General features: G+C 43.7%; 1 protein-coding gene across 1 annotated transcript; it reads right to left on the bottom strand.

The window, feature by feature from the left end:
• Nucleotides 1-42,763: 42,763 nt before the first annotated feature.
• On the bottom strand, nucleotides 42,764-63,087 carry ERRFI1 (ERBB receptor feedback inhibitor 1). The gene is made up of 4 exons (XM_073585599.1): nucleotides 62,902-63,087; nucleotides 48,242-48,436; nucleotides 47,751-47,821; nucleotides 42,764-47,384 (listed from the first exon to the last, which is right to left on the bottom strand). Exons 2-4 carry the CDS (start codon nucleotides 48,355-48,357, stop codon nucleotides 46,213-46,215), a joined length of 1,359 nt encoding a protein of 452 aa, XP_073441700.1. The 5' UTR covers nucleotides 48,358-48,436; nucleotides 62,902-63,087; the 3' UTR covers nucleotides 42,764-46,212.
• Between the last annotated feature and the right edge of the window lie 9,002 nt (nucleotides 63,088-72,089).

Genomic DNA, 72,089 nt, shown 5'->3' with positions numbered 1-72,089 from the left:
GTAGGTTCATACCTTGTTGTAGGCGTGCATGTAACGTAAATCGGATACTGCAGACAGATGGCACACATTGCACCTGTCACTATTAGAATCACTATGTGTTTAACCAAGGGGGGTAGTATGCCATGTCTCTGGGGCATTAAATAAATCTGGTGAGCTCTTTGCATATAATTTTGGTTTGAATACAGCTGTTTGAAAAATGCAGTTGACTGCGGTATTACAAACAATGTTGACCAGTAAAAAATGTGTACGTTAAAGGTATATGATTTCAAAATGAATTCCTAAGGTGACTGACACAGTGTGTGCCATCCGTTTAAAGCATCCATGTAACATTTACGTACAAGTTTTTGTGTTAAATGAATGTCTGAAATGCAATGTGAACATAGCCTAATGACGCATTTAGATGTGACAAATTTAGGGCATTCAATGCACCATTAACGGGTGCCGTCGACTATACTCACGCCGTTCGGCGCTGGTGTACCAGCCTATTCATAAAGGCCGATGCGTGAAGAAGGGGAGTGAATGATTGCTAATATGTTCAGTCTGTTCCCATACAGTATCATGTTTTCGGCAATACTTGGGAGATGTGCTGCCTATAACAGTAATCTATTGCTGACGTAAATGATTCGATCACCCAACAAACTAACGTTTTACTGATTCGCTGGGTGATCGTCTACATGTTTAATCAGGAATGAGCTTTCCTATGGGTCCTGCAAGGCTTATTGCTTTAGGCCAGCTGCCTAACACCAGATTCTCAAGGTCCAGTGAACCAAAATTTACTTCACATGGTTGACATAACTGAACACCCCTTTTTCATTGGTGATCTTGTGGTGGCACTTGATATAATGGGGTCTTTTATATGGTAAAAATAAGCAGTATTGTGGTCCAGTGATGATGTCAGTTGTCTGTAGCATGGATGAGAGCCCTGTAAACCTCATCCTGCCTACCGGTATCCCTGGTGTATCTTCTGATTAGTAGCCCAACGGAGCGTCATGTGTGTGTCATGCTGCAACGATGATTTTGTGCCAATCTTACTAATCAGAAGAGGCACCAGGGAATGCCAGGAGGTAGGAGAAAGTTTGCAAGGCTGGCGTCTGGCAACCAAGGACATGGCCTTTGTACCAAGTTCCTGTGAGTCTTTTGCCCATCACCAGCATTCTGCCCTCTGAATGTTATTGGGGAAGATGGCCACCACAGATCCGCAAGTGACTATTTATTTTGATTTTTACAACCTAACTTTAGTGGATGAGGAAAGGAAAAGATAAGCAGACAAGACATCATTCCAGACAATGGAAGAATGATGTTCTTGTCTGTTACCGAAAATGCTGGAATTCAAAATGGCCATCTATGATCATGCCCAGTAGCCAAACAGAATATGCCACATGCTTCTGTTTAACCCCCCAGGACAAATGTATGAAAATCGTCAGTTTTGTCCATAAATCTCAGACAATTTTCATCTGATTTTTATCCATATTGCAATCCATGTGTCCGTTTTTTACGTCCGTGAGCGATCTGTTTTCATACATCTACATTAAAAAATGTACATTGTGGTAGATCGGCTCACTCGGCTGCACATGTAGGTGGACATGGGTACACTGTGGCTTTAATAACTTCCTTTGATTTTTTGTAGGCAGCATAAACCCAGGTGTGCTAAAGAAAATACAGCCCTCTGGGCAAAACAGGAAAATAAACAAAATGGCGGCAGAAAAAAACACAGTCCTTCTGTGAGCAGGGTTCCTCCCGCTCATGGCTGACAGAACACACACTGTACAGGTTCAGCACTCTCCTGGACTGCTACTTTTCCAGGCGCACACACTGAACACTTAATCTTAAGACCTAGCAGGTAGTTCCTCAGAGTGTCAGTCGCCCATTTGATGGCCATGCACTCCTTTTTAACAATGGCATAGTTCTTCTCACAGAAGGAGAGTTTCTTACTTAGGTACAGGACTGGGTGTTTGTCCCCATCTATTTCCTGGGACAGTACAGCTCTTAAACCGACTTTGGAGGCATCTGTCTGGAGCACAAACTCCTTCGTGAAGTCTGGTGTGACCAAGACTGGCTGTCGGCACAGGACGAGCTTGAACTCCTGGAATGCGATCTCTGCTTCAGAGGAGCATTTGACCATCGTCAACTTTGTGCCCTTGAGACGATCAGTCAGGGGAGCGGCTATCATGGCGAAATTGGGATAAATCACAGATAATATCTCTATCCCACAATTCCCAGAAACGCCCAAACCTGCTTCTTGGAGAACGGCTGCTGCCACTTTTGGATTGCCTCCACTTTGTCTACTTGCAGCTTTATGTCACCCTGTTGTGAGCTCATCTGTTCATTCACCTTTTGTGTCCGAGGATCTCCCTCTTCTGGAGAAGGAAGGTAGTGAGGCTCATTTGGATGAAAGAAACCAAACACCTGATCAGGTGGATTGTGACTGGGTAACAGGAACTTCAGACTGGATATAAGGCAGCCGACGCCCTTCTGAGTGGCTGATGATTTCTCTGCTGGATTCTTGGAGACCAGTCTGATTCCTGCTTCCCAAAGATAAGTTTTTGCTCTGCTATTGAACTTATTAGTTTTGGTTTTGTTTACCTTGTTTTTTGAGTTCAGCCATCCCCGGCCGGGGGTGTGCTGGATTCTTATTCCTTGATCAGTGTTCTCTTTTGCTCTGCTTTCAGAATATTCTGAGTGCTGATGTAGGGTTTGAAGTCTAGTGACTTCAGGGTCCTTTTTGCTTATCAGTTGTGTTAGTAATATTTTAGCGGGGTTTTCTCGGATTGCAGACAGCAGCTTTTCTGTCCTGTTCTTTTTAGTTAGCTTGGGCCCCATCGTTTGCTCAACCGATCTTTCTATCTGTGTTAGTGTTTTCATCTCGTTTCACCGTCATTATATGTTGGGGGCTGCCTATTGCTTTGGGGTCTGCTCTGGGGCAGTCAGTTTTTCCCTTTTCTCTCTTTAGGCTTATTTAGATCTCCGGCTGTGACGAGGTGTCTAGGATCACCGTAGGAACACTCCACGGCTACTGCTAGTTGTGTGATAGGATTAGGGGTCTGCAATCCGCTAGTTTCCAACCTCTCTGATTTTCTGGGCTGAGCTTCTGTTTTGTTTTTTCCTCCTCGGTGTCTCAATCATAACATCACCCCTTCTGATGCTGTAGCCCAAGTATTTTGCCTCTTCTTTCCTGAGAGCGTGCTTCATTGGGTTGATAGTAAACCCTGCCTTCCTCAGTGCATCCAGTACCGCCAGAACCTTCTGAATGTGCTTTCCCCACTGAAGATCACAATGTCGTCCGAATAAGCGGCAGTATACTTCTTGTGAGGGGCTAGGATCTGGTCCATAGCCCTCTGGAAGGTAGCTGGGGTTCCTTGTAGACCGAACGGCATTCTGCTATACGGGAAGCATCCATCAGGTGTAGAGAAAGCTGCTTTCTCCTTGGCACTTGGGGACAGTAGAATCTGCCAGTATCCTTTCGTGAGGACCAGGGTGTATCTGGCTGACCCTAGCCTCTCAATGAGCTTATCAACCTGGGTCATTGGATATGCGTCAAACTTGGGCATGTAGTTTAGCTTTCTGTAATCGTTACAGAAGCGCCACTCTCCATCGGGCTTCGGCACAATGACAACAGGGCTGGACCAACTGCTCTTTGACTCCTCGATGACGCCCAGATTGAACATTCTCCTCCCCTCCTTGGAAATCACCTTGCGGCAGGCTTCGAGAATTCGATATGGCCTCTGATTCACCCTCACATGTGGTTCAGTCAGGATTTTGTGTTCCACAACCTGGTAGCTCCATAAACAGGTCCTGATTCCGCTGAAGTGGGTCGCCCCTCACACCCAGGGCAGCGGGGTACTTGGTACCGGGCCGGTGTCAGGGGGATGTGTCACAGCAGCGGTGACCCGGTCCGTGGCCCTGGGCGCCCAATATCAATGGCGGTGATGTCAATAGTGTTTAGCTTAGTTGAATAGTTCGTGACGCCACCCGTGGTGTTTGGCAAGTAAGATGTTGAGCCAACGCTGCATGCAGATCCACTGGGACTGATGGTGTGGTGCAGCAAAGATGGTGTAGCTCCCCACAGGTGGAGCTGTAGTCCCAGGGCAGTGTGGGTGCAATGGATGAGCAGAGGCGCAGAATGGTATAGATGCTGGTACCCAAATGTAGCGGTGCTGAAGATGTTAGCGGCAAATGAATGAAGGACACCAGGGCTTGCAGTTTCAAAGCTTTACTCACAGTTCGTGATACCCACTGGTGCCTGCCTCCATGCCACGTCCTCCGGGGTAGAGACTCAATCAACCTCCCGGGCAAGTCAGGGTTCTCCTCTCCAACACTCCGCCAACATGTGCCTTTCCTGAACGACTCCTCTATTGCGCCTTTTAATGTGAAGAACTCCAGTACCGTAGTTCTCTGGAATTCCTCCTGTCAGATGTTCCTAGAATCTTACTTGTATGACAGACAGCTGTAGCCTCTATCGGGGACTCCTCTCAGAGTCCTGGCTCGCAAATCGGTTGCTGTTGTGTCCCAAGTCTTGGATGGGAGTAGTGCATTTACAGCCAACTACTCCACCGGTGTCTGCTGCAGAACCATAAGTGTCAATACAACCTGGGGGACCGGGCCCCGGCCTTGCGCTGAGAACCTATAGGCAGGGTTCCTCTTCCAACCCACAACTCCTCTCTGTTCTCCTTCTCCTTCGTTCCGCGCTGTTCCTTCTCTCTCTTATGGAAGCTTAGGTTGCAGGTCTACGTCTTTCTCCTTCTCTTCTCTTTCCCGTGCCAGCTGGCTCAGATCACAGAGGCAACTGCAGCACTCTCTCTTCTATCTCTCTTCTAGGGGGCTCGTTCCACTAAGACCAGTCCTCAACCTCTCCTGACTGACTGCCTTCCTCCGCCTTGAGCTCCCCTCAGGCTGACCTCCTGTCAGCCTGCTCTCAGACTGAACTCCAGACTCATCTACAATTCTCCACTTTCCCCCTCTTTTATACTAACTCCACCCACCTCCCAGCACATCTCGTGTTACGAAGCAGGGTTCCACGAAGGGTGCTCTGCTACCCCCAGCCTGAAGCTGCTAGGTGGACCTACTGAACTATCCTGTGTGTGGGATGCAGGTGTTGGAGTGTGGAAAGGAGTTCCCAACTTACCTAGTTGGTGGGGCACTACACCTTAGGAGAAGGTGCAGTACCTCTGTGGCGACTGAGCCTCAGGGGCGCCACAGAAGCAGCTCACTGCACTGTTGTTTTTGGTCTGGTGACAGTGTCTCTGCCACTGTGACTTCCTCAACCCTGGCTTCAGGACTGGCTCTAAGGCATGCAGCCTCCCCCCGGTTCCCGGTCTCGCCACGATTTGAACAGGTTGATGTGGTATGTGGCGCCCCTGAGGTTCAGTCGCCACAGAGGTACTGCACCTCCTCCTGAGGTGTGGTACCCCACCATCCAGGTAAGTTGGAGGCTCCTGACCACACTCCAACACCTGCATCCCACACAACACAGTAGTTTAGCAAAGCTACATTGCGGCTCCCTGCTTGGAGTGTAGCAGAGCACCTTTGGTGGCTCCCTGCTTGGAACACTAAACGTGCTGGGAGGTGGGTGGAGTTAGAATACATAAAAGAGTGGGAAGGTTTAGAATTTCAGGCAGTTCGAGGTCAGTCAGAGAGTCACTCAGAGAGGAGTGAAGAAAGAAGATCCCTGGAAGAGGGATGGAGGAAGGAGGTACTGCAGCAGATCTCAGTGACCTGGGTCTGCTGGCATGGGAAAGGAAAGAAGGAGAAAGACATTGAACCGAAACCTGATCTTCCATGAGAAGGAAAGACTAGTATGGAATGTAGGAGTAAAAGGGAACAGAGGACGTGGGTTAGAGGAAGAACCCTGCCTAGAAGTTCTAAGCGCAAGGCCGGGGCCTGGTCACCGAGGTTGTATGGACACTAATGGTTCTACAGCAGACACCGGTGGAGTAGTGGGCTGTAAATGCACTACTCCCATCTAAGACTTGGGGGCACAACAGCAACATTGATAGTGAGCCGGGACTCAGGAGTAATGAGTCCCCGAAGCAGGCTACAGCTGTCTGCCGTACAAGTAGAGTTCTTGGGAACATCTGTCAGGAGGCACTCCAGTGTAACTCAGTACTAGGAGTACTTCACACTTAAAGGCACTGTAAGAGGAGACGTTCAGAAAGGCACATGTTGGCGGAGTGTTGGAAGGGAGCATTCCATCTGGCCTGGAGGTTGACTGAGTCCCTGACCCGGAGGACACAGCACGGAGGCAGGCACCTGTGTGTACTACAGACTATGAGTAAAGCTTTGGAACTACAAGCCCTGGTGTCCTCCATTCATTCTTGCGCCAACGCACCCAGCACCGCTACATCTGGGTACCAGCTTCTACATCGCTTGTGCCTCTCCTCTCTCCCTACATCTACACTGCCCTGGGGCTACAGCTCCACCTGTGGGGAGCTTCACCATGTTGGCTGCAACACACCACCAGCCCCAGAGGATCTGCATGCAGCGTCGGCCTAACATCTCACTTGCCGAACACCACAGGTGGCGTCACGAACTATTCCATTAACTACATTCCACCATTCAATCTCCCCTGTTTACATTGGGCGTCCAGGGCCATGGACCGGGTCCCCGCTGCTGTGACACATCCCGCTGACACCGGCCCGGTACGGAGTACCCCACAGCCCTGGGAGGGCGACCCATGATACACTTGGTACAGCTTTCATCTCCCTGGTTGGGGAACCTTGTAGTTGACATCACTCAACTTCTCAAACATCTCGTTTGGCCCTTGCCATCTGACCAGGAATATATTTTCCACGGTGGGAATCAACAACAACACCTGGTCTATAAAGGCTAAACTATCTCAGTCTCACGGCTCGGTTGTAGACCCTTGCCTGAGCTTCTTGTGCTTGAAGGAGGCTCTCCTTCACAATTGGCATTACCCTTGCGCTCCAGTCCTGCATTTGGGCCACATGCTCAATAATGCTCCGGTAGGGTGTAAATTCTGCCACCCAGGTCTCCTTTGCAACATCTAGAACTCCACGAGGGTGTTGTCCATACAGCAGCTTTAACTGTGAGAATCCAGTGGAGGACTGAGGAACTTCTCTGATAGAAATCAACAGAGACGGCAGTAGGCAATCCTAATCTCAGCCATCTCTCTCCACGACCTTCTTAAGCATGGACTTCAGCGTCTTTGTTGAATCTCTCCACCAGGCCGTCCGTCTGCAGATGTTACACTGACGTGTAACCTGGAGAGCCTTACACAACTCCCTCATCACTTTGGACATAAATAGTTTGCCTTAGTCCATCAAGATCTATTTTGGCAGACCCGTCCAAGAAAAAATATGGACTAACTCTCAGGCTATGCTCCTGGCGGAGGAGTTTCTAAGGGGTACAGCCTCCGGGTATCCTGTTACATAGTCCATCACCACTAGAATGTATTGGTGCCCTCTGGCGGACTTAACCAGGGGCCCCACAAGGTCCATAGCAATCCTGCTTTGGAAATGGGACACTGGAGCTGTAAGCTGACAAGCAGGGCAGGACCGGCAGTAGTTAACAATCTCCCTGTGACACCCAAGATATGGGAATGGAACAGGTCAAATACCCTATGCCTATACGTTCCCAGTACTAACAACTGCTCTACCACTTCTTCTCTTAGCTTAGTGACCCGATACAGCAGCTGTCCATTTATTGCAAAGTGTGGAAACCTGATGTCAGCCCCCGGCTCTTGGGCAACCTCATTTATCACTGTCACATTTTCCGATGCCCGTTTTAGGGGCATCCCGCATTTGCGCAGTCCCAAAGTTTCCACCAGTAACCCCCAGTTCAGGAATCTCAGCCTCACTGGTCACAGTCTCGACCTCGTCCTCATGCAACTCAACCCCACAGTTAGTTTTTATAGTCACTTTGGCAACGGGATTGACCTTGTTGTACCCGTGGATACAGTGGACAGCTAACATTTTTCCCTGGGACCAACTGGTGGGGGAGTGTGGCCCTCATCTTGGTCACCAAGCTCCCAGAGTCTACAGTCCTGACACCAGCACTCCGTTTATGGTCACAGGACATGACTGCGGCCCCTCTCTGGGCTGATAATCCACACTGCAGGAGGGATATGCAAAGTAGAAGCACCTCCTCTCTAGGCTGCAGTCCATCTCTTTGGGGGATAAGAGAAAATGGGCAGCTATATGTCCTGGACCACGAGATCTCTGGCAAAGCAAGTCTCTCCCTGTGGCCTTTGACAACCCCTCAGTGACCCCTTGGGATCTAGGACTCCTCCTAGTTGTGGCTCTACTATCCCTCTTTTGGGGCTCAGGTTCCCGCTGGGTACCCCAGTATGGGAATGCACTACCCCCTGGTTTCCTTAGGGACCTCTCGACCACCTATAACCGTTCTGCTGGGCCCCCAGTTCGTCCACATTTCAGGGATCTCACTGGGCAACCCAGGTCTGCTCTGGTCTAGGAAGGGAGTGCATGAATCTGTCCATGAAAACCTGCTCGACCATCTGAGATGCAGCGGAGGATTCTGGCTGCAGCCATTTATCCACCAGATGTAGGAGGTCAAACTTTTGGGACCGAGGCAGTTTATCCCCACAATATGCCCAGGGGAGAACCCTTTTTACTCTCACTGATATAGTCACTCCCACTCGTGCCAAAACTTAAGTTTTTAACTTGGCATACTCTTGCGCATCCTGTAATGCCTGATCATAATAGGCCTTCTGGGGCTCACCAGTCAAATAGGGGGCCAGCCCAGCACTTCTGCCCACTGCTCTGGTGGTAGCTTCTCACTCTCCACAATCTGCTCAAATATATACAAAAATGCCTCCACATCATCACCCGGGGTCATTTTTTGCATAGCTTGTCTTACCACCTTCCGGTCGTACGTGTCATCACCTGGACTTGGGGACGGAGCTGCCGCTCTTCCATGAACCGCCCTTGTAAGCAAATCAATGTGTTTCTGGTGTCGCTGGTCCTGCTGTTGCATCTGTTGCATAAGCAGCTTACTTGTCTCTTGCTGCGCCATCTGTTGCTGCTGTTGCTGGAGTTGCTGTTGCTGCTGTGCTTGTAGTAGATGTTTGAGCAAGTCCTCCATCATGCCTGATGTCGTACGCTGACTTCACACGTGTTCACTGGAAACGCTGCCCGCACTTCTAACACCATCGTGGTAGAGTGTCTCACTTGGTTGCACACGAAGGTAGACATGGGTACACTGTGGCTTTAAGAACTTCCTTTGGTTTATTGTAGACAGCATAAACCCAGGTGTGGTAAAGAAAATACAGCTCTCTGGGCAAAGCAGCAAAACAAAATAAAATGGTGGCAGAACAAACACAGTCCTTCTGTGAGCGAGGTTCCTCCCGCTCATGGCTACCAGAACACACACTCTTCAGGGTCACAAGTCCAATCAACACTCTCCTATGTTCCTTCTCCAGGCGCACACACTGAACAATGAAAACTCTTTCCTTCAGCCATTTAAGCCCTGACCATGTGACTCCTCAAGCACATGACTGATTACATGACTGTGTGTGGGAGGATCGGCCCCAGTTGAGTGTCCGGGCCGGAACCAATGGAGCCGTCATTGCCGGGGGACAGAGTTCGGGGACGGACCGTTGTGACAGACAGATGGGCAGGGGGAGGGACCAGTATAAAGGGGGCGGGGAATCCCCGGGACGATGAGTCAGCAGACCGGGACAAAGGCAGCAGGAGACAGTGGGAGAGACCGAGAGCTAGAGCGACTTGCCAGTGCCAGGGAAGACACTCACTGAGGACTCCAGAGGGACGGCGCCAAGACGATCATCCGGGACTTGCTGCCCCGCTCCAGCCCACAGCCACTGCGGCCCCAGTCCAGCCCGTGGCCACTGCCGCCTCACCTCAGCCCGCGGATGCGGCCTGTCCCTCGCCACCCACAGCAACCCTGCCATCACCAGTGGACGTGGCAAGTACAGTGCCGTCGGTGGCCACCACTGTACCGCTCCGGTCCGCGGCAGGGGCCGAGTCTCTGCTTGCCGCGGCTGTTAGCTGCGCAGGTGGCCTGCCCTTCACCACCCCACATCGCTGCCGCTTGCCCCAGTCGGGGGGCTGTGGCCCAACTGTCCAAAGACTCCTCTGGGGCCTGTGGTGCTCCCGTGTCATCAGAGCGCCAACTGGGGATATCAGGACTCTTCAGACCTACAGATGACTACCCATTCCTGCTACTACATGTGGGGACAAATGACACCGCAAGAAACGACCTGGAAACCATCTGCAGAGACTTTGAAGACTTAGGCAAGAAAGTGAAAGAACTGGGAGCGCAGGTGGTCTTCTCTTCCATCCTCCCAGTGGATGGCCATGGAACAAGGCGGTGGAATAAGATTCTGCAGGTGAACAACTGGCTACGTTGATGGTGCCATCAGCAACGATTTGGATTTCTGGATCACGGAGTGAACTACTTATACGATGGACTACTTGCTAGAGATGGGGTGCACCTTACGAAGACTGGAAAGCATGTATTTGGAAGTCGCCTTGCTACACTTGTAAGGAGAGCTTTAAACTAGAACAACATGGGAAGGGAAGCAAAAGACCAGAAAAAGCCATACACCTGACAAATGCTATTGAGAACTTTGCTATTAGAAGTGGAAAGGAAGAACAAAGACGAAAGAATCTAATTAATAAAAATATTGGAGAAAGAGAAACCAATCACAAACTAAAATGTTTCTATACTAATGCACAAAGCATGGGCAACAAACAAGGAGAATTGGAACTACTAACACAGGAAAAGAAATATGATGTCATTGGAATCACTGAAACTTGGTGGGACAATACACATGATTGGAATACAAGACTAGAAGGATACAACTTATTTGCAAGAAACAGACTTGATAAACGAGGAGGGGGTGTCGCATTGTATGTTAGAAACGCGTATATCTGCGCAGAGATTGAAGCTTCAGAGACTGGGAGTTATGTCGAAACTGTTTGGGTAAGAATACAAGGACAGAACAATGGAAAGGACACCATTGTAGGCATTTACTACAGGCCACCTGTGCAAGCTGAAGATATGGATGAACTCTTTATGCATCAAATGGCCAAGTTCTCCAAAAAATATGACATAGTTGTCATGGGAGATTTCAACTATCCAGACATTTGTTGGGAATCTCTCTCAGGCAAAACTAACAGGTCAAGGAAATTCTTATCCTCTCTTGCTGACAACTTTATCTTCCAAAAGGTAAGGGAGAAAACAAGGGGAACTGCTACCTTGGATTTAATTCTTATAAACAGGGAGGAAATGGTTGAGGAGGTAAAAGTGGCTGGGACCCTAGGAGGTAGCGACCATGCTATTTTAGAATTTTGGATAACTAGAGGAGGAAGACCTGTGAAGACTCAGACGTCAAGGTTAGATTTCAGAAAGGCAGATTTTAAGGGATTCAGAAAGAGAATTGGAGGGATCCAATGGCTGGATATCCTTAAAGACAAAAATGTCCAGGAAGGATGGGAAATCTTGAAAAATGAAATTCTCAAAGCACAGTTGTTAACAATTCTGAAAAGAGGGAAGAATAGGAAGCATTTAAGGAAACCAGGATGGATGAACACAGAACTTAAGCACATGCTAAAAAGGAAGAAAAAAATGTTTATAAAATGGAAAGAGGGAGGCATATCTAAAGAAGAATATAATGCTGTCTGCAGAACCTGCAGGGCACAAATCAGATTAGCTAAAGCTGAAAATGAATTGAGGCTTGCAAGAGATGTCAAAAGCAATAATAAAGGATTTTGGGGATATGTCAAAAGTAAAAGAAAAGTCAAAGATGCTATAGGATTTTTACAGGATGAAAATAATGAAATGGTAAGACAGGATGTTGAGAAGGCTGAACTTTTAAATTCCTATTTTGCATCTGTTTTCTCTCAGAAAGGAAATGTAACATCAACTGTTATTCACTGTCCTATTAAGGGAATAGAAGAATCCAGGATATCTATAAACAGAAAGATAGTGAGGAAACACTTAGCTAACCTAAATGAATTCAAGTCTCCAGGTCCAGATGAATTACACCCCAGAGTACTGAAGGAGATAGCAGAAGAAATTTTTGAACCCCTCTCCATAATCTTTGAAAATTCTTGGAGAACAGGAGAAGTGCCAGAAGACTGGAGAAGAGCAAATGTTGTTCCTATCTTCAAAAAGGGGAAGAAGGTGGACCCAGGCAACTATAGGCCGGTGAGTCTGACTTCTATACCAGGAAAGATCTTTGAACAAATTATTAAACAACATGTATGTCAATACCTGGATAAGAATGAAGTGATTAAGCAGAGTCAGCATGGGTTTGTAACTAATAAGTCATGTCAGACTAATTTAATTTCCTTCTATGACGGTATTACTGATTGGGTGGATCAAGGAAATGCTGTAGATATAGTATATCTTGACTTCAGCAAAGCATTTGACAAAGTCTCAAATACAATCCTTATTGAAAAAATGACTAAGTATGGAATGGACAAGGCAACTGTTAGGTGGATTCATAACTGGCTTAGTGATCGGACCCAAAGAGTGGTCGTAAATGGCTGCACATCCAGTTGGAAGAATGTCTCAAGTGGGGTACCACAGGGCTCTGTCCTGGGCCCTGTATTGTTCAACATCTTTATCAACGATTTAGATGAAGGAATTGAGGGTAAACTGATTAAATTTGCTGATGACACAAAGCTAGGATGGATAGCTAATACTAGAGAAGAGAGAGAGAGGATTCAAAAAGATTTAAATAAACTGGAAAAGTGGGCAGCAACTAACAGAATGGTTTTTAACAGGGAGAAATGCAAAGTACTACATCTGGGCAATAAAAATGAAAAAAGCATATATAGAATGGGAGGAATAGGGCTAAGTGACAGCACATGTGAAAAAGACTTGGGTATACTAATAGATCACAGACTGAATATGAGTCAACAGTGTGATGCAGCAGCAAAAAAGGCAAATGCAATTCTAGGATGTATTAACAGAAGCATACAGTCTAGATCACGTGAAGTCATTATTTCCCTCTACTCCTCTTTGGTCAGACCTCATCTGGAATATTGTGTCCAGTTTTGGGCACCACATTTTAAAAAAGACATCAACAAACTGGAGCAAGTTCAAAAAAGAGCGACCAGAATGGTGACCGGTCTGCAAACCCTGTCTTATGAGGAAAGGTTGCAGGATTTGGGAATGTTTAGTTTGCAAAAGAGAAGACTGAGAGGAGACTTAATAGCTGTCTACAAATATCTAAAGGGCTGTCACATTGTAGAAGGATCAACTTTATTCTCATTTGCACAAGGAAAGACTAGAAGCAATGGGATGAAACTGAATGGGAGGAGACACAGATTAGATATTAGAAAAAACTTTTTGACAGTTAGAATGATCAATGAGTGGAACAGGCTGCCACGAGAAGTGGTGAGTTCTCCTTCAATGGAAGTCTTCAAACAGAGGCTGGACAGACATCTGACTGGGATGATTTAGCGAATCCTGCTTTGAGCAGGGGGTTGGACCAGATGGCCCAGGAGGTCCCTTCCAACTCTACGACTCTATGATTCTATGATTCTATGATTCCTCTACGCTTCAGAAACTGGGCCCAGCGGCTGCTGGGCCGAAAGACCACCATCCCGAACGGCGAGGGACGTCTGGATGGCTAAGTTGACTATATAATTAAGGACCCGTAGTCAGCCATACCGCGGCCTTATAGTGACCGGCTATTGCCGGACGTAGTCGTGTTCTACCCCGTTTGTGTTTGCTTGTATAGAGCCCCTGCGAGGGCAACCCTTGTTACCCCTTTTGTTGATCAGGCTGGGACTGAGGGAAGTTACCTCTAGTCCTATAAACGTTTTTATAAAAAGCACCAAACCGTCTCGCGACTCGTCACTGCATCCTGCGTACCTGTTAGCACTACATGTGACCTCACCAAGGTCCTATCAGCATACAGTGGTGCTGTGTCTGTAGGTGGAGATATGGGGGGACAGTCTCCCACCTGCTCTATGAATGTCCCCCTAAAAAACAGCCCATAACATAGGTTAACTTAACCCTTGCAACACTTACTGTGCAGGAGGAAATACAATTCTGAATTTTATTTCACTGATGCCATTAGGCGTAGTGAAACATATCTCCCCTCTATTACATTACCAGTGATTCTGTCACAACATGCTGAAATACAGTTTTTTAGGTTAATAATAAAAATATATCCGTATTAATCAGATGCGGGATCTCAATTTTTTTACCCATCCATAGATTTTACGGGCTTCTGAGACTTGGAAGACAATAGTGCATGAGGACATTTTTTCACATGGATGCTCGGTCCGTGTAAAAAAAACCCCTTATTTGGACCACCCTATTGAGTTACTTTGATCTGTGTGCTGTCCATTTGTCCAATGTTCAACTTGACAGCACACACCCAAGACTTACCCTCGTCTGAACGAGCCCTAAGTTCATGTTCACATGTTCAGTATTTGGTCAGTATTAGTGTTGAGCATTCCGATACCGCAAGTATCGGGTATCGGCCGATACTTGCTGTATCGGAATTCCGATACCGACTTCCGATATTTTTTCAATATCGGAATTCGGCATCGGAATCGGAAGTTCAAAGTTGATTGACAGACTGACGTCATCATGATGCGCGGTGTGTGCGCATCATGATGCGCCGTCATTTCGGGCCTTCCGGGGGTCTCTGCCGGCCTGCCGGGGGGCTGTGCCGGCCTGCCGGGGGGCTGTGTGGACTGCCCGGGGTCTGTACCGGCCTGCCGGGGGGCTGTGCCGGCCTGCCGGTGGTCTGTGCACCCTGTGGGGGTCTGTACCGGCCTGCCGGGGGGCTGTGCCGGCCTGCCGGTGGTCTGTGCACCCTGTGGGGGTCTGTACCGGCCTGCCGGGGGGCTGTGCCGGCCTGCCGGGGGGCTGTGCTGATGTCCGGGGGTCTGTGCAAGCATCGTCCGATGGGACTACAAGTCCCATCGGGCGATGCCTGCTACCATGACAGTGATTGACACATTAGCCAATGATGGGACAGTAGTAGTCCCATCATCCGGCTAATGTGTTAAATGTTAAAAAAAAAAAAAAAAATACTACATACATACTACATGCATGCTACATACATACTACATGCATGCTACATACATACTACATGCTACATACATACTACATGCATGCTACATACATACTACATGCTACATACATACTACATATATACTACATACATACTACATACATGCTACATACATATTACATGCATGCTACATACATACTACATGCTACATACATACTACATGCATGCTACATACATACTACATGGTACATACATACTACATATATACTATATACATACTACATATATACTACATACATACTACATACATGCTACATACATACTGCATGCTACATACATACTACATACATACTACATACATACTACATGCATGCTACATACATACTACATGCATGCTACATACATACTACATGCATGCTACATGCATGCTACATACATACTACATGCTACATACATACCACATACATACTACATACATACTACATACTACATATATACTACATGCATGCTACATACATACTACATGCTACATACATACCACATACATACTACATACATGCTACATACTACATACATACTACATACATACTACATGCATGCTACATACATACTACATGCATGCTACATACATACTACATGCCACATACATACCACATACATACTACATACATACTACATGCTACATACATACTACATATATACTACATGCATGCTACATACATACTACATGCTACATACATACCACATACATACTACATACATGCTACATATATACTACATGCATGCTACATACATACTACATATATACTACATGCATGCTACATACATACTACATGCTACATGCATGCTACATACATACTACATACATACTACATGCTACATACATACCACATATATACTACATACATACAATACATTCATACAATACATACATAGACATACAGTACATATAACATAGAGTAACATACTTACCAATACTTGTCACATTGTTCCCCGAAGCCATTGTCTTTTCCGGAATAAATATTAACATAACAAACCACAAAAATACTCACCCACGATCCGAAGCAGTCCACGAGTGTGTCCCACGACGATCTTGGGTAGAGAACGGCAGCATCAGATGATGCTGCCGTTCTCTACGGGCTGCAGGAATCCAATGACGGAAGGTAGGTATCCTTCCGCACTGTATTCCTCCGCCACTTAAAAAAAAAAAAGTCCCTAGTCTCACTTTATGCCATTGCTGCGTGGGAAATTCCCACACAGCAATGGCATAAAGTGAGACTAGGGACTTTTTTTTTTTTAAAGTGGCGGAGGAATACAGTGCGGAAGGATACCTACCTTCCGTCATTGGATTCCTGCAGCCCGTAGAGAACGGCAGCAACAGCTGATGCTGCAGTTCTCTACCCAAGATCGTCGTGGGACACACTCGTGGACTGCTTCGGATCGTGGGTGAGTATTTTTGTGGTTTGTTATGTTAATATTTATTCCGGAAAAGACAATGGCTTCGGGGAACAATGTGACAAGTATTGGTAAGTATGTTACTCTATGTTATATGTACTGTATGTCTATGTATGTATTGTATGAATGTATTGTATGTATGTAGTATATATGTGGTATGTATGTAGCATGTAGTATGTATGTGGTATGTATGTAGCATGCATGTAGCATGCAGTATGTATGTAGCATGCATGTAGTATATATGTAGTATGTATGTGGTATGTATGTAGCATGTAGTATGTATGTAGCATGCATGTAGTATGTATGTAGCATGCATGTAGTATATATGTAGTATGTATGTAGCATGTAGTATGTAGCATGCATGTAGTATATATGTAGTATGTATGTAGCATGTAGTATGTATGTAGCATGCATGTAGTATATATGTAGTATGTATGTAGCATGTAGTATGTATGTAGCATGCATGTAGTATGTATGTAGCATGCATGTAGTATGTATATGGTATGTATGTAGCATGTAGTATGTATGTAGCATGCATGTAGTATATATGTGTTATGTATGTGGTATGTATGTAGCATGCATGTAGCATGCATGTAGTATGTATGTAGTATGTATGTAGTATATATGTAGTATGTATGTAGCATGTAGTATGTATGTAGCATGCATGTAGTATATATGTAGTATGTATGTAGCATGTAGTATGTATGTAGCATGCATGTAGTATATATGTAGTATGTAGCATGTAGTATGTATGTAGCATGCATGTAGTATATATGTAGTATGTAGCATGTAGTATGTATGTAGCATGCATGTAGTATATATGTGTTATGTATGTAGCATGTAGCATGCATGTAGCATGCATGTAGTATGTATGTAGTATATATGTGGTATGTATGTAGCATGCAGTATGTATGTAGCATGCATGTAGTATATATGTAGTATGTATGTTGCATGTAGTATTTATGTAGTATGAATGTAGCATGTATGTAGTATGTAGTATGAATGTAGCATGTATGTAGTATGCATGTTGTATGTATGTAGCATGTAATTTTTTTTTTTTTTTACATTTAACACATTAGCCGGATGATGGGACTACTACTGTCCCATCATTGGCTAATGTGTCAATCACTGTCATGGTAGCAGGCATCGCCCGATGGGACTTGTAGTCCCATCGGACGATGCCTGCACAGACCCCCGGAGCCTGCACAGACCACCGGCAGGCCGGCACAGCCCCCCGGCAGGCCGGCACAGCCCCCCGGAGCCTGCACAGCCCCCCGGCAGGCCGGCACAGCCCCCCGGCAGGCCGGCACAGCCCCCCGGAGCCTGCACAGACCACCGGCAGGCCGTCACAGACCACCGGAGCCTGCACAGACCCCCTGGCAGGCCGGCACAGCCCCCCGAAAGGCCCGTACAGACCCCAGAGAGGCTGTACAAGGGCAGGAAAGGGTTTTTCTTATTCCGATACCGGAAGTCCCATAGACTTGAATGGGACTTCCGGTATCGGAATCGGCGATACCGATACTTTTTTTAAAGATCGGCCGATACCATCCGATACGATACTTTGAAGTATCGGACGGTATCGCTCAACTCTAGTCAGTATTTTACCTCAGTATTTGTAAACCAAAACCTGGAGTGGGACAATCAGAGGAAAAGTATAATAGAAACACATCACCACTTCTGTATTTATCACCCACTCCTGGTTTTGGCTTACAAATACTGAGGTAAAATACTGACCAAATACTGAACGTGTGAATGTGGCCTAACTTTGAAAAAAGTGATGAGTGCTTTCGCATCCACCGGTTGGGACCATTTTCCCCTCTATTTCCTCTGGCTTCTCAAAATCCTCTCCTGGACGTCTACAACAATGATGGGTGTTCTACCATGTAGTGTACCATTAGATCATGAGGAAGGGTACGATGGGCCTCGTGGGATTATATGTCCCACCCAAACCTTCTGTTAACACTTAATACTAGATAACTAAAGAATCACATGTGGACGCTACTTTAGAGTGGAAATAATTGGCCACGGACATCTTTATTAAAGGTTTATTATCAAAAACCATAACTGTAATACAGAAATTCATATTTATCTCCTGCCAAAACTGTTCTCAGGAAACAGCAGGTATTCACCTGGGCATCCAATAACATGGGATTCACATAGGTGTCCATTAATATGGGATTCACATGGGTGTCCAATAACATGGGATTCACCTGGGTGTCCAATAACATTGGATTCACCTGGGTGTCCAATAACATTGAATTCACCTGGGTGTCCAATAACATGGGATTCACCTGGGTGTCCAATAACATGGGATTCATCTGGGTGTCCAATAACATGGGGATCACCTGGGTTTCCAATGACATGGGATTCACCTGGGTGTGCAATTGTAAGGTGGAAGATTGGGCTGCGGTTACCTGCATTGAGCCAGATCCGGAACTGTCGAGGCTGCGTCCCATGTTGCCTAGGGGAAGGAATAGGGGACCGGACAAGCCTCATGACCCAGGAAGAGGGGGTGTATTTAATGGTAAGACAGAGCTGGAAACGCGCAAAGTGAGGGGCAGTTTCCCACCAACAAGGAAAGTAAGCAATGGGCTCGGTGCCCTGAGCAGCAGCGCCGTGATGTACTGCGGCCGACATCTACTGAGCGCTCCAGTGGGACAGTGGCTGTGGGAAGCGCCCTGCACACGGCCAAACCCAGAACCACGCTCGTGCAGAGAAGTGTTGGCCGGTTACAGGACACTGAGGTGCGGTTCCCTTTGCTGGCTAGCGCGCATCAGCCCACGCTTAGTACGGAAACTTCTGCAGCTTTTCCCACTTTGATTGAGCAGGCTTATGGACTGGGGGCTCAGCGGGTAAAACTGGAGATCACCAAATGCCGCCAGAAGATGGATTGCTAATCCTGGACCCCAACGGAGGACCGTATACCGGCCGTTGCCGGTACTACTACCCACATTGGACTGCGGACTAACGAACACCAGCAGGTGCTACGATAAGTGCTATTTGAAACTCAGACTGCCACACTCATTCTGCTTATTCTATTTATCTCTTGTTGTTCTATTAACCGTTTGTTTCAATGCTCATTAACTCCCTGTGAGGAGATTACCTTTACCTTTACTGTTAAAATAAATAATATTGTTATACTGTACTACTCTGCAATCCCTGCGTACAGCATCTCAGTAACTGCTTACACAATAACAGAGGACTCGACTCACCAGGGTGTCCATTAACATGGGATTCACCTGGGTGTCCAATAACATGAGATTCATCTGGGTCTGCAATAAGATAGGACTCACCTAGGTGTCCAATAACATGGGATTCACATGGTTGTGCAATTACATGGCACTCACCTGGGTGTCCAATAACATGGGATTCACCTGGGTGTCCATTAACATGGGATTCACCTGGGTGTCCATTAACATGGGATTCACCTGGGTGTCCATTAACATGGGATTCACCTGGGGGGGTCTATTAACATGGGATTCACCTGGGGGGTCTATTAACATGGGACTCACCTGGGTGTCCAATAATCCCATGTGGATCCCTCCATATTATCACTCCAAAGAGACGTTTACTGTAAGACAATGCTAATGAATTAGGCCCGATTATCCTATACAAACCACACAGGGGAGATTGGGGCCCATGTTCCATGGCCATCCCTGTAGTATGACTTGTTATGTTTCCTCAATGGGTAACAACAAAGATATACGGTAACTTGAAGCTTCTAAGTCTCAATGCAAAATGTGGAACAAGGTCCCCTGGCCCACCATGCGTCATATATATTACTTCAACTGGCATATAGGGAAGCTCCTCAAACTCCAGTACCCCAGTGCAACTGAGGTACAGATATGTCCTAGGCAACACTACGAAAAAATGTAATGAATGGCCCCTTGCTGCCTAGATATTACAGTCTGTAATTAATAAGCTTGGTAGTAAAGTGGAGATGTTATGTAAGAACATGAACCATACACCTAGGGTGAATTGTATGACAGGTCATAAAATATGGGATTAATAAGTAGCACCTACACCCTACACAGTTCAACTGTACGGTGAATGCATCGATAAATATACTAGGCCCAATTTGTCATTTGTGAGATTTTGTAAGTTACGGTATTTTTCTTTTTTTATTTGTTTTTCTCGTAATATTTATTGACCTTTTTTTGCGACAAATTCTTCAAAATGAGATCACCTTTGCAGTTGATGAATTTTGCACAAAGTCAAAAATACTGTTTACATTTGTCATTAACCTTTCTTGCAATTTGATAGAGCAAAAAATTTGCTTATTCTGCTAAAGTGATGCAAAATTTTTGCAAAAATTGCAGACACATAAAATCACTACAGGAAGGGGGGCTTGAATACATTTCATCAACATTTTTTAGACTTTTAAAAAGTGTCAATTGATAAATCCCTCGAAAACATCTGGAGACCCCAAACTCAGCTGCTCACTATCTATTATTTCAATTATTAATATGAAAAAAAGGCGGAACCAACACAAAAACATCAGCAAAAGGGACTTTTATTATGCTTTTTAGGACCGTAGGAAAATTGAGAGAAAATCCACTTTTTTTCCCAGTAAGAGATAAACCAAAAAATAAATAAAAAATTGAAATAATAGCCTCAAGGAACAGAATAATCAGACAATATTTTAAACTAAAAAACAAAAATTGAGCTTGGTTTGAGTTGGTACACATGCAGCATATAAACGCGTGTTTACATTGGCCATGAAGCATACAAAGCTTTCCGCCTCTCCAGCCCAACACCTCACAGTCAGTGTCCCAAGCCAGCAGCCACGGGGGTGACGTCCACTTTGCGTCCCCTTGCTCCCTTTTTGGCTATGATAACTGTGGCTTGTGGCTGAAGTGTGGCGCCCAGTGAGGCTCGGTCGCCACAGGCGTACTGCACCTTCTCCTAAGGTGTAGTGCCCCACCACCTAGGTAAGTTGGGAACTCCTTTCCACACTCCAACACCTGCACCCACACACAGGATAGTTCAGCAATGGACCAGATTGCGGCTCCATGCTTAGAGGATAACAGAGCACCTTTCGTGGGTTTTTGCTTCGTAACACGAGTTGTGCTGGGAGGTGGGTGGAGTTAAATATAAAAGAGTGGGAAAGTTAAAATTACAGATCAGTCTGAGGGGAAGCTGAGAGCAGGCTGACAGGAGGTCAGCCTGAGGGGAGCTCAAGGCGGAGGAAGACAGTCAGTCAGGCGAAGCTGAGGACTGGTCTTAGTGGAACGAGCTCCCTAGGAAAGGAACAGAAGGAGAAAGATGTAGAACTGCAACCTAAGCTTCCATAAGAGAGAGAAGCAACAGTGCGGAACAAAGGAGTAGGAGAACAGAGAGGAGTTGTGGGTTGGAAGAGGAACCCCGCCTATAAGTTCTCAGCGCAAGGCCGGGGCCCGGTCCCCGAGGTTGTATGGACACTTATGGTTCTGCAGCAGACACCGGTGGAGTAGTTGGCTGTAAATGCACTACTCCCATCCAAGACTTGGGGCACAACAGCATCTGTATAGAGAGCCGGGACTCAGGATAAAGGGAGTCCCCGAAGTAGGCTACAGCTGTCTGCCGTACAAGGAAGAGTTGTTAGGAACATCTGACAGGAGGAACTTCAGAGTACCACGGTACTGGAGCTCTTCACACTAAAAGGCGCAATAGAGGAGTCGTTCAGGACAGGTACATGTTGGCGGAGTGTTGGAGAGGAGAAGCCTAACTTGCCCGGGAGGGTGATTGAGTCTTTGCACCGGAGGACACGGCACAGAGGCAGGCACCAGTGTGTACCATGAACTGTGAGTAAAGCTTAGGAACTACAAGCCCTGGTGTCTTCCAGTCATTGTGCACCAACACCGTCAGCACCGCTACATCTGGGTGTCCTCCTCTACACTGCCTGCGCCTATACACTGCCCTGGGGTTACAGCTTCACCTGTGGGGTTACAGCTTCACCTGCAACACACCATCAGCCCCAGAGGATCTGCACGCAGCGTTGGCTTAACATCTTGCTTGCCAAAAGCCACAGGTGGCGTCACGAACTATTTCATCACATAAACTATATTACAACCACCATTGATTTGGGCACCCAGGGCCACGGATCGGGTCACTGCTGCTGTGACACATCCCACTGACACCGGCCCAGTACCGAGTACCCCACAGCCCTGGGACGGGGTGACCCAGAAGCACCTACAGGTACCCCTGCCACTGGCTTTCTAGTTGAGTCTGGTGATTTCTCTGATAGTCTTGGGGGCCGGTACCCCCATGCGACCTAGTCCATCCACCTGACGGCAGTCAGCGTAGATACGGGCCCCACGGGTGGACTCCTCACTACCCGTCTCCCAAGGACCCTTTCTGCCTTTTGTATTTAATGGCTTCCCCTGACTGGTGTCCACTGGTTGGGACCCGGTCCTTTTGTCTGCCCTTATTCACACACTGATGTCAACTTTGATACATGATAAGGTTTTTAATATTAGACAGTGTAGGACCGCCCCGACCACAGAGTCACCTTGTCGATGGTGGGACGGCTTTTATGCTATATGTGATCAAATACAGTATTACTAAGAACTCTGAATTATTTAGATGCACTTTTGCTTTTTATTTATTTATTTACAGCAGGGTTTTTCTCATTTTGTCTTTTGTAGGTTTACTATATTAAACTATTATACTGTTTAATATCCCAGAATATCTGCTAATCCTGCACCAATCAGATCCCATTAAATGGTATTAGAAAATATAGAATTGCGGATGGTACTGTCCTCTCGTCTTCTGTTTATTACATCCTTTGTTTTAGGGAACAAACAGGTTTACTTCGTGAATAACCTTCAAGGAAACTCCACCCAATATTAATTAAACAGCGGAACAAATTATAAAAATGGCATCATGTAATGACATGGGTGGAATTTCTTTCCAAAACCTGTAAAGTACATTATCGAATGTCATTAGATAGTCAGTATCTATCTTCTATGTATCACATAGTGCAGCAGGGTATTGTCATCTTCAATACTGCCATGTAGACTATACTTATAAAATAGGGGTATTTAGTGCACAAATTGGCCAATTCATGTGTGCCCACCAGTCACAACAAAGTGTACCTTTCTTTGATGGGACCGTAACCATTTTTTATCAAACATACTTCTTCAGGACCAAAAGCCTAAAAATTGAAAGGGCAGTTAGCTTATAGCACTATTAAAAAAATGTGATAATCTATGGGGCCGTCAGTGATTTTCCATGGAAAATCGCGGGGACACATCTGATTTTGATCCGAGGGCCAGATAAAAATTAGTGATATAAGTCAATGGGTCCATGAGAAAATCTGATCACACTTGGATAACATCTGAGTGCGTTACGATTTTCATGGACTGTCAGAAAGGAGAACGCAGAGAAATTAAAAAAAAAATTTCTGTACATTCAAGAAAATCGTATGACACGCTGACCAAACTCTGAGTCTATTGGTCCATTTTTCTTGTACGGGGAAAAGTAGGACATCTGAATAAGGCCTAGTAGATCCCATAGATCATAATAGGTATGAGTGTTATCCGTGAAAGTTTTTGATGTGTGAGTTTGACATGTGAATGAGCCCTTAGGCTACATACGCACATCTGTGTGAAACATCCTAGTATTTTCCATATTTTACTCAGACTGCACACAAACCCATAGCGTTTCATTGATCTATACACACATCGTTCATCTGTTTTTCACTTATCTATTGTTAAAGAGTCATTGGAGAAATAAAAGTTCAGACAGTTTATACCTCCTCAGGTTTAAAAACAAAAAACCCTGGATGCAATACAGAGGCAAATCGTAATGTACAAGAGAGAAAAGCTGTCCTGTTTATACGGATGTAAAAATGGACATTGATGTGTGAATGTAGCTTTAGGACCCGTTCAGATGACTGTATGTCGGTCTGTGTGTTGTCCGTATGAAAAATGGATAGCATATTGACCAATGGAAATCAAGACACCAGACCCAACAATGCAAACGAGCTGAAGGCTGCTATCAAAGTAACCTGGGCTTCCATAACCCCTCAGCAGTGCCACAGGCTGATCGTCTCCATGCCACGCTGCATTGATGCAGTAATTGTTGCAAAAGGAGCCCCGACCAAGTATTGAGTGCATTTATTGAACACACATCTCAGTAGGCCAACATTTTAGATTTTAAAATCATTTTTCAAGCTGGTGTTATAAAGTACTAGATTATGGCCCGATGCTATCACATCGGGAGGATGCGATAGCATCACACCTCTTGCCATGTTAACCCTCAACACACACACACACTCCTCTCACCTTTCACCATCTCCACTCACTCTTTCACTCCACATACGACCCCTTCTCTCACTCCGTCTCTCATACTCACGCCGTCATCGCAGCTGCTCCACGATCCCCGACATCTTCTTCCGCCAGCGCCATTCTGGATCCAGACGTTGTCCACGCCGGCGACATGTTCTTGCGGCGACGCCATCTTGAGTGTCGTGAAATCCCGCGATAGTCAAGATGGCGTCGCCGGAACAACATGTCGCCGGCGTGGACGACATCGGGATCCAAAATGGCGTCGGCGAAATCTCGCGAGTTTTCGCCGACGCCATTTTGGATCCCGACGTCGTCCTCGCCGGCGACATGTTCTTGCGGCGACGCCATCTTGACTATCGCGGGATTTCGCCGATCCAAAATGGCGTCGCCGCAAGAACATGTTGCCGGCGTGGAGGACGTCTGGATCCAGGATGGCGCCGGTGGAAGAAGATGTCGGGGATCGTGGATTAGCGGCGATGACGGCGTGAGTATGAGAGACGGAGTGAGAGAAAGGGTTGTATGTGGAGTGAAAGAGTGAGTGGACGTGAGTGGAGATGGTGAAAGGTGAGAGGAGTGTGTGTTGAGGAGTGGTGTGTTGAGGGATAACATGGAAAGAGGTGTGCGGTGACGTCACCGGTTACAACTGGACGGAAGTTGTTACAACCGGAAGCTGCTTAGGGCATTTATTATTATAGATTCTAATTTACTGAGATAATGACTTTTGGGCTTTCATTGGCTGTAAGCCATAATCATCAACATTAAGGGTACGTGCACACGCTGCGGATTTTGTAAAATCCGCAGGTAAATCTGCAGGTCAAAAGACCTGCGGTTTTACCTGCGGATTGGCCTGCGGTTCTGCCCTGCGGTTTTTCATCTCCACAATGGAGGCGATGGCAAACCTCAGCGGAATCCGCAGAAAGAATTGATATGCCAATTCTTTCTGCGGTTTCAAAACCGCAGGAAAACCGCGTGGAAAAATCCGCACCGTCTGCACTGCGGTTTTTTATTCCCATAGGGAATAATGGTACTGTACACCGCAGCAAAAACTGCTGCGGACCTGCAGCGGCCAAATCCGCTGCGGAACTGCAGCAGAATCCGCAGCGTGTGTACACACCCTTACAGAAATAAACACTTGGAATAGATCACTCTGTAATGTCTCTATATAATATATGAGTTTTTTGTATTGAAGAACTGAAATAAATTAACTTTTTGATGATATTCTAGTTTAGTGAGATGCACTTGTATATCGCTAACAAAAAGATAACCAAAGATAATATGGACCCCTTCTGGTGCTGGTTGTTATACCACACATCTCCCTGTACGTACAGAAAGACTAGTGTGTTACAAATTTACTTTACAGTAAACTTGGTTGATTCATTTGACTCTTTTTTTCTTTTTTTTTTACTAACGTGTCAACGTTGTTAGGCCTGTGGCGATTGTAATCAATTGTCAAAATAAAGGAGAAGCCTATCCTGCCCAGACAGTACCCCTTCTCTCCAGAGGCCCCATGTCAATAGTCATTACCAAGCTGCTGTCTCGTTACGCTCTGACACTTTACAGGAGAATCGTGTTCCAGTCCCAGTGTGCTGTCTGGTGCGGGGTACATCACACTCCCTTGTAGGCCGCAGGACTCTGCTGTCTCCAGGCCACCATCTTCAGGAATCGCCACACACATTCAGTGGACACCAAGTTCACTGCAACAAGCACACACTTACTAGTCAGTTCAAGTTCATCAGGGTGTAATACGTGAGATAGGGCACAACACTTCATGTTCCTTACTTCCTTAGCACAACACATCTTCAGCCTTACCATTCATTCTTTCTTGAATATCCCTTTGCCCACTGGCACTCTTAACCCCAGAGATTTCTTTTCCCGTTCGGCAGTGCACCCGGGATCCCTTACCTTCCTTCTTTGCGGGTCCCTGTCCATCTTCCCTGGACGCCAAAGGACATAATGTTCCCCGCAGTTCATATGTAATACCTTGAGCTCCAGGCGCGACAGGATTCTAGCATAGTGTTTAACTGCCTCGAATGGCAGACACATGCTGACCCTAGCAGCCCACAATTGAAGTTGAACTTGTCATTGCACTTTTCTATCTCTGACACTACCAGGAAGTGCCCACCTTTTATCAACACTAGTTCCCACCCACTGGGCTAGTTCCATCCATTAACTGTATCCTATAGTTCCCTATCTAATAGACTAAACCTATTGTCCCTACCTTATGTCTTATGCCGTTGCTAAGCCACTTTACTATATGAACAGTACTCACACTATCCCAATTCTCACCCTGTACCATGTACTACTCACATTATACGTTAACGCTTTACATTCTTATATGCTGTACATTACCATCATACAGTATGAAATACACACATCACTGTACACATAGCGTGATTCTTGGCTTCAGGGGTAGCAACGCAGCAGAACAAGTCCATCATTATTTCATCTGTGGCGCCCCTGAGGATTCAGTCGCCACAGAGGTACTGCACCTCCTCCTGAGGTGTGGTACCCTACCATCCAGCTAAGGTGGAGACACCTGGCCACGCTCCAACACCTGCATCCCACACAACATAGTAGTGTAGCAAAGCACCTTTGGTGGCTCCCTGCTTGGAACACGAAGCGTGCTGGGAGGCGGGTGGAGTTAGTTGGCACCAAAAGAGCGGGAAGAGTTTAGGATTTGGTCAGTCTGACAGAGTCAGTGGAGGAGTGAAGATCCCCTGAGTGGGATGGATGAAGGAAGTGCTGCAGCCGACCTCAGTGACCTGGGTCCGCTAGCACAGGAAAGAGACATTGATGGAAAGCCTGACTCTCTCCATAAGAAGGAAGGATTAGTACGGAACGTAAGGAGAGGAGGACTAAGGATTAGGGTTAGAGCAGAACCCTTCCCAAGTTCACAGCGCAAGGCCGGGGTCCGGTCCCCGAGATTGTATGGATACTACTGGTCCTGCAGCAGACACCGGAGGATTTGAAGTTGTCACCACTTTATTCACACACAAGACTTGGGGGCACAACAGCAACGAGAGTGAGCCGGGACTTAGTAGCAAGGAGTCCCTGAAGCAGGCTACAGTTGTCTGCCGTACAAGTAGAGTTCTAAGAACATCTGAAAGGAGGAACTCCAGTGTAACTCAGTACTGTGAGTACTTCAAATAGGCGCTAGAAGGGAGACGTTCAGAAAAGGCACATATGTTGGCGGAGTGTTGGAACGGAGTACTTCATCTTGCCTGGAGGTTGGCTGAGCCCATGACCCGGAGGACACAGCACCGACGCAGGCACCTGTATGCACAACAGACTGTGAGTAAAGCCCTGGTGCCCTCCACTTATTCCTGCGCCAACACACTCAGTACTGCTACATCGCTGTGCCTGACACTGCACCATCTACGTCTCCTCCCTATCTCTCCACCTACACTGCCCTGGGACTACTGCCCTACCTGTGGAGGGCCACAACATCATTGCTGCACCACACCATCTGTTCCAGAGGATCTGTCTGCAGCGTCAGCTTAACATCTTCATTGCCGAACACCACAGGTGGTGTCACGAATCATTCACCAATAAACTTTAATCATCATCCACACGTTCAACATTTCCCCCTTTTACAATGGATGCCCAGGGCCACGGACCGGGTCACAGCTACCGTGACAACTCCCATTGAAACCAACGGGCCCGGTACCGACTACCCCGCTGCCCTGGGTGCGAGGGCAATCCACTTTTGGCGTCACGAACAGGATGACGAAGCCCAGTGCCACCGGGTTCTGTGTGCCTGAGTTTATTGGACTTAAACATTGCTGAGAATGTGCAGAATAACCAAATTAATAGACTGTAAAATGGACTCTCAAAATGGCGGCCGGCGCGGTGAAGAAGGGCGTGACAACATGGATGGTCCTAAGAAAAGACCGCAAGCTGTCCTGGGCCTCCCCTGCCTGAACTTCTATGCAACTGCAACATGGCCAACCCCCGAGGGGTTTGGATACTGGCTTGGTAAGGAGGAGTAGGAAGAAGACGCCACCCCCAGAAGGAGGAGCGAGAGCCGTTGGCGGGAAAAGAGGCCAGGAAGGAGGAAGAACGCCAGAACGCCATGATGGAAGAAGGACGGAGGCCAGGAGAAAGCAGTGGAGAAAAACAACTCTCCCCCAGGCAGCACCCGCGGAACATACGACCGCTGCGATATCCTTTGCAGCGCCCGCCACCCCCGCCAAGCCGATACTGCCACTGGTTGCGGCCTGCAAGGAGGAGATACATGAAGACCCCATAGCAGCTTGTGGGGCAGGGGCTGTATCAATCCCGAACCTGGCGCGGCTGCGCAGGTCCCCACTGGAGGCCTCGGCAGGCACCACTCCTGTGCCTGCTCGGATCCAGCTGCCGCCCGCTCACCAAGCAGCTCCAGAGGTTGAAGCTGCCACGGTTCACCACCCTGTACCCGCACCGGAGCCAGAACATCACCGAGAGGTACCAGGTATGATCACCGCCCCTGCCATGATCACTGGTGCTGGGAACTGTACCTGTGGACCGCAATGGTCCAGTGCTTGCTCAGGTCTTAAGTGGCAGCACCCAAGTTTCACCAGCGGTCAGACCAAAAGCCAAGGCAGCAGAGATACCATCTGATGATGAAGTGCAACATCCAATGGTACAAGTTGCTACCCCTGCTGTACCACAGGCAGCAGTTCCATCAGCTGCCACCCCAGTTGCTCAGGCAGCCACTAACATAACTCCTTGGGAGAAGGAATACCTGCAATTTGTAGACCATCAACAGGAAGAGGATGCCCTGCAATTCTCCCCTAGATCAGCCCAAGCAACCCGCTTCCACCACCCTAGGAGGGGACCAACATTAATAACTAACTAACTAACTGTTACCCAACAGGGTATAGGCACTGTTATGCCTTCTTTATTTTTTTTGTTCATCATGTTGTTTGTTTTTTTTTTTCTTTTTGTATTCAAGTTTGCCCAGTTTCCTTGGCAGTCTCTTTTAATTGAACTGTGAGATCATGGACAGTGAATGATCCAGAACTGACCTGTACATAGTTGCACCTCTTTAGGTGCCCTTTCTTGATTTTACATAAGTCTTTTATGGATAAGGACTATCTCAACCTGGAGCATGGCTCCCACCTAAAGGACACTGCAAGAAATCCCGGCTGGGAGCGGTGTCCAGCACTTACAAGAATTATTGAAGTTTTGATGTGAAGTATTTTATAATGTGCCTTATGAAAGTATTAATAATTATAGAATAGCCTTTTGTATAGAATTTAATTGATAGTAATAACAACTAGGAATATTTTAATAAAGAGATGAAGGATTGGAAAAAAGATGAAAATTTGAATGAAGATTGAAAATGCAGGTGACGAACCAGGCATCAGCGGTTGTCACCTAGGGTTTAGAAGTCTCGAAGTAATAGAAAATGTGTTAAAGATGATACTTGAACTGGACCTGGATATGTCTGCAGCGTCGGCTTAACATCTTCATTGCCGAACACCTCAGGTGGCGTCACAAATCATTCACCAATAAACTTTAATCATCAGCCACACGTTCAACATTCCCCCTTTTACAATGGACGCCCAGGGCCACGGACTGGGTCACAGCTACCGTGACAACTCCCATTGAAACCAACGGGCCCGGTACCGAGTACCCCGTGCCCTGGGTGCGAGGGCGATCCACATCCATATTGGCTTCCTTTATGGCATGTAACCCCTTTGTACCAACCCCCTTATTGCATTCTTATAATTGGAGAAATGGAAGATCTCAGCCATAAAACAGAGATACTGTTACCATGTGCCTGTTACTTAATCTGTTAAAGCTGCTTCATGCTGTTCATGTTTTTTTCCTCGCCCCCTAAAACAAAGATATTGTCCATTATATGGTATGACAGGAAGTGAAGAATTAATCACCAGATCATGACCCTTAACTGCAGTCTGGGGGGTCTCATCGGCTTCAGCTAATTACTATCCTGCACATGGCAATCATTAGTCATTGTCAGATATCTCTGGTTGACATTGATGGTGCAGTTACTGCCATTTGAAGGGGGCTTTGTTGTCCCATTTTGTGCACTTTTGCTTTTAAAAGGAAAAAAAACTCTTCGGAGTCATGTATCACAACGTCTTCTTTCTCAACCAATCCATTCTCCTACAGAATAGCTAAACACTGGTCTCTGTTTCCATCAATAATCCACAAATCCCAATATATTCCCCCAAGTTAGGAGAAGAGACATACAAGCTAGCCCTAGATAGGGTCACGCAGCAGTATTTTCTCTCATCCGAGAGGATCAGGTTGATTATGCTTACGACACTCTGATCAGAGTGTGATCACAGTGTGATCTGATTTTCTCGAATGAAGAGAAGGTGGGGTAAAAAAAGTCTCCATCTTCTCCATTCTCAGATGTCATCCAAGTGCAGTCTGATGTTTTCCACAGACTCATTGACTTGGATGGCCGAGTGCTATCCGATAATCGTAACAAACTCCTGCATGCTGCGATAGTTTTCCATCGGACCGAGAAAAAAAAATCAGACGTGCACGGCCCCAAAGAGAAACAAGTGCTATCCAATGATTTTTTTGGGATCAAAAACATGGCCATGTGCCCGAGCCCTTAGCGGATGTACTGTAGCTCTCATGTTTAGGAGGTATTGTGGCTGGCGCTATTTAAGTCTACATGTACCCCCCAAAAAAAAACACGCAAATCTATGGCTAACCCTCGTTAAAAGCCGTGTGTTACATTTTAATGTAGATTCACTGCAGATTTTACCACTAATATATTGAAAGTAATGAAATCCTTTGGGAAAATCCGCAGCAAAAATGGATGTTCTTACGATTTTAAAATTTTCACTGCATTTCAAGTATCACACAGAAAAAGTCATCAGGATAAAGGATTGAGAAAAAGTCAGACACTTATTAGAGTTGAGTAGAAAGACCCTATTTCAGCAGCCACGTCGGTAATGGATCACCCTCGCACCCAGGGCAGCGGGGTACTCGGTACCAGGCCAGTGGAGTTCAATGGGAGATGTCACGGTAGCTGTGACCCGGTCCGTGGCCCTGGGTGTCCATTGTAAAAGGGGAATGTTGAGCGTGTGGATGATGATGATTAAAGTTTATAAGTGAATGATTCGTGACGCCACCTGTGGTGTTCGGCAATGAAGGTGTTAAGCCGACGCTGCATACAGATCCTCTGGGACAGATGGTGTGGTGCAGCAATGATGGTGTAGCCCTCCACAGGTAGGGCTGTAGTCCCAGGGCAGTGTAGATGGAGAGCGTAATGGTGCAGTGTTGAGCACAGAGATGTAGCAGTGCTGAGTGTGTTGGCACATGAATAAGCGGAGGACACCAGGGCATGTAGTTCCAAAGCTTTACTCACAGTCTGTTGTGCATACAGGTGCCCGCATCCATGCTGTGTACTCCAGGTCAGGAGCTCAGCCAACCTCCAGGCAAGATGAAGTACTCCGTTCCACCACTCCGCCAACATATGTGCCTTTTCTGAACGTCTCCCTTATTGCGCCTATAGTGAAGTACTCACAGTACTGAGTTACACTGGAGTTCCTCCTTTCAGATGTTCTTAGAACCCTACTTGTACGGCAGACAGCTGTATCCTGCTTTTGGGGACTCCTTGTTACTAAGCCCCGCCTCACTCTCATTGCTGTTGTGCCCCCAAGTCTTGTGTGGGAATAAAGTGGTGACAACTTCTATTCCTCCGGTGTCTGTCGCAGGACCATTAGTATCCATGCAACCTCGGGGACCGGACCCCGGCCATGCGCTGAGAACTTGAGGAAGGGTTCTGCTCTAACCCTAATCCTTAGTTCACTTCTTCTCCTCACGTTACGTACAAAACTATCTTTCTTATGGAGAATTAGGCTTTCTGAATGTCTCTTTCCTGTGCCAGCAGTGTCCATCCCACTCAGGGGATCTTCTCTCCCAGACTGACCTAGTCAGACTGACCCACAGACTGACCTCTCCTAATGAGCTCCCGCTCTCTTGTGCAGACTAAGCTCCACCCACCTCCCAGCACTCTTCGTGTTCCAAGCAGGGAGCCACCAAAGGTGCTTTGCTACACTACTATGTTGTGTGGGATGCAGGTGTTGGAGTGTGGTCAGGTGTCTCCACCTTACCTGAAGGGTGGGGTATCACACCTCAGGATGAGGTGCAGTACCTCTGTGGCGACTGAACCCTCAGGGGCGCCACAGTAGTCTATGACCACCAGCTAGAACACTGCGAAGCTTCTAGTACCTGCGATATCCCTGGTGCATCTTCTGAACAGTAGATAGGCGCAATATCATGCGTGTGCCGCAATGTAATGACGTAACGGCAGCCTCCTAATCAGAAAAGTCACCGATAATGTCACAGGTAGAAGGAGGTCCTCAGTGCACTGGGCTACCGACCCTGGAATACCGACATGTCACACTGGACGAGTAACCTGCAAACTTTTATGCTCAACTCTATCACTTAAACCAAGGGTCCCCAACCACCAGTCCACGGCCCAACATCGGGCCATTGCAGTGCCCTTGCCGGTCCGCGGACACAAGGGGAGCCGGCGGCAGTGCAGCAGCTGATACTCACCGGTCTCTGTCGACGGCTTCATCCAGCGCTAAGCGGTACAGTGTACCGTTCATTTAAGGTCATGAATATGGACACCTCTCATCTCCCATAGGCGTGGCGTCCATATTCATAGACCTTAATGAGCAGTAGCACGTGACCGCTCCGCACAGGAGCTGAAGTGCTGCGAGATGCAGGGAGGGAAGTTCAGCGACGGGAAGGAAGGTCAGCGATGTGAGGGTAAGTATGATGGGGGAGGATGGGGGAGCCGAGCGGAGCCATATATACAAGGGAGGGAGAGTGGGAACAGAGCCATATATATATAAGGGAGGGAGAGTGGGAGCGGAGCCTTATATACAGGGGAGGGAGAGTGGGAGCGGAGCCATATATACAGGGGAGGGAGAGTGGGAGCGGAGCCATATTTACAAGGGAGGGAGAGTGGGACCGGAGCCATATATACAAGGGAGGGAGAGTGGGAGCAGAGCCATATATACAAGGGAGGGAGAGTGGGAGGGGAGCCATGTATACAGGATGGGACAGGGGAGCCATGTATACAGGATGGGAGAGTGGGAGCAGAGCCATGCATACAGGATGGGACAGTGGGAGCGGAGCCATGTAGGCAAGGATGGGAGGATGGGAGCAGAGCCATGTATACAAGGATGGGACAGGGAAGCCATACATACAACAGGAGGAGCCACACAGAGCTGGACAGGACGAGGGGAACCACACATACATTTTCTGATGATTATAAAATAATCAGCATGTACAGTACTCCAGTACAATTTTTCTTAAGTGCTCAATGCTCCATTTCCTTGTAGGTTCCAATCATCATTAGCAGTGACGGTCATCAGTAGAAGTAGCCCGGTGCTCCCACTGAAACAGAGAAACAAGCCAGGTGCTCCCACTCATTCAAAACCTATGGTGAGTTGAATCACATTATAAATGTTATAATTAAATGATAAGTATGCACTGCTAAACTACAACCGCGTCCATAGCCCCGCCCCCTTATGACCAAAGCCCCGCCCCTGTCACACCTCCATCCCTGCCCTACCGGGCCATAGAAGAATGGTCTTGCTTGAAACCGGTCCCTGGTGCAAAAAAGGTTGGGGACCACTGACTTAAACCATCTATACACATTAGACTAAGGTTGGCTAAACCTGCCAATATCGCTGACTTTGGCCTACAGTTTAATGGAGACAAAGGAAAATGATTGTCAAGGATCCTTCATGTCCAGTATCGGATTGCCTTTTGCCTTCCTTTTCTTCTCACCGAGATAAGCTACCACCAGAGATGTCTTTCATAGAGAACATGTGCTCCTGTGTATGGGAGAGACGACCAAGATATGAAAGATGCGAGAGATAGCTGCCGACCAAGCAATTGGACTTCACGTGGTGCTGTTGTTCCCCATGGATTTTATCCACACATATCTGTCGGTAAAATTCACAACAATTCCGTCCTGCGTGGAGACATTGTGGATGACTCCTCTATAGGAATGTGCACTATACCTGTCCTATAATTAGTATAAAGCATGTGACCCATATGATCATCTACAGTTCTATGGATTGAAGTTATTTTCCAGAAATTTGCAGACATTTAGCAATAACATCCATATCCTGCTCCCCGTCTTCCCAAAGTTATTTAACTCTAGTAGTATTTAGCTAATGTTGGCCAAAGATTAAAAGCATAGGTTTTATAAAAGAAACATTGAGCAGGATCATGTAAAAAAAAACCTCTGAAATTCAGTTTTCCCTGTCTGGGACTCAGCCCGAGTGAGTGAAGACAGCTCATAGAGTAGAAAAGACTTATTGCACTGTACAGGAAATTAATAGAATATCTGGAAAATAAACGTGGGCTGACACCATAGTATAAACATAGCTCACCGGACTGGGTGGAGGCTCCATTACTGAGATCCTACACATAACAGGAGAGACTCATGCAATAACAGGTGAACACACCCGAGGTCAGGACAAAAAGTACAGAGCAGCCCAGACACAAACATGCACAATCTCCCTCTTACCTAGAAATTCCACAGTAAATAAGTCCTCGAGTTGTCCTCAAGTTCTTAAAGGTCTCCTTTTTTTTTTTGCAAAAATCGAATGACAACCCATAATGCCGTAATCACAGTTGCCACAGGGTTTGTCATCTAGTTTTTCTAGAATCTTGAATGACCAAATCAAGTCACACAGCACGGCAAAAGGAGATATCACCAAGACCTTACCAACCCTAGGAATGGGCCAAAATTTATCCTATTCCATAAGATTGAGAATACTAAAAAGCTTTTTATCTACTGAAATTTTGGAAACAATGGGGACTCTAGAATACTAGTTAGGAACCTAAATTATCATCAAAATTATCATCAATATTCATCAGCTCTGTATAACCCCACCCCCGCCACTGATTGGCTACTTTCTGCCTATGCACAATGTGCACAGAAGGCAGCCAATCAGTTGTGTGGGTGGGGTTATAAAGAGCTCAGCATTCAGAGAAAATTTCAATGTGTGGAGCACACTGTGGGCACCAAGAAAGGTGTACCATACTTTGTGGGCGCACTAACCGGTTTCATTAGGAAGAATATTTTTGCATGGACCTGGGCGAGGTTAGGGAAATGGTTTAGCATAAAGGAAAAATTGCTCCAATTCCACAACATGTGACCTTCTTTCTTAATTTTCAAAGTTGGGAGGTCCCGTGTCCAGTCTCGTCCTCCGTGGCAGCCAGGCCAGGGCAGTCCTCACTTTTGTGGACAGCAATCTTGGGCCAGCATCTCAGGCACCTCTGATATTTAACAGGAAAGAGATAGTACGTCATTACATTCGAGACCTACTAAGCACAAGGGGCACGAAAAGAGGTGGTGATCCAGCTCACCCAAGTTAAAGTCGCCAGAGATCCATGGTCCTGATAAAAAGCGACTCCTGCTTGGTGGTAACAATTAGGTAGAGAGGAGGGAGAGTCCAGCTGTTTTTTGGGATAATAAATTAGCTAAAATTTGATTGTAGACTCAAATAAAACAGGACATTCCCAGTAAGCACGCGAAGCCCAGGGCGCTGGGTCAAAGATGCCTAAGTGAAGACCGGCTAGGTCCGGCTACTTTTGGAGAACCAGACTGGTCATTGAACCCGGACAGTACAAATCTTATTTTTTGTTTTCTTAGGTCAATCCCCAAATTGTCTTTTTCCAGACTTTTTTTGTATTTTTGTTTTAACATGTCATATATAAAAATAATTTCTGAGCATATTGTTGCCAGGTGTCGAAATGAACTTGATGGCCCTTAATAAGAATTTTAAGATAAAACTAATGAAACAGAGTTTATTCCCATAGCACGGTGTAATCAAATGATAAACGTGTCTCTTGTATTGATTACAACTGTCTGGTCGCTTGGTTACTCTTCACATTTACTGATTTATCTCCAGAGCACTATAAAGTAATGGGCGTTGGTATCTCTTGGCGCCCGGGGTATGTGGTCAGACTGTCAGGTGACAAGATACAATACAAAAGCCAAAAAAATATAATCTACCAGCTCGTTATTTTTTATGAGCATCTCTTGGCGTATGATTTTTGTGGGATCCCTCCCTGTAGGTTATTCAATCTTAACTAAAGTTATTCTCGCGCACATGTCTACGTTGTTGGAAAACAGAATGGGTTCAAGGTCTGTAGAAGTAATTGAGAAAGCGTAAGTAAAAAGACTCTTTTCCGCACCCAATTAAAGTGCCATGATGTAATACCATTATTGGTGTCAATTAACAGTACCATACATTACCCACATAATGCTAATTTTTTTATATGTTATAGTGACTGAAAAGTGCTGTCAATTTGCAGAGATCCTATATGAGCTCCCGCACCGAGCACTGTACAAGATCACTAATAAGTCCATGGGTATACACGGTGGTATACCGAGACACAGAGTTTCTACTGGGTCAATAACAGATGTTTTCGGGTGGAAAAAGAAAACTGAGTAACTAAAATAATGTGGTTGCATAATTACTTTGTTACATTAATACTTTGTTGAAGTACCCTTTGAATATATTGCAGCATTCAGTCTTTTTTTGATAGGAGTCTATCAGCATGGTACATCTAGAAATGGCAATTTTTGCCCACTCTTCCTTGCAATAGCTCCAAATTTGTCAGATTGTGAGGTCATCTCCTTTGCAAAACGCCCTCTTTAGGTCACCCACATATGTTCTATGAACACTGATGAGGGGCAATACCCCGAAACAGCTGTCTGTGGATGGATACCATGTTTTGGCATAGGTAGTTTCCTTCATTGGAGACTGCCCTTCCCGTGGTTGTTCCTTCCCGGGGAAAGACCTGGCTAGTCATTGCTTGCGTTGAGAAACATGTGATGGTGTCTCCGCGGCTGTTGATTTACCCACATATGTTCGACTGGATTCAGGTCTGGGCTCTGACTGAGCCATTCCAAAGCTTTGATCTTCTTCTGATGATGCCATTCATGTCGATTGTGCTGAGAGGTGAAATTCCTCTTAATTTTCTGATTTTTAGCAGAGGCTCGAAGGTTTTAATGCAAACATAACTGATATTTAGAACTGTTCATAATATCCTCAACTTGACTAAAGTCCCAGTTATAGCTATTGAACAACAACCCCAAATCATAATGCTGCCTCCACCATGCTTCACTGTGGGCATGGTGTGTTTTTTTGGTGATGTGCAGTATTGGCTTTATGCTAAACATACTTTTGAAATTATGTCCAAAATGTTCAATCTTGATATCATCAGACCATAACACGTCTTTCCACACACGTTTGGCAAAGTTGATGTAAATGTAAAAAGGCTTCTGTCTTTACACTTTATAACCTCACAGGTCAGACACATGAATACAGGAGATTGTTGTCACATACAGTACACAATCAGGATTTGCAAGAAATTCCTGCAGCTCCTTTAATGTTTTAATGTTACTGTTGGCCTCGTCGCTGCCTCACAGAGAAATTTTTTTCTTGTCTTTTTATCAACTTTTGAGGAATGTCTAGTCCTAGGTAATGTCACTATTGTGCCAAATTTAAGCCACTTCTTGATGACATCTTCACAGTATTAAATGGTAAATGTAATGCTTTGTAATTTTTTTGTGTCCTCCTCCTGACTGAAACCTTTCAACAATGAGATCCTTTTGCTGGGTTGTTAGCTGTTTATGCACCATGGCTTTTGCTGTAATATGAAACTGAAAAAATGCAATTTGAACAGCTAAACTTTATAGAGGATAAATCAGAATTACTACAAATGATGACAGCCATGTACTGACTACTATTTACCATGAGTTTAAAAGTAATTAGCTAATTCTGAACACAGCCATATCCCCATTTATAAGAGGGCATTCATAATTATGCAACCACATTATTTTAATTTCATTATTTTTATTTTTTCCCTCAGTTTGTTTCTCAATGGATTTGTACAGACTATAGGCGACATTAAAGGAGGAAAAAGTTCTGAAATGATTCTTCATGGGTGTGATTTTTTGACATGACAAAAACCTGACATCTTAGACAGGGGGTGTAGACTCTTTAGATCATACATATTTATATAATCTTTGGAATTGATATATACACATTAGGGGCTTGGGCTGAGAAAAACTCCTTTAGGGTTAGTTCACAAGGCAAATACACTGCAATTTTTTGAGACACACAGATTTTAAATACAATGTCAATTTTGCTTCAGATTTTCACTCTTTGCAATGCATAGGGAAAAAATTGCGGCAAAATCTCTCACAAATTTGCATGTAATTTATGCTGATTTTTCCTCTGAATTTGCATCTCATGCAGATATACCCTTATACTAACTATATATTGGGAATGACAGCAATATTGGTTATCATCAGATGAAGAAGTAGAAGTAGTATCTAGGGACTGCAGGATTCAAGGATCCCTCTCTGCCATATAAGAGACCAGTGTTATAAGTGGCACTTGGTAGGTGAGGAACCGGAGTACCTTACTTGAAGAGCGGCCAAGATGCTATAGGTAATAGATGGATTCATGGACATTTCATCCATAAGTATTAACTGATTGTAGCCCTATTAACTCTGAGCTTTAATATATGCAATATCGTTCTCTCTGATTTTGCACAATCTGGAGAGGTGTGTGCTCCAACACAATTGCAGCACTTTAGGGAGGAACTAGCAGTTTGTCATGGATGTGACATCCATTCTGGTGTAGTCTCATTAAGTGTCCACACCTCTAAGTGTATAATTGTGATGACAAAATGATCTTGCTTTTGTGTAAGCATTAAAAGATGAGTGTCTTAGGTGTGCGGTTGTAAATGAGATAATGTAAATAAATGGCATCTAAAATATGGAGGCCTGACGGTGACCACATTCGATTTTTACACTTCCATTTGGGAGACATACGAGGACATGTACGGCCAGATAACATAGGGGTCACTAAGACCCGGGCTCACCATGGGATATTCAATGCATTCAAGTCATGGTCCTACCAAGCGTAAATACTGATTTTTTCCATTGCACTATTTATTGGGCAGAAAATCTGCAGCACTTTTACAGATGAAACAAAATGGATGCAATTTTATGAAAACTTATGCCTCCTGAATTTAAAAATATTAAAATTTGAGAGTCCTCAGTGGTTGATACCTTTTAACGGCTAACTGAAAAGATAGTAAGGAATTTCAATTTTGAGACTACTCAGATCTCTTCACCAGGCATAGACTAATAAAACATCTGAAGAATCACATTTATACACAAAAGGACACAGGAATAATGCAATAGATAAGACAAGTGACGTGAACCAGAAATATCATTATGGGAGAGGGAGAAAGATTTGTGGCTGTAAATATTGGAACATTCTTAAAGAGTGTGAAAGTTTTATTGTCCTGTGATAGAGGTCTGGGCCATGGTTGTGATGCCCCTAAATAGTCTGAGGAGCACATTCCTTAATTGATATACAAAGACATAAATGTGTGCAACACATGCATTCCTGCACCAAGTGTGTCAAAGGTTGTCGTAAGTTTATACTCCCAGACCCTCCTGTCTCTCTGAGATTTGAAGTTACCTTTTAATACCAGTAATTTCATGTCCATGGTGCTGTGATCAGGCATGCAAAAAAAAATTTGACCACAGGAAGATCCATTCTTTTTTCTCTTAGTGTGTGGTGATAAGAATTCATCCTTGTTTTAAGTTTTTGCCCTGTCTCCCCCACATACAGACCCCCAGGTGGACATTTTGCACATGCAATTATGTACACGACATTAGATGTGATGCAGCTGAAAATTTATCTTTTCAGAAAGCCATTAAAAGGTATCAACTACTGAGGACTCGTAAACTTTAAGTTTTTTCTTTCTATCTACTGGCTATCACGGTCTAAAGCTATATATTTTTTCTGTACTAAATTTAAGACGCTGTTGAACTGTGCGACTTGTGGTACTTTTTTAAAATACAGAATACCAGTGTTTCTGCACTATTGTAAAATTTGTTGCAGAGGCCCGCAGACAAAAAAAAATGCTGCACTTTTAAACAGGGGACATACAAATTGTCACTTCAGATAGGAAAAGGACTTGAACTCTAGTGCCACCTATTGGAAGTTGACTCTCATACAGCCAAATCAGATCTCATGCTTTGCACTGAGGAATGTCAACACCCCAAAACATGTGTCCATAAATTGACATTCTGGTTTGGCTTTGATCCCAAATCATGTGGTTAGGCTGGTTAAAGGGTCGATATCATAGATAGCAAAAAGAATGAGTGCCTGCAAGCTTGCAATCTGTTGAGTTGTGGGATATTCTGTAATGTCTTTTATTGTCTGTGAAATGCCCCTCAAAAAAATGTAAAGTGCTGTGGAATATGTTGGTGCTATATAAATTAAGCTTATTATTGAATTTTGGGATTGCTACTTTCAATAGGTGGCAATTTGCATATTTAAGTTCCCAGAGGACCAATGCATGGCCTGTAAGTCTCCTAACACTGGCATGTAACTCTCCACAAGAGAAACGTTACCCTATTGACCTTATTTATACAGGGGAACATTATCTAAAGGTCTAGCTCATCTCCTCTTTATCCATTTGATGTACACAGATCCTATGAAGAGGGGTAAAAAGAAACAACCCTACTAGCAAAATAAGATCCATGTCTATGGTAAAGTTGGCCATACACATGAGATAGCTATCTTTTCAGCCTACGGCTCTCTCTCCCAACACATCAATAAATGAGCACTTGACTCAAGGGTTCCTATGTTTTTAACAAAAGGAAATGAGAGAGCTGTTTTGAGGACACTATTGACAGGGGCTTCTCTCTGAAAACACAAGGATCTGTCGTTGAAATTCCAACTGCCCGATCCTTGTCATCAGATGGTCAACCGGTCCTGTTGAAATCGCAAACTTAATGCTTATGTGTATAGGGACCTTAAATCTTTGGAATAGAGTACATTAGGAATAATTTCAGTAAACCATCAATAGCAAAAATGAGAATCTATCATAATGAGGGCTACAGACAGGAGCCCTGAGAAGCGACTCAAAGTATATAGAGCTGGTTGCTGGACCAAGTCCTGGGAGTCGAAGTGCACCATCTCTAATTATTTTTTATGGTTTATTATCTCCAGTACAAGTAGATAGAAAAGATACAGTGCTGTGCAAATTAATTGGGACAAAGCATTTTTTTTTTTTTAAGTAAAATCATAAATTGGTTACCAGTCAGTGATTCAAACCAGTTTTAACTGCTTTGAACAGACACTCACAAGTTCAAAGCAGTTAAAACTGGTTTGAATCACTGACTGGTAACCAACTTACAATTTTACTTAAAAAAAAAGCTTTGTCCCAATTAATTTGCACAGCACTTTAGCTATCAATTTCAGTTGCAAAATATGCCAATGCCTATCCAAGAGGTGCAAAATTTTTGGAATATTGCACTTGTTATTCCTCTGGATGGATCACAGATTTCATAATCTCTTTATATTGGGAGTAATTGTCGATTTAAATGGATTGTCCATTCATAGGCTACAAGTATGCACTCTGACTCCACACTAGTGACCGCAAGTATGTGATTTGCACACACACGGTCACTTGAAGACTAGACGTGCACGCTATGTGACTGCAGACTTATGAAACCTCAAATTCTCCAGTGACGGCAGCTAGCGACCGTAAATATGTGATTTGCACTCACGCAGTCACTTGCCGACTAGACGTTCACAGCTTGGCACAATACAAGTGCTTTGAGTGAGGCCAGACACGTCTAGTTGAGACCGGACAACCTCTTTAAAACAGTTTCCATGAGATACCAAGAGAAAAGGGTGAAGGAAAGTGACAATTTGACCATCTTCAGTGTCCCTCTGATGTAGCAGAGACAAAGTTTCTTCTACCAGTAGCACTGGAGAGCTCACAGTTCGGACCAGCGGCGTGACTATACTGCTGATCAGAGTTGTCAATCTTCAGGAGATAAACAACCCCTGGTGAGCAGGAAGCGCTTCTGAATAAAAAAGACTAGACAACTCCCCTTTAATGCCTGTGAAGCCCTTGATTGGACAAACTAAGTTGAATATACGAAAAAAAAATCTAAAATATTCTCCTTATGAAGAATGGATCAAGAAATAAAGTGGCACCATAAGCAATGTCATAAATAAGTATATTATAGCTTTATTAATTTTCAAAAAGACATGATAACACACAGTATTATCCAAAAATAACAAAATGAACAGAATCATTCTTTGTCAAATACTGTACATATGCCGGAATATCAGTGCATTTTATGCTAATATTTATACCTTCATTTAGTCTGTATTAAAAAAAAAAAATGTAACTTAAATAGTTAATTATACATAAGTTTCAAACTGTAAACAGCATGTGTATCACTGGATTATACAGAGACAGATACAGGAGAGAGAGATATATAAACAGTAGTACATAGCTAAGCGGGGGTGTTACCCTCAGCAACCAATCAGGTGACAGTATTAATTTTCCTACCATAGACGGAGGAGTTGTCATCTGATCGATAGCCTAGGCTAACCTCACTGTTCAGAATTGCACCAGCTTCTATAAATCTTTCCAACAGTGTTGTATCTGTGTTTTTTTTCCCAGCAGCACCTCTTTTCCTCTATTAACATTCCATAAATAAGGACTGTCAAAGCGCTCACAGAGTAAGGATGCGACTCCTCGTATACTTAAGCAGGGGTTGTGCTATTCCCAACACAGAGCATGCCTATCCTGTAAGTGTGACATTGTTAACTGCTAAGGTTTTTTTTTCTTCATTAAAAAAAAAAAAAAAAATTCTAAAAATTTATGGAAAAGAAGTTTATAAAAATTTAGATGAGACGAAAGAAGGTTTTTTTTCTCTTTTTTTACTTACAAAAAGGCACAAACATACATCTCCTGTTAGCCTGAGGGAAGATAGTCCATTGTGAATTCTAAATTAATACTCCTGGTTTACTCTCTTTCGACCTGCATTAAAATTCCCTGGAGGTGCCAATTATTTAATGGTCCCCATAGAATGTGCCTTCTAGTGGTCACCACAATATATTCCTTTCTCAATTAAAGGGATACTCCCAACATCAGTAGCGAAACTTTAATCTTGTGGGCCCCAATACAGTCTTTAATTGTAACTGTCTTTTCATATGGGCCAAAGGGGCCTTTTGGGCCCCTCTAGTCTCCAGGGTTCGGGTGCAATTGCAACCTCTGTATATATTATAGTTACGCCCCTGGCCAACATGGTAATTGGTTAAAATTGAGATGTGCTTGTGTAAAACTTTACTTGAATTTAAGAATTTTCCCCTCAAGAATAAAGAGATTTTTTTTAATTTTATAGTTTACTGCTCATTGCATTGATTACCAGCCACCTCCTCAGTCTGTCTCCTAGGCAAGGAACGCTTACGAGCTCACTCTAATGGAGCTTGTAAGTGCTGCTCTGAAGCTGCCTAGATTCCTTAGTGACTCGGTTCTCCTCCGACGCTATAGAGGCAAAACGGCCTCAGCTTGTAGAATTGGAGACTGCACAGTTCGGGACTGCGGTGTGACAATTTCAAAGGCCCAAGAGGTCAATCTATAAGACAGAAGATGAAACCACTAATCTATTGTGCAATCGTTAAGTTCATATATTTCATGTGAATATGAAGATGACCGTTCATCTATACCTAAGAACTGGATAAACGTTATCCTTCTTTACTAATTTTTTTTAACTTTTTTTTTTTTTTTAAATATTTTGTGATCTGCAAATTAAAAAGGAATTTAGCGTTACCAAGATGAGTGACTAATGACACCCATGATAGGCCATCATTGGTTAACCACTACAGATATGAATATAACATTCTCGGCTAAATGGAAATATTCTTTTGTTTTTTAGCTTAGGTTTAGAAAATATTTTAAAAAATTAAATATTATAAAAAAATGTTTCACTGCCTCAAATTTGGAACCCAATGCTATTTGGAAAAAAAAATCTTGATGCACAGGCGGGAAGAACTTATACCCCCTTAAATGCTTCATGGAGGAAAAGAAAAGTGACAACTGTTATGAGAAAATTTCAATTGTCACTGTTTGTAGCCCAACTTACACTGCTGAAATTATAGTCCAACACTCTACAAATCTGGACCAAACAATAAAGTAGTTAATTATTGGGGGGTTTGTCCATTGGCCCCAAGAGTTTGCTGATTGGCCTCCATTTGAACCCAAGTAAGATAAACTGTTAATGGGAATGCCATTGGATTCTTCGGTGATAAATTTCTGCTCTTTTCTCTATGATGTATTAATTCTAAAATACAGTAATAGAATTTTTAGTTCTTTGCTGGTCTGAAACAGAGTCCTTCAAATTTGGGGAAAAATAAAAAATCAATATATATGTATACCCACAGACTGTACATACAACCACACACTGACTCCTCTATTGACCTTGGCAAAAAAGTTTGGTGCCATGTCACCCACTACCGGAAAGTTTGTGCATAACTTCCTGTAGAGTGATCGTGCCATGTGTCACCTACTATGATGTTTGCTAGAGATTTATTGAACGCACAAAGAAATAAAAAATACTGAATAGATAGCATTAACACAAGGCCAGCTCGTGCTTCAGATCTATTAATATATTAGAAAAAAAAAAAAAGAGGAAAGGAATCAACAGCAAGAACTTACTGGCAATCTACAACAAACACTTTACTAGGACTAGAAAGAATACTGGGTTTTCTTCATTTTACATTTCACTCTTTGGACCACAAGAGGAAGGTAAAGCAGTTTGACAAACACGAAACAAAAGTATGTGAACAAAAGCTAATCTTCTACATAGTAGAGGCAGTCATTTGTCAGCCACTTGTATTAACCATCCAGCCCATCGGAATTAGGGATATCGTAGATGCACAAACCAAAAAGGTTGAGGTTGGCTTGCTTGGACAACCACATCTCAGATTGGTCAGTCTCCAAGAAATGGCTGCCTCCACTATCTTTAGCTTGGTTGACAAGTCCATGGAAAATTCCCCATTTAGAACATCTTAGAAATTCTATTTGTTTGTGCTTTTTTGACTATGTAGAAATCTATATATATAAAAAAAAACAAAAACGATGGTGTCCTAACCAAATGGAACACACAGCTAGCAGCTTGTTGAGCTTTCAGCCTACATTTTAGTCCAGGTCTTCAAACAAGTTAAGAGGCAAACGTTTGAGGAAGGGTTAAAAAAAAGCAAAGTAGGATACACAAATACTGTATTATTCTTCTCAAAACTATTCAGTTTTCATAAAAATATCAGCAGTAAAAAGTCACAGGATCATCTTTTCATACCTATCTACCCAAACTATCCTGACTGTGATCTACAGTATGGGACTGTTGAGTAGTGACTTGGTCTCCTTGTCCACCCATCACATGACTCACACAGCTACGAAATTATACCTCACATTATTTTAATGAGACCATTCACAGACTCCACATCTGTTCAGCTTTTGCTTCACGGAAACCAGAAAGGATCACTTAGAACTGAGAAGATAATCTTAGTCTTAGTTATAGTTCAGTTCGTCCTTCCTTCACCTCCGAACCAGCCATATAGGCTTAAAGTAACATCCTGTAGCATGCCAATGACATACTCATTCCATACGTTACAGAGAAACTACATCCGGATTGTGTTTACGCTTGGTATGGTTATTGTCCAATTTAGCCTTGGCATCTGGTTTTGTAGAAGCTGTTGAAGATAGGCTACTCTCACTAGACCATGATTCAGCAGAGCAAGCGTCTTTACATTCCGTTAAATACTTTTCATATCGGTAAAGGTAAGAAGGCCTATCTGGTAAAAGATAATAATGTGTTGAACTAGCTTTTTTTCCATTTTCCATAATGGGCAATATACAAGGGGTTTTATTGGCAGATCCTTCACTGTTTTGTCTTTGAATAGTTTTATTGCTAACGTATTTTGGGTCTGGTGCAAAACTCTGAGTTGGAGGCATTACTCCATTGAGGTATGAAGGCAAACTCTTCGGACTTGGTGTTCGAGAGTTGCTCCTGGACAAAGGTTCCCTTGGAGGTACTTTAGGTGGTCGGTCCTCATCACTGTATGTATTTGAGGAAACTTCTGCTGACCACCTTCTGTTGTCTGTTTTTAACGGTCTAGGGGGTATTGGAATCCTTGGTGGAATTTCAGGTTTGTCTTCATCTGAATTGGGAGAAGTCCTATTTCCATGTATCCGAATAGTAGGTTTATTATATGATCCAGCTGGCCCAGAATGAGACCTCCTTAGCCTCCTATGACATTGTTCAGGTTTCTGAGGTTTTATGTTTTGTACACATCCATTCTGTTGACACGTTGGGATTTCGTCTGTTTTTTTCGCTGTAGCTGCTGAATCAAAATAGGCATAATTAATTTGTCCACATCCCCTGAAGCTTCGTCTGCTTGGAACACCATACTTAAATGCCAAAGGTCTACTGTCTTGTATAAGTAAGTCAGTCTCGGAACTGGTAAGAAATTCAACCTCACTATCTGCCTCATCCAGAGAATTATCTTCTGAAATTGGGAGAGGCGGTAAAGGCCTTGAGCTTCGATCGCAAGGAGGAATGGCATAAAATTGTGGTGGTCCACTCTTAACAGGCGTCAAAGGAGGGGTCCTCTCTGCCCCACCATTCATTGACAGTCTCTTAAAGGAAGGAACAACTTGGTCATCTTCACAGTTTGTAGAATGTTCTATGATAGGCATGGCAAGATGAAGAAAGTTAGATTTCTTCATGCAGTTTTCTGAGCAGCAATGTCCATTCATGGTAGCTGGCCTAGAATGTTGACCTGAAAAAGAAAATTGAAATTTTAGACTCTCTCCTCAACATCTACTGTTAACATTTTTCATTGATTGTTCTTTAAACTTGGGTGTACAGAACTGCAAATCCATATGTGAATTACATTATGTAAAGAAACTTTTAAGTAAAATATTTCTTGGGGGTCAGATATTGCCTTCAAATTTCCAGGAATTTAAAACTTTACAACCATCACAACTAAAAATACAAGGACAAAATTGCAATTTTCCTCTAACCACCAATTAAATTCAAGCTTTTTATCAAAATAACTCTACTTTTTAGCTGTGGTATGCTGCACACGGGACCTATATTTTGTGTGAACAGACTTACGGTACTGGATTTCCAAGACATTACTTACCAATACAGGAAGTTTGTGGTTGAGCATGGGATCTTATAACATAGGGCATAGAATCCATCCCATAGAATGTGCTGCAGAAGAAAGAATATAATTTAATCCCATCACCATATTTAACATTAATTCCTAAATTTTACTGTTTCGTTTATTTTCTCGCCATTTTAGTGCTACCAATATTAAAAGCAGCTTTTATATTTTTTTGAAAATCCACAAGTCAACCACAGGACTTTCATAAGAGATATTTTCAGTGATCTGATCTACAAATGTAAGCTACTAGAGCTGCCTGCCATACTGGAAACCTGTGGATCTGATTATACAATAAAGGAATACAGCATAGCTGACATGGCTCCGTTATGCTATCATGAACAGATCATATAAAGAACCAAATTGTAAAAATTCCCAAACCCCCAATGCAATGTTCCACCTAGGTTGACTTGAACATTAGTTCTCGTTTGAAACTCTAAGTATTAATGTCAACATGTCCTATGACTTACTTTTCATACTCGCTGTGATTTGCCCAACATGATTTTCCGCACATTAATCCCTGTGCGCTGTGCATAAAGCTGGTTTTCAATGAAACGTCTTGAGTCGCGAGCCCAGCTGTTGTCATTGTGTCTTGTTCCTGTAGACTTCAACTATTCACAAAGAGCTCCAAACGTGGGACCTACGAGCAGCTGTCATGTCTTCAACTGTGAGAAAAGAAAAACAATAATGATTGTACGATGATATAATGGTCTGAACACATGGAAGTTGTAGGACAGGTGTGATATCACACTTCGCCAACATACTTATGCAATTTTATGCAGATTTAGAAGTCACATAAGCCTGCCATTCATCACTATTAAGAAGAGCTTAACACATAAATCACATTCAAGCTTATGGGATGTCCATTTCCAAGGACACTTGTCATGAAGAGGATCATGCCCAAGGATCCAAATCAATTATGGCAGATCTCAGTTCCAGGGACATTACGTGTTAAACTGTTGACCGATCCCTGCCAGTATCAGGACATATGGATGACTTTAATGTCTTTTTACTCTACTCATGTTCTCTAATTGTTCCCTTAATTAGCAACCTTTGAAAATAAGCAACTTTGTTATACATTTCATCATAGACATCCGCTTTTTTTCTCCTCTTGGACAGTTAATTCTCAAAATTCTCAAGTTTTGGTTATAATTTGTATACAGATTTTTGCATCACTAAGATAGAAGATGACAGTTACTGCTGGTAAGATTCTATATAGATAGAAAGGGGGGGGGGAAAGAGCTCTGCTTCTAGCGCATTCCCTTCACCCCCTCCTTTCCGCTTCACTGAATACAAATTATAACCAGAAATTGATAATTTTGAGAATAAATTATCAGTCCAAGAGGAGACAAAAAAGCAGATTTCCCTGAAAAGATATTGCTTATTTTCATGTGCACTATTAATTAATTTATGCCATAAAAATTAAAACGACGGTTACTCTTTAAGTCCAACAGACGGACATTAACTCCCATCTAAAGCGCGAAAGACAGACCACAGCTAGACAAACACATGGGTGCTGGAGATTTGTTTATACCCAGTCCCATGAATGAAAAGCAGAACTGTATTAAGATTGAATCCACCTACAGTTTTGGTGAAGTCTTAATTTTTTTTAAATACATCCTGCCTACTACGCGTTTCTGAAAGCAACCTTGTGACAGACGATAACTCTACAGAGCAGTGTTGTTCTTGGGAATGCACAACTGATGATGAATGAATTCATTAGGCCTTGAGTTTACGGGCATTGCTTATAAATGTTTGTTTCAAACGGTCCATAAAAAAATAAAATAAATATCTATCTTAAAAGACTATTTCTGCAATGAAATGGAATAAAAAATGGTGTCCAGGATCCAATGCAAAATCTGTAACCACTGTGTGCTACTTATAATATTGGGGTCCATGGGTGCCCTAAGACACCAGTCTCCAAGTGCACCCGCTGCACCACCTATAGTCTGCCCTAAACATGGACCTTTACCGCTATACCCAGGGCCGGACTGTTCATCTGGCAATTCTGGCAAATGCCAGAAGGGCCTGTCTGGTCATGGGCTGCCTTGTCTGCTACATTGTTAGCAGAATTGGTGTTCTCAAGACACCCATACTGTTAAGAGTTGTGACAGAGCACAAAGTCGCTGACTCCGTCACTTACCCCAGCAGCCCATGGGTATCATTAGAAATATTGGTCTTGTGGTAAATCTTACTTTCCTCCATCCAGAGTAATATTAATAGTAATATATCCCAACTGGTGCTTGGGGATGGGGACAGCATGGGCCTGTGTTTTCAAATGCCAGGGCTGAATTTCAGCCCCAGTCCGTACCTGGCTACACCACCTATAGCCTCCACTAAGCATGGACCTTAACCTCTGCACCACCTACAGCCTGCCCTAAACATGGACCTTTACCGCTGCACCACCTATAGCCTGCACTAAGCATGGACTTCTGAATGATACTTTAGGGCAGGATATTTGGCTAATGGAGCTTCAACGTCACTTCAATCTTCAATACTTTATTTGGACATTTTAAAAGACATCGTGAGTCCTAATTGCCGAGTTCGCACTCTTTGTCCCAATGCATTAGGCCAGATTTTTATTTTTGTGCCATTAAAAATATATGACTGATGTGCACACTCGCTTCTAAGGAGCCGATGACGGAAAACTTAATTGGTTCTGAGCATTTATCATGGAGTCTCTTGTTTTGACTGCTGGCATCAGACTTCCTCTGAGTTTTCTTCCATGTATGGACTCCTAAGATCAAGGTTTGTTGTTGTGACCAGCACCGAGCCCTGAGCAGAAAATGTTCTAATTATCCTCCGCACGGCAAAGACGATGCCTAAGATAACACGCAGAACTAGATTTCATCAGTACATATTAGGATCTGAAAAACTAGACAATAGCTCGGTCTATAAAAAGGCAGACGCGCCATTACGGACCCAAGGAAAGCTGCTCAATCAGCCCTGCTGGACATGGAAAGGCCATACTGGTTGCCATTTAGCTTTCCCCAAAACAGAATGGCTGAGATGAATAGATTTTAAGGCATCAGTAAATTATGGCATATCGCTATCAGTTAAAGGGGTTTTCCACTTTTGGAAACTTTTTTTTTTTTCTTATTTACATGCATGTAATTGGAGCTAAAAATAATTTTTTGCCATTGGGTTTCATTAAAAATTTTGCACCGTTTGCTTTCTACAGCCTCTGTGTTTCATGTCTATTGCAACTGCAGAATGAGTTAACCGAAAATCCACCAGTCAGCTCAATGTGATGGCCTGCCAGGGAGTTTGTAACTTATCCAGGTGCCTTTCAACTGATTTATAAATTTAACGTGCAGGGGAACAAAGAGCCTGGAAAAGCCAAATTTTTAATGAAGCCCAATTGCAAAAATTATTGCATGCATTTTTGGTGATAAAAAACAAACAAACCACCAAAGATGGACAACCTCGTTAATGATCGTTGGGGTCAGACCTTGACTGTTCATGAAAAGGAAAGGGCCTTCCAAGTGCTGTTAGGACAGGCAGACGTGTGATAACATTTTGTTTTGGAGTTTATGGGTAACTTAACTTTAAACTTATTAAAACATTCAAGGTTCCGGCCTAAAAGCGTTTTGCTGATGAAAATATTTGGCAACCTGTATTAATCTTGCAATTTACAGGAGAAAACCGTGCTTGTGTCTGCCCCTCCCTAGTCAACCAGACTGACCAGAGTCCATATCTGCATGAGTCACGCCACGGTAACGAAAGGAGAAAATAGGACTGACTTACTCTTAGGTGTTACAATTGGGGAATGTGGAATTCGGGAGCATTAACATTTCACTAAATCAAAGGTAAAAATTTCTGGTTGTACAATAAGGGTTTGCTTACAAAGCAATTTCGTAACATCTCTATTTTTTTTTTTTTTTAAGTATCCCAACCAATATAAAAGGCAGAGGAGTGTAGATGGTATGTAATTACAACTGGACCCTTAAGGCTATCCCCCATACACATTAGATTAACATCAGTCGAACCCACTGATATCGGTGGGATTCCTCCCGACTCTTGACGTAGCATGTCCGTCGAGAGAAGAATTAAGCGCGTCTAATTTTCAACGATCATTTTGTTTTCCAGAAGAGAAAACAGTAGCTCCTTGCAGAGCTGTTGGCCAAATTATCATTTTGTTTTCTAATTTATTGTGTATTTAGGCTTTATATATATGTATCTAGGCCTTATGGCTCACATAAGTGAAGAGCTGGTCTGCAAGAGTGCAGTGGTGTGCTGACCCTAACCCACTCGAAGAACCAAAATGGAAGGTTCGGTGCCACAGTCCTGCACAGAGGTGAGTGTATGCTACACACTCGCTGCTACTTCCATGGCCATCCTCACCTTGTGCCACCACAACTCCCTAACTACAATAAGGTCCATATAGGCCTCTACAAGATTGGAAATCAGGATATAACTGAATTCCTAGCCAAAATCACCAATCACGAACCTACTGCTAATCATAGCACAGTAAAAACCTAAAGTAGAAGAGCTGCATTCAAGAGGATCCATATTCATCCCTCGAAAGATTGTAGACGAAGGGACACAATAATTTTGGATAGAAGAGTGGTTCAAGGCTGCTGGATGTTCAATGATCCTGAATGGCCCATATTACGTAATTTGTATACTAGAAACCATGCTACTACACACCACTGCGTCCCACCATATCCTCAGAAGACCCCGTGACCTGGGAGATGTTCCTTAAAGTCAACCCTGAGCTATTATTTTTATATACATTATTTTGTTCATTATTATAAAGCACCGGATATAATAAAGTGCCATAAAGAAGTAGCATTTTCTGTTTACCCCTTCCTCCATGCTCATCCAGACATCAATAATTTATTATGATGACAAAGTGGTCACTTACATTCCCAGCTATGTACTCACATATACAGAAAAGCCTCATAGACGGACATGTCTGCCGCAGTCCACCCCCCCCACACATCATAATGAAACCAGGCTAGAAAAACAAATGTGTCAGACATGGACTAATGTGCACATTAGCTGCTCTTTCCAAGATGAGCCAAGACAGGAATCAGATAAGTAGTATTTGTAAGTGGAAGCCTAATGCTTAGAAACTGACAGGTCTCAGGGGATGTCTAAGAGAATGTCCATTAGCGAGCATTAAGAGTTTTTAGATATGTGGCTCCTGAAAATGCAGAAGGGAGGGTGGAGGGATCAGGAGAGCCTAATGAGTATGGTACTTGGGTCAGTCTACAGAGTCTAGAGCAGCCTTCTCCAACTTGTGGCAAAATAACAACTCCCAGCATTTGCTGTGAAGCAATTCTGGGGTAAGTAGTTAGGAACATATGGAGAACCACATGTTGGAGACTACAGGTCCAGATGATAGCAGTAATATAAGTTTGTAACAGCTGGAAAGCGGAAAACCAAGAGTTTGTGACCACTAGTAGAGACTACTCTTAAAAATGACATCAGGTTGTGTAAGCCACTGCTACAAGACATGTCTCGTAACATCAGGTGAGGGACCACTGCTAGAAAACATATGTCTTCACATCTAGTTGGAAACCACTGCTACAGGTCATATCAGGTCGAAAACCAGTGCAAGAGGTCATATCTTGTCACATCAGATTGAAAACCACGGCAGGGGGTCATATCAGTCTGCAGACCACTGCTAGAAGTTAAATCTTGTCACATCAGGTTGGAGACCACTGCTAGAGGCCATATTTTGTCACATAAGGGTGGAGACCACTGCAGATGGTCAGATCTTGTCACATCACATTGGACACCACTGCTAGAAGTCATGTCTCATGACATCAAGTGAGAGACCACTGCTAGAAATCATGTCTTCACATCAAGTTGGAGACCACTGCTAGAGGTCACATCAGTTCAGAAACCAGTGCAAGAAGTCATATCTCACCACATCAGGTTGGAGACCACTGCTAGAGGTCACATCAGGTTGAAGACCACTGCTAGAGTCCACATCAGGTTCGAGACCACTATTGTAGGCAATGCTAGGGTGACTTGGTATGAGTAGTAGTTGTTCCACCGGAGAGATCAGAACTCCCTAAATCTTTCCCAGTACCAGCTGAATCCCACCCTGTACATGCATCTTCAGTGTTTGCCTTAAAAGCTTTTTCAAGTGGCGGAGTTTGACAAAATATACAGTATATACACATACCGTTCCTAAACACATCTAAGCTTATGTAATGTCAGTACCTCAGCTTACAGGCTGTCTAGCAATATCTTGCCTCTCTATTCAGTAAATATTCATTTATGTAGTGAGGAAGCTCCATATACATCTTTCCATATTGAGATTGCGCCATCATTGTTCCCCCAATAAAAAGTGGACAAGTCAGCATTCCTTTACATGGGCTTCTTTCTCCATACAAGCTATTTTTTACTTTCATCCCTATCATAATTTCTCCACTAGGTGGCACTGTGGAACTATTTTCTACTATGTTTAAAGGTCCAATAAACAAAAAAAGGCAATATAAACTTCAAAGTAAAAAGAAAACATGAATAAATATTATATATATATATTTTATATAGTATCCACACACACACACTCTCACATATAATATATGCACACAAAATATTTAATAATAATCAGCCCCCATATAATACACCGTTCACAATACAAAACACAGATTTTTTGCACAACTCAATATTTTGCCCTGGTCTGGGCCGCGGCTTTATGGGTATTGGGCATATCCCAACCCCCCACCTGCGCCACTGCTCGAAGGCCCCCCGGCTCATCATTAGACAGTGTATTCAGTGCACAGATCACATTTAAGCTCATCTGTCAGCAGTTGTGTAACTTGGGGTCGGCTCCAGATTCCCTGTGGAATTTCAGCGTTTTAATAAACACTTAAAATATTTATACTTGCTCTAAAAAAAGATTATTTTTGTTACTCTTTTAAAAATTTTGCTCGCTTCCAAGCGTAGGGGGGGTTGGGGGGGGGGGGAGAGGAAAAAAAACATCTCCAGCCTTGGCTATGACAGACAAATGGAGTCTTTGTGTCAAACGAGGTGACCTGCCTTGAGTTTCTGTGGAGAATTGTGAATGGCCAGTATTATCAATGTGGGGAACGCTGCACGGACAGGAAAGAAAAGAGAAGGGTGGTGGGGGGAGAGGATACAAAGTAATTATATACTGTTGACAAGTCAACTTCGAAAGATTCGTGGGAAGCAAAATAAAGGCCCTGAAATGCGTTACTGTGTTCCAATAAGGTGGTCTTACTAGATTCAATGTGTAAGTGTAGAATTAAAGGGAAGTAACTGCTGATCTCTCCGGTCATAGGAAATCCCGCGGAAAAATCCTGGTCAAGTAATGTAAATGCACTAATCGATATGCGATTTGATGCCAAAAGCTGAGCCATGACTAGAAGTGTCTCTTTGCAATAGAGAGGTCCCGTGTAGGGCCGGTTTTAGATAAAGTGGGGCCCCAAATGCTCACATATTGCACCATAACACAAACATTTCTGTTGTACTTACATGCGCTGAGTTCAGGCCGTTAAACAAGCGTGATCGACAATATTGAAGTTGTTTGACGCTTGTTTCCCGGCCGAGGAACAATGATCACTAGTAGATCAATCTGTCCCCATACAGTATCATGTTAGCGGCACGACACAGGCTGGAAGCTACTGGGGTAGTGTTGGTCCTAGGCAGATGCCTAGCCTGCCTGCCCTTAACATCAGCCCTCGACCCGTGCACCACTCTATTGTCCATGCACACTTAGTGCAACCCTCCACAAGGTTGTATCATTACAGGGAAATCCAGGAACCAGGGCACCTGACATTCTCTTTTGGTAACTTTATTAGTACAGAAAAAATCACGACGTTTCTGCCTCGCAGGGCCTTTATCAACCCATAAAATAAACATATGCATGGCTTGATAAAGGTCCTGCATGGCTGAAACCTTGTGATGTTTCAGTACTGATAAAGTTAGCAGAGGACGTCTGGTGCCCTGGAAGTGTCTCTCTGGTTGCCATGAGTTGCAGGATACTTGTGGAAGTTGTGCACAACTATTGTATCCAGGACTGAATTGTAACGTTGCCATTTTCACTTAGGCAAAAAAATAAATAAAAAGGATATAATTGTAATAATTTATGCAAAAATTATATAACTTACTTCTATTGAAATATCCACACATTTATGACCCCGTTTTAGCAGTATAGCTTTTAGTCATTCATTCAATATTTTTCAACATCCATTTTTGTACATGCCATAGAGGCAGACCAATGGGGCTTTTACGTGGTCCGAGCCTTAATCAGTCTCCTTTGTGAACATCTATCCTTTCAAAAGAAACTACAAAGGGGTGGAAAGTTGTACCAAAGGTCAAAGAAACAATGTTGTGGGGGCAAAACTTATCATTTTTGTCATGTATGGGGACTTGCCTACTCTATAGGTTGGAGGGGAAAGAAGGGCTGGGTAAATTGGGTTTCAAGATAACCAGTTGTTTTCTTCTCCATTTGTTACTACTCTCTTCATTGAGAACATATGCACACTCAGCCAGACAGAGCGTGCATTTTAGTAGGTTTGATAGACGACTTTGGAAGAAACAAATGGAAGACAAATAAGAGGTGTATCTAATATGTATGACCACTGTGCCGGGTGACAGATTTGCAGCATACAACAGCTGCCGACTTATGCTAAAATTGCCATTATAAGAGGACAGAAGTTGGTGCTGTGTTAACGGTTACAGTTTTTTGATACCACTGTAGTTCTTCTCTAGACAGTATTGTAGGAACTCTCAGTTTTGTTTGTGTCAGTTTTTCCCTATAATTCCCCATGTTTTGATCATGTACTGTAGATAATGGTTGCTGTATACTCCTAGTTGAACAGATCGTTCTCCCATAATGTCCGAGTGCTGATGATTCTGCTGAAAGCTTCAGTCTGCAGTATGAAAACTCTAGCACACTCATAGAGATCCATTTTGATAATTGCCATGAGGTCAAAATCATTTACGTCAATGTTTATGGCAGTTCCTAAGCCATTTCTCCATCACCGGACATCCTGGGAGAGGTGGAAAAATTAAAATTGTAGGTCCTAAAAATCAGTTGCTTAAATAAATCTGTGAAACGTTAAAAGTCACAAAAGCCAAAATGTTTAGGTTGCATTTTTTTTTTTAAAGACGTTTTAGCTTCCTTTCGTCATTTATCTATGATGAAGGGAGGGATCCCTAATTAAAAGGTATCACCTTCTGCTAGGTTGCTGGCATATTATTAATGAAAGACAGTAGTCAATTTAAGGAGGAGAGGCATATTTCTGTGACACATATACCATTATCATCATCATCTTAATGCACTGCCCTTCCTAATTTCCCTCTCCCTACAGGCTGTTCTTAAAGGGAAAACCACAATTCTGTAACATACACGCTTACAAGAAAAGTCTTGAAAACTAAAAATACCCAGCAGTTAAATTTATGAACTTTTCAAAATTATTTTTATATTAAATGAGCATGAACCATTTACAGTGGATTTGGTAAAAGCCAATAATAAAACATAAAAAAGAATAGCATACGTGCTTGCCTATATTAGTTTTTTTTTTTGTAAGTAACCTGATGGGAGATGTTTTATGAATACAGTTTTCATTTATATAGTTCAAAAAAAGGGACATATTTGAACAATTGGGTAATATGGCATTAGTGAGGGGTGTGTTAAGACCCATTGTGGTTCCCAAGAATTGATTTTCAACTGAAGTAGCCTATGGATTGGATTGATGAATACTAACTAATTACATCCCAAATTCTCTATAATAGTCTTGTAGCCAGGTCAGTACACCCAAATGCCTGTTTATAAACCAGATGCAAATTGCCTCTTCAGAAAGAAAGAGTACTTTTACTCTACAGCGCCACCTATTGGTAGTAGCGATCCTACAAGTCACAATCAACCCTTTAACGAGTCTTGCAGTATGACTTAGGATACAAGCCGAATTTTTGGATTGTTACCAAAGTCCCTCGTGGAAGTCAAAGCAAATCACAGAACATAAAGAAACTTCATACATTTTGCCCTGGTTGGTATCAAGTGTTACAAGCCTCCTAGATTGCACACAGTTTCTGGTTGCCCACAACCAGCACCTAGATTATTGTAATTACCCCAGAGAGCACAAGCCTACCTACCTGCCCAGAATTTTATAAAGAATGACCCCCATTGTATACACATCCCAGACCCTGCAAAAGAACTGGATACACTGTTTTCTGCTCAATGTTCTATTTTTTTCACTTAATTGTCAGTAACGGACAAAACACATTTTTATTTAGTCTTTTTTTCAGTTTTACGTGAAATTCAGCAGTACCATCTGTTCATAAAATGCTACAACGCTCATAGGGTGTCATTTGCATAGAAATACATGTGGGAACTGGAGAAGAAGGTAATGTGTCACCAACTAAAGATTTTCTGAATTAAAGGGAGGAAAAATATAGAAAATGTTATTCAAGTATCTAAATCGATTCTTTTAATGATACCTTGACCCCAGATAAGATACATATAGAGAGACAACGTCACCAAGTCACTAGTTGGCAAAGCTGGGAAGATGCAAAGATTCAAATTGCCTTGATGAGATTGAAAGAGAGAGAAAGAGATACAGTGAGAGAGAAAGAGGGAAAAGGTGAAAAAAAAGAGAGAGAAAGAAAGAGAAATAAAAGTAAAGCAAAGGAAAAAAAGAAAGAAAGAAAGTTAAGCAGTTAGAATCTGTATATAAAATAATGATCCTTAAAAAGGGAACAGAGAGGACTTTGATTGGTCAGTATTGGGAAAACCCCCTGAGGACCAGTCATGTTACATCTCTTGTTTCTATCAAGCAGGTTGCACAATGAAAGCAATGCTCTTCATTGGTTGTTACGGACAATGCTACTTTATTTAGTACAGTGTCTTATATGATTTCTTGAGCGTTTGCCCAGTGCTTGATCAATTCAAGTGGGAATTGCATTGAACTTTAGCTGTTCCGAGATAAAAGACTGATACTCGTAGCTGCTTGCAGGAAGGAGAGCAAAAAATCAACAGAAACAGTGACATTGGGAGATCGAGAAACACATCTTTTTTTGTTATTCTGCAGACAGGGGCACTTGGCAGTCTCAAGAGGCTGAAAAGTCAAAACATGACATTTTCTTTTAGAACGCAATGTACTTGGCTTTAGAATTTCACCCACCTCACATGCAATTCTGACTTTAGCATGGCACCAAATTTTATTCAAAACAATTATATAAGTGCATTACAGAGAAGCAAATCAGCACCTCCCTTCCCCCGATACATAATGCAGCCACAAGTGAGCAACTTCAAGGTGTTGTCATCCACTCAGCCAATAGTCTGCCAATTACAACAGGGGGACTAGAATACACTTATTGGCCGTATTCTTATATACATATTAATGGAGACATCGAGGTCTGCAAAGTCTTCATATGCACTGTGGAGTAGCTCTTAAAAGCATATTTTTAGCTTGCCTAGATCACCCTGTTCAACACACCCAGGACTTGCTATAGTATTTTTATGACTAATAGGGAGGAAATACTGTACTAAGTGAATGAGCAAGGGGTTATTTAGACTATTTGAATCTAATGGACGTGAAGGTAGAAAACAATGACACAATAGACTCCGATGATGCATGCATCCTCTTGCAAACTTGTTTTTTGCTGTGAAAGTTATGTGACCTATTTGCACGCAGTTAATGTAGCAGGCATACCATAGTAATATACAGGTGAGCCACGAGAAAGAAAGGTGGGAAACGGGCAAAGAGATGAAATTCGAGAGTCCAAAACCCTGGTGTAACAGCTAATGTTGGCTTTATCAGCTGATCATCGAGGCATAAAACTGCAAAAAAAAGTGTATATTGTACGTTTACTTGACTTACTAACACCACCTGTAGAACATTTACTATTCTTAGTGGTAAGGGGTTTGTGGGACTCCATTGCAATTCTTTTATTTGGCAGTGATTGTGTGAGACCCCACCACAGTTCTCTTGTATGGTAGAGAACCTGTTACTCTATTGTTGTTCTCTTATGTGGTAGGGGCTATGTAGGACCCCATTACTGTTCTCTTGGGTAAAAAGGGCTATGTAGGTACCCACAGCAGTTCCTTTTTTGTTTACCTCTGATAAAACGAGAGAGTTCATCTAGTAATAATACATGCCATCTTTTATTAATTTTAATATGCTTCCATACACAATATTGATTCTCTACTTGTATCTTTGGAAATCAACATTTTCTTGGCCTTTGCCAGATTAAAAGCAGGAATCATCTTCACCCATTCATCTCTACAGAAGAAGATCCAACAGTTATGCCAACCACTGTTTATTTCAATATGCCAGTGTAGTATTTTGTGCTGCCCTTGGTATGAATCCAAGAAGAGTACCGATATCTGCAAGGAGATTTTATGTTGTTCTCAAGTTTAAATAGGTTTCCTTGAGTAGTCAAAGTGATAGCTTATGTATAAAAACCTCTGTTGTGTGATGGCAATAGGAGGAAATTTGATCGTAAGCTCCTCTGTGACATGAATAGGGTTCTGGATGTGAAGGACTAAGGGATACTACTAAGATAATAATAGGACTATTGTATAAGTCTGGAGCCATCAGTCAAATCCATTAGCCATCCTCTTAACTTTGATAGAAATAACTCAAATATGTTTTCGCTGAACATTTCTTGGTTGCACTGAGCGATTTGCACAGCTGAAAATTGATCTTTTAAAGTTACGGGCTACCAGATAAACTAAAAATTATATGACATGTGCAAAATTATATCCTATACTAATACTGGTTACATGAATAGACATTTCATGTACAACCAAAAACATATCAGAACTAATGGAATGATAATGTAATGAGACATGTGTAGTCACCAGCCTTACATTTTTCAGGTTTTGTTGAAGGTTTGCTTGTGCAATTCACGTTCCAATTTGGAGAACAGTTTTGGGCACAGAACAAATCTAAGTGAAACTTACTGTTGCAGTTGAAAGTGCGAAATGGGGTAAAAGATACAAAGTTTTCAAAAAGTTGATCAAACTTTAGTATTAGTCTGTAGGTAATGAAGAGAGTGGGACTGAAACCTTCTAAAATTCCTCCTGACCTGGTTAAGTGGATTACTACCACACTTTCGGAAGTATTTTGCAGAAGTTTCCGCTATTGTCCTAACTTTAATCTAATGTATCAGATGTCTCAACAGTCATAAGCAAACTTTACTGATGCCCAGTAAATATGATGCAACACACTATATAGTTGATGGACAAATTGAAGAAATTAGATGAGATGTCATCCAAGGCTGGCAAGCATGGAGAAATAGGGTCACCGACATCTAGTAAGCAAATCATTGCCCATTCTTAGACCACCAAAGGTTCCATGCAATTTTTTTCTTTAGCATAAATAATTACAATTTCCTTAAAGGTTTAATTTTAACAATCTACTAATCCTATCGGTCCTAGTCTCGAGTCACGATGGACCCACTACTCCACGACTCAATGACAGTAGTGTTTTCAAACCTTATTGATAGGACATCAGATACTATAAAGAACACGTTGCAATGCTATTTACTGAATGAAGAAAGTTGCGACGACAACATAGCTCAATAGAAGCCAATATAATCCGAGAATTACGACACACATTTACAATCTCCGCCACCAGCATGATAATGATCACTGAGTCACCATTATGGCTCACCTATGTTCTAGTCACATCATGCGATCAACGCTCTACTACCATTTGTGTAAGCTGTCAGAAAGGGGAAGAAAAAGGAAGGAAAAAAAAGTCTCGGTGCAAATGGGACCTACAAAACCAGATTCACAACAGACAAAATCTCCCCCCAAAAACGGAAGATTTAAGTCGTAGAAATGGTTGGGCCGGTCGAGGAAGACACTGTCAGGCGGTGTTCCCGGTGGGTGCACTCTTGGTTACACAGGGGTTAAAGCAATTAGAGGAGACTCTTAACATAAGGGGAATGGGTAGATGATATCAGTGTGTATACTGCGCCAGCGAGCAGGATCAGAGTCCATGTTGTATGTTTGCAATGCTGATGACTTTAGAATATGTCCTGAAATAAACAAGGCTGTAGCCTGTAAAATAAAAAAAAAAACCCAACCTCACCTTTCTTCACCCCTGACAGTTGCTTCGCAACCGTTCCTGTCATACCTGTGTGGCAGGTGCACCTTTAGCCAGTGACACACCTCCTTAAAGTGACACTTCCAGCCATAAATCTACTTAATATTTGGAATTCATTAAAGCTAAGATCTCCAGTCCAGATAATATTGCCTGGTAGTTACACAATGGCTCAGTAGATAAGTGGAGCATGTATAGGTTGGGGGGGGTAATGGATCACGATCTCCTACCTGTATCCCATAATGTACACTACACATATGCGGAGATTTTAAGCCCCCAAAATATTTTGTCATTACCTGGTAATCTACAAAATGATGACTTCCTTATAATCTATCAAAAATAGTCTTAATGCTGGATTATTAGGGAACCCCTGGAAAAATTTTGACGTTAGGGAGGGGAAATCAAAAAGCAGCATTGTTCAATCTATTTCATTGCCCCTTTTGAAGAAAAAAAAAAATACAAACAAAATTACCAGTGGCATTTTGGCTAATTCGGTATGTCTAATTCCAGATTGTTGAAATTGTATTCTATCTATTGGGATACACTGCATCAGTACATTATATGCCATGCACTGTATAGCACTCTCATCTGCCTGTGGCTAGCAATCCATGCTGGGAGTTGTAGTTCGCCGGCACAGTTTGCACATGTATTAGGAAGGAAGTTTCAGAAAATATTTTTTCAATTTGTGTCTGTGTGACAGCCCTGGCAGCAAGTTGTTGAGGTTCCTCATAGACAGCTAGTTATTAAGTAGCATGTGCATAGATGGAACGTAGACGCACTGGAAGGAATGGAGTGAAGGCTACCATCAGCCATACTGGATTACTAATATTAGTAATAATAATAATAAACAGCAGAATCAGGACAATGCCTATCGCTTTGTTTTTAAAAAAAAAATAAAGTTACATGATATAATATTGTGTTTTATCTGTATTTTTAAAGAAGAGAAATTCTTCAATGACAAATTCAGCTCTGCTACATCTATGTACAATAATGTTATTCATTTCTCTCTCTTTTCCTCCTGTTTTGGAGTCAGAGAATGACATATGTCAATGAGGCTGAAGCCTTCTCCGATCCTGCAGGCTGCTCTGTACCTGTGCATTGGGGTGGGCTCAGCTCATGGTCAGACCTTCCGGATGATCCCTGCGTTTCCTGTGTGTCCCGGCTCCAGAATCCTGCTCATTCCAGGCTGCTCCTCCTGCGCACAGAGGCCGCTTGTTATGTCCTGTGCCTGGCTCCACATTCACTGCCAGTGTGTCATTCCTCCTGCTAGAGGCAGGCACGTTTATATGAATGGGCTGGGCTGTGACATCACACATGGACGCCTACCACAACTGGGCTTCTTAAAAGGGCAACAGCCGGCGTGGTGTGGGGGTGAGACCCACGGAAGAGCAGGGATTGGTTACTAGTGTTACATCATGTTATGTGCAGCCCCCTGTGTGGCAAGGTAGAAGGTAACAAGATGTACTGACAATATCAATAAGTGTCACAAGGGGTAAAGTTTTTCTTTCTCGCTTTTTTCTATTTTTCCCTTTGTTTCCCCCTCTCTTTCTTTACTTTTCTTTTTTATTTTCCTTCCTTCATCCATTCTTATTTTCTCTTCCGTTTTCTTTATTCCATCCATCTTCCTTCTTTCTTTCATTTTCTTTTCTCTTTCTTTCTTTCTTTCTTTCTTTCTTTCTTTCTTTCTTTCTTTCTTTCTTTCTTTCTCTCTTTCTTTCTTTCTTTCTTTCTTTCTTTCTCTCTTTCTCCTTCCCAAGTCAATTTCTCTTCCATCCTTCCTTCTGTACCTCCCTGCTTTCCTTGCTTTCTCACTATTCGCCATCCTTCTCTTTCTCTGGATCACCCTTCCTTTCCTCCCTCCCTTCCTTCTTTTCCTCCCTCCCTCTGTATCTCACAGGCTTCCTTCCTTTCTCCATTCTCTCTTTCCTTTTCTCTGTATCTTCCTTCCTTCCCTCCCTTTGTACTCCCAGACTTCCTTCCTTCTTTTCCTACCTCTTTCCTCCCCTCCCTCTGTACCTCCCAGCCTTCCTTCCCTCACATTCTTTCCTTTCTCTCTTTCCTTCCTTTCATCCCTCTTTTCTTACTTCCCTACCTTCTCACTCCCTTCCCTTCTTTTCCTTCCTCTGTACCTCCAAGCCTTCCTCTCTTCACTCTATCCTTTTGTACTTCCCAGTCATCTCATTCCTTCCTTTCTTCCCTTCCTTACCTCCCTTCATTCCCACCTTTCTTCACTCTATCCTTTTGCACCTCCCTTCATTCCTCCTTCCTTCCTTTCTTCCTTCTTTCCCTTCCCTCCTTCCTTCCTCCCTTCCCTCCTTCCTTCCTCCATTCCTTTCTTCCTTCCCTTCCTCCCTCACTTCCCTCCTACCTTCCTTCTTTCTCTCCTTCCTTCCTCTCTTCCCTCTTTCCTCCATTCCCTTCCTTCCTCTCTTCCCTCCTTCCTTCCCTCTTTCCTTCCTTCTTTCCCTCCTTCCTTCCTCCCTTCCCTCCTTCCTTTCTCCCGTCCTTTCTTTCCCTCTTTCCTCCCTTCCTTCCTTCCCTTCCTTCCTTTCCTCTTTCCTTCCTTCCTTCCGTCCTTCCTTCCCTCCTTCCCTTCCTTACTTCCCTCCCTTCCTTCCCTCTTTCCTTCCTTCTTTCCTTCCTTCCCTCTTTCCTCCATTCCCTCCCTTCCTTCCTCCCTTCCCTCCTTCCTTCCTTCCCGCTTTCCTCCATTCCCTTCCTTCCTCTCTTCCCGCCTTCCTTCCTCTCTTCCCTCCTACCTTCCTTCTTTCCCTCCTTCCTTCCTCCCATCCCTTCTTTCCTCCCTTTCCTCCTTCCCTCCCTCCTTCCTTCCTCTCTCCCCTCTTTCCTTCCTCCCTTCCTTCCCTCTTTCCTCCATTTCCTTCCTTCCTTCCTCTCTTCCCTCCTTCCTTCTTTCTTTTCCTCGTTCCCTTCCTTCATTCCCTGACTTCCTTCCCTCCTTCCCTTCCTCCCCCTCTCCTATATCATCCTAGTGATGTCTTCCTCTATCCCCACATACAGAAATCTGGGCTTAAAGTCCTATCACGATAACCCCGTTTACCTGTATGTGCACATGGAGATTTTTGAGGCTTTTAAAAACAAGTTTTTCAAGTGGAACCTTGGAAACCTCTTCAGGAAACTCTCTCATTCTCTGGGGAGTTTTTGGAGGCATTTTTCTCTCCCTGAAGCAGTTTTGAAGAATCCCTCGTTTCTGTGTTGTATCCCTGCAACTTTTTGTGGTGGGCAAAGAGGGGCTGCTGTTGTTGACATGTCCCCAGAGGTCGGCGGCAAGACACTGGATTGTTCTATTGGTCCCTTCTTCTTTTGTTTATACTCATGGATAATTCTTATATGCTTCACCAATATTTTAATGTCCTATCAGAAGATGCCAAAACTTTGCCTATCAGTACCGACAGAACTTTTTAAAACATTTTCACCAAAATCACCGTTTTCCAGTAGTGGCATCATCGATGTAAGAGGATTGTTGACTCGTAAGTGTTTTACAAGGGAACCCTTTAGGTTATATCAGGTGAAGCTCAGCACGTCTGCTTTGTATCATCTACAGTCAGGCTGAGCCGCTGGCATCACTGAAACGCTTCTTCTACAGCAAAACTCCGACATACGGCTCCTTAGAAGGCTTAATGGGGTCAGTGCAGGAGTGTTTGTGTACTGTACCGTTACGGCACAAAGGATGGATACAAAGGACCGCAAGTCACTGTACACAGGGCGGCAAGTCATGTAAGAGGGTATAAGAGGTCAGGGCAAATACATACTGTACACAGGAGAGATAGCGGTAACGACAGTATGCGGAAATCACTACAGACATGGCTCCACCTATAGGGGGCAGCAGAGGTAACAGTAGTAGCTGCTCCAATTCCTAGGAAGACACCGGTATTACATATGTGACATAGCGGCAGGTGGCCCTGTTACAGATTATACGCCTGGGCCAATAACAGACAGTTTAATTGTATAGATATATGTTACAAAGCATAACTGGAGGGAGTTTACAGAATAAAAATGTTGTTTTGGTGGAATGGTATGGCACCAGCACTGCCCTGTCTGTGTCTCTCTCATCCTGATTTTAATCTAATGTATGGGAGCCTTAGGCTGTGAGCACACGCTGCAGATTCTGCTGCGGATCCGCAGCGGATTTGGCCCTGCGGATCCTCAGCAGAAACTGCTGCGGTGTACAGTACCATTATTCCCTATGGGAATTAAAAACCCGCTGTGCAGACGCTGCAGAATTTTCCACGTGGATTTGCTGCGGTTTCAAATCCGCAGAAAGAATTGCATGTCAATTCTTTCTGCGGATTCCGCTGCGGTTTACCATCTCCTCCATTGCGGAGATGATAAACCGAAGGGCAAAACCAAAGGCTAATCCGCAGATAAACCGCAGGTCTTTTGACCTGCGGATTTATCTGCGGATTTTGCAAAATCCGCGCGGATGAAGCCGCAGCAGATTCCGCAGCGTGTGCACACAGCCTTAAAGAGACCCAATCATTTCCCCAAACGCTATTAGCCCGCAAATATAATCTACTAGTCTTTAATCTGCAGGTTAGTGTTACTGTCCGGACAGGGTACTGAAAGTGCGGCTACTAGAAGAAAATTAGTTTTAATCCTCCCGGGAGCCTCCGGCTTTCATTCATAGAGATGTGCACTGAGTGGTTACAGTCGCTGCTCGGTTCACTTACTGGGCAGCGTGCTGTAGTTTTGATAAAATCACAGTTTTCTCTACTGCAGATCTATAGCAGTTCTATAATGCTGTGCTCTGTATAGCCCCACCCACACCATTGATTGGCAGATATCTGTGTACACTGTGCATAGGCAGAAAACTGTCAATCAGTGGTGTAGGCAGGGTTATTCAGAACTCATGAATATGGAGGACTGCATGGCAACAGGTTTACTAGTCCTCTAGTGATTATGACAATGATTATGTAAAAACAAGCAACCCAAAAAGTGACACATCACTGGAATCAGGGTCTCTGTCTCTACATTATTCTGTTCATTAAGGGTCAAAAACCTGGTGACAGATTCCTTTTAACAGCTTTTAGGGATATGACAGGTTCCCATTAAAGGGTTGTTCTCAAGTTCTTACTTACAGGAGAAGATAGGAATATGGGCAGTTTGATCTGAGGACACAGCTAAGCTGCTGGCCCTGAACTGCCCGATCACCGGTGCTGCTAGCAGAAGTGGCTTTGCTTTTGCATCATCAGAGGGCACTGTGGCTGCTCGGATCCACCAGCCAGCTTCAGCTCGACGCTTGCAAGTTATGTAATCTCTGAGGTGGTCGGTAACCCTGGCAAAAAGTAATAGGCCATAGAATTAAATATCCCTTCGTTCTTGAGAATGGAATGGATTTCTAGTAAAAGGTAATAAAGGTTTTCAATAGGAGTTTGGAATCTAATGCATTTAATGTAATCAGCGGCTGATCTGCAGTACCTGGCAGTGACCACTACACCGCTCTATTTACATCTGTCCGCTGCCGGAGGCCATAACAGCCGATTTCTAGCGGGCTCTGGGTGTCGAACCCGCAATGATCTGACATTGATCAGCTATCCAGGAAACAAAGTGATGCCACAATGGTCACTTCATTCTTAATGAGGGTTTTTTTTCCACTTAAGGGTTAATGCTGAGCTTAGCCATTTAACGGCCATGGAGGCATTGTCAGTCCTGTGTTAGCTGTAAACCTCAGGGCTATAGGTTATTACTCCAGTCGCTGGGGCTGGCTTCATTCTAGCACACATGTTATTTGGCAGCGATGGCAGAATGGGTTGTCACGTACTGCACTAACTAGTACATGTGATTCCAAATGTGGGCTGTTTTTATAAACTTAATCAACTGCAGCATTGCATTCCTTTCCAAAAAATGTGCACAATTCCTCACGTCTCCCCACGTCCTTCCTGCATCCCCAGGAGCATTCCCAGCCAGGAAAGCTGAGCACATAAACCTGTCACCTACAGATGGCACAGCTAGTCCACATTTTTGCTCAAAAGGTTGGTAGATGAAAAAAGCACAAAAAGAATAAATTACTACGTTGCAGAACTCTCCAAGCTAATAGGGGCTGTAAGTGTACTGATATGGATTGCCCGCCATAGTGAATTATGGGGCAAATAGAATTTTACGGTTAGAAGAACTGAATGTCAGTTCTATGGGTTAAATGACCAGGATTTAAAAGCGTTTTCCAGGCTGAATACCCCTTTAAATTCTGGTAGAGCACTCACTATCATGATTCCACTGGGGTGGGTAGTTATTTAATATCTGAAATTTGCCTACTTGCGTTCACATGCAGACTAGATTCTTGGGGGGCTTTCACATTGCATTCAGGCATCTATTTGGTGGCCCTGTCGAGGCTTATGCCTGAACAAAACAGGATTCGGATGTATGAGCCGACGGGGCCATAGACTTTAATGGTGCTGGCAGAGCGAACGTCCGCTCTGCTGAGCATAATTTTCATGCATGTATGCCTGTCTGCTTCCGGTAGGTGTATATACCTGAAAATGATGCACAGCAGAGCACACGCTCGCTCTGCCTGCACGATTATAGTCTATGGCCTCTTACTGTCAAGGAGTAACCTCTTCTTTCCTCATCACCCCTTGTATCTCTGGTATTAGATCAGATAGGGTGGACAGCAGTGTGAGCAGCCTCTTCTTACCTCAGCACCCCTGGTATATGCTGTATTAAATCAGATAGAGTGGACAGCAGTGAGAGAAACCTCTTTTTACTTCAGCACCCCCGGTATCTCCAGGACTAGATTAGATAGACAGGGTCGACAGCAGTGTGAGCAGCCTCTTCTTACCTCAGCATTTCTGGTATCTTCAGTATTAGATCACATAGATAAGGGTGGTCAGCAGTGTGGGCAGCCTCTTCTTACATCAGCACCCCTGGTATCTCCAGTACTAGATAAGATAGACAGGGTGGTCAGCAGTGTGGGCAGCCTCTTCTTACCTCAGCACCCCTGGTATCTCCAGTATTACATTAGATAGACAGGGTGGACAGCAGTGTGAGCAGCCTCATCTTACCTCAGCACACCTGGTGTCACCATTATGGGTGGACAGCAGTGTGAGCAGCCTCTACTTACCTCAGCACTCCTGGTGTTACCATTATTAGATCAGATAGGCAGGGTGGACAAGAGTGTGAGCAGCCTCTTCTTACCTCGGCACCAATGGTATCTCCAGTATTAGATTAGATAGACAGGGTGGACAGTGGTGTGAGCAGTCTTCTTACCTCAGCACCCCTGATATCTCTAGAATTAGATCAAATAGACATGGTGGACAGCAGTTGTGAGCAGCCTCTTCTTACCTCAGCACCCCTGATATCTCTAGAATTAGATCAGATAGACAGGGTGGACAGCAGTGTGAGTAGCCTCTTCTTACCTCAGCATACCTGGTAGCTTCAGTTCTAGATCAGTTCTCATTGTTATTTCAGTGGCAGGTGTAATAATGTAATTTCAACCCCAAATATTAAAATTGGCAACATTAATGCAGTTCTAAAGTTAGATCAGTAACTAAAGTTTCATATTTATCTTTTCTTGGGATATTTAAATTTTTTAACACAATGCTGGGGGCCACTTTTTTTTAAACATGACATCAGAAAGTGCAAACATTTTTTATTCCCTTTGTATTATTTTTTCACAGAAGAATATGTTGTCAGCATTGTTGTATCATACTAAAATCACAGTTTTATCACCAGTTTCTAAGAAGCAAATTTTAAAGGTGTCGACCAATTTCGCTACACATCCTGTTTTCACTTTTGCAGAAATGGTTGCAATGCCTTAAGGCAGAGACCAATATTTCTGCATGCAACTGTGAAATAATTATTAAACTTTAACTGCTGCTCAAACGTATGTCTAATTTTAAATTTTGAGTGGAAATCATCCTTAAAAGGCTTATTCCCAACATCACAATATGGACTTATACAGTTGTGCTCAAAAGTTTACATACCCCTGCAGAATTTTTGCTTTCTTGGCTTTTTTTTTTTTTTTAGAGAATATGAATGATAACACCAAAACTTTTTCTCCACTCACGGTTAGTGGTTGGATTAAGCCATTTATTTTCAAAATACTGAGTTTTCTCTTTTTAAATCATAATGACAACCCAAAACATCCAAATGACCCTGTTCAAAAGTTTACATACTCCTGAGTTTACATACTCCTGAGTTTATTATCTCCTGGACTCAGAGGTGTGCAGACGTGCCTGTCTGCTCTCTGCCAGACTGTGGAGACAATAGGGCGCCTTGCTAGTGGCAGCCCATTGCAGCAGCTATTATTTTATTTTATTTTGTTTGTTACAGTCTTTTATACCTTTCCTGATGTCTTTTTGGACCTCTAATTTCAACCTTGGATCTATGCAACGTTTTCATCTCGTGGATTGCGACGTTCCTGCACGCTGGTCTGCTGTGGGATGGAAAATGCAGCACACCCCCACACTTTCTACTGCCGCCGGGCACACTGCATATGGTTTTTACCCGGATCCTCCACTACCACCCACAAGTCCCCTGCTGGCATGGCCACTTTGGGGTACGCAATATGGTCCATCTCAGCTAATACTACCGACGGATGTATGCTGCTGCCCACAGCCTGTGTCAGTGATACAGCCATATGTGCTCAGCGGAGAGCACCGTATACAGTATGCCACGGAGAGGTCTCCCGGGATGGATGGAATCACTGATCGGATGGTTGTCCCTAGGTCTGTCGCTAATCGAGTAGTGTATTCAAGGAGTCGTCTTCTGGAAATGCGCAGGACAAAGTCTTCTCCAGCAGTTGCAATACCACATGTTCCACGGGAAATGAGGAGACCTTTCAGAGGTTGCAGAGCAGGCAAGAAGACCAAGTCCTGGAGGAGAAGGTTTAAACCTGCAGTCCCATCCATCATCATGGGTAATGTACGATCGCTTGGTAACAAGTCGGATGAACTGCTGGCTCTGAGTAAGACCCAGAAGGAGTTCAGGGAATGCAGTCTCATGTGCTTTACAGAAACCTGGTTGCATGAGGACGTCCCGGATTCAAGTATATCGGTACCGGGGTTTCAAATGGTTCGGGCTGACAGGGACAGAGTGAAGTGCGGTAAGAAGAAGGGTGGAGGAGTGATACTGTACATTAACAACAGATGGTGTAATCAGGGGCATGTAACAGTAAAGGAGAGACATTGTTGCCCAAACATTGAACTATTAGCAGTGGGCCTCAGGCCTTACTATCTGCCTAGAGAATTCTCTCTTGTTATTGCAGTGGTGTCGTATATACCACCATCTGCAAATCCAGAGGCAGCTGGGGATGTACTGTCTGGGGTGATTGCCCGGCTTCAGACGAAACACCCTAACTCTCTAACTGTCATTTCTGGGGATTTTAATAGAGCCAAGATCTCATTACCAAAATTCTATCAATATGTCAAATGTTCTACAAGGGACAATTATATATTGGATCTCCTCTATGCCAGTGTTAAGGATGCTTACTCATCATCTGCATTGCCCCCCCTGGGGAAATCTGACCACAATCTCATACTATTGTCTCCAGCTTATCAACCAGTTGTCTGCAAACAACCAGCGACAATTAAACGGATAAGGAAATGGTCTCCGGCAGCTGAAAAGACTTTACAAGACTGCTTTGAATGCACAGACTGGGAGGTGTTATGTGCCAGGGAACCTAATGATGATGTTAATGAGGTTACCAGGAGAGTTACTGATTACATCAACTTTTGTACTGACAATATTGTACCTATTCATGAGGTTCGGTGTTTTGCAAACAATAAGCCTTGGATTACAAAAGAATTGAAACATCTACTAAACAGGAAAAAAAAAGCTTTTGAAAGGAAGGACAAGGAGGAAATGAAAATTGTTCAGAGAGACTTAAAGGGGAAAATTAGGATTGCCCGTGAAGCATTCAGAATTAAATTGGAAAATAAATTGTCACATAACAACTCCAGAGAAGTGTGGGCTGGAATGAAGCTTTTGACTGGGTTTAAGGCAAGGTCAGATCAGGGGGGTGGGGGGCTGATCATGGCTAATGAAATGAATGTTTTTTTCAACAGATTCAACAATAAATGTGCCATGTCAACAGAGGAGAGGGCCGGGGAGAGACGAGCAATATCAACTGGGGGGAGGAAGTCGGAGTCTTTCTTGATCTCCGAAAATGATGTGAGGGAACAGTTTAGTAAGCTGGTCATGGGTAAAGCAGCAGGGCCTGATGGTATCTGTCCACGTGTCCTCAGAGTGTGTGCGAATCAGTTGTGCACTGTCTTCCAGCACCTGTTTAACTGGAGCTTACAATCACAGAGAGTACCAGTTC

This window comes from Dendrobates tinctorius, unplaced genomic scaffold, assembly GCF_039654945.1.
Source record: "Dendrobates tinctorius isolate UK_male_01 unplaced genomic scaffold, ASM3965494v1 ptg000086l, whole genome shotgun sequence".
Classification (NCBI taxonomy): Eukaryota; Metazoa; Chordata; class Amphibia; order Anura; family Dendrobatidae; genus Dendrobates; species Dendrobates tinctorius.
The sequence above is the reverse complement of the archived record's forward strand: the minus strand, read 5'-3'. Positions and strand labels throughout refer to the sequence as shown.

Bases quoted from the DNA above. Each gene is read 5' to 3' on its own strand.
- ERRFI1 (XM_073585599.1), bottom strand. From the start codon at position 48,357: ATGACAACAGCTGGGCTCGCGACTCAAGACGTTTCATTGAAAACCAGC. The intron at 47,822-48,241 runs GTAAGTCATAGG...TTTCTTCTGCAG, and splicing joins AATCACAGCGAGTATGAAAA to CACATTCTATGGGATGGATT. The intron at 47,385-47,750 runs GTAAGTAATGTC...TTTCTTTTTCAG, and splicing joins ACCACAAACTTCCTGTATTG to GTCAACATTCTAGGCCAGCT.